Consider the following 72,089-nt stretch of genomic DNA (forward strand, 5'->3'; position numbering starts at 1 on the left):
TTTTTGTTTTGTTGACTGTCCTTTGTTTGAAGGACACACACGTTATTCACGTGAGAGAGAACTTTCACATTTTCACACACATTATTACAACAAACAATGATGAATGAAAAATTATGAATTTGTTTCACTCCTAATTTGAAACTCAAATTCATAATAAGGAAATGATAAGTAAAGTGAAAAATGGCTTCACCAAATGCTAATCGGTATGATTGTGGTATGTCAAACATTGACCACAATGTTTACCACTAAAAAAGGAATTAATTAATAATATCCTCTCTCCTTACTAAAGCAAAACATCATACCGGTTAATATTTTCGGGAAATTTATTGCTTTATATATCATGGTTGTTTATTTATAATTAATGATAGTTGTGCAACTATTTTGTGATAATTTTTGGAACAACGTTTTTGTTATTGATAAAAAATAACAGAGAGGAAAAGAGGCAATAAGAACAAAACGAAAGTATAAACGAGAAAGTTGTTCAAAAATTATTCTAAAATAGTTGTACAAATATATTTCTAGTTCATACTATACTCGTAAATATATTTTCCCTTATTTATATAAGCATTGATTTTCATGAATTAAAAATACTAGAACTACTACTACGAGTAATAAAAGGATTTTTAAGTAAGACATCCATTATTATTTTTATTTTGTTTTTTTGAGAGAGGCGCCCACTATTTATTTACCCCAAAGAAGTTAGACATCCACACTTATGCATTTCCTCTAAAAAATATTTTGGCACAATGCATTTCCTCTGTTTAACACTAACCTATATAAACATACCTCATGTTATATATAAACTTAACTGGGTGGGATAACAAATTAAATAATAAACTATATTGAAATAAATTTGTATTGTTTTTATAGTGATTGACGAAAAGACGGGCACATAACATTTGAAAATTATTAACGACATTTTTTTATGAAATTTTGATTTTGATTAAAACTAAAAATACAAATGTTTGTTGTTTTTAAGTTATAACAAAGCAAACTAACCATGATTATCTATTTCAATGACACTAACAAAAAATATAATCTAAATTCTTTTTTATATGACATCAACAACAATCTTTATTATAGGAAAAGTTGTTTGAGGACATAACTGGGATAATGAAAAAGTACGTAAAATATACTCATGTAAGATATAAATATACTCATGAACAACAATCTTCGACTATGGAGATATAAATATACACAATGAGAAAAAACCCTAAGACAACATATGAAAGAATGTCAAGAAAACCATTCCTTTCAGAATTATCATTGCCATTGTATCCGCCACCGCCACCGCCCAAGCCACCTCTGTATCCCCCTCCTCCTCCCTTTCCACCACCTCCACCCTTTCTTATAGTAACAGATATATCATGATTGTGTTCATTTTGACTTTTCCCAGTCACATATTTGTTTAACTCTATAGAAGCTTCGATGTTTCCATTTCCATCTAATTTCCCTATAATTTTAAATAACACAAGTTATAAAAGCAAAAGTAAAAAAAAAGTACACCAACAATTTATAAATGTTTGAAACATTAATAAAGTTTGTGCTTAATATACTTAATACAAAAGGTAAAGAAATTGTACCATTAATCTCACGAGTTTGTTCATTTCTCTGGATTAGGCTTTTGTTCTGATCTTCATTTGATATGGCTTGAACACATGAAATGATTAGTAGAAACACCACAGTAAATATTGAAATCTTCATGTTAATTTGATATGACTTTGTTTGAACTCTATTCATTGGTTGAATGAAGAAGGGTATATAAAGACATGTTAATAGGCTATTTGTTAATACTTATTTCTAAAATTAGTTTCTTAAAACAATTTACCTGTCTTAAAACAAAAAAACCAAAGCATGAAGGTATTTCAAGGTTTTGTATAACATTCACACCTAATTTGATCTTGCATCATTCTAAGTTTGTTTTTTTTATTGGATCAATATGTCTATTCATATTTATTTAATCTAACAATAAAATTTATTAATCCAATGGTGAAAATAACCGAATGCATGACTCAAAACTTGTCGACCTGGCCTTTTTTTAATATAATGTTTGTTTTTCATTAATGACATCATTATAAAAAAGTATTGTCTTTCCTTTGTAATGTTAAGACCACCCCACATATTGTTTTAAATTTGTTTTGATTGAGCACCAAGTTTTCATTGTTGGCATTGTTGTAAAACATTTATGATGACCTAGAGTCATATTATTTTTTTTAAGGTGATTGGTAAGGGATGTTTTTTTTTTTTTTTCCATCATAGGAAACAAAAAGTTACTGGTTTTAGCCTGTCCATCCAACCTCAAAACCATAAAACATCATATGATGGTCTGTCATAACTTTTTCCTTTTCTCTTACGAGCAAGGCTGTGTATGACATGCACAGATAAATTGATCTTGCATCATGCTAAGTTTGTTTGTTTTTATTGTTGTAAATTTTTTAGATATCCTATGTCTTTCTCTAATGTTAAGGATACTCCACGTATTTTTTTAAGGTGATTGTTAAGGGATATTTTTCTTTTCCATTATGGGAAACAAAAAGTAACTGGTTTTGGCCTGTCTATCCAACATCAAAACCATAGCCTAAATCATCATATGATGCTCTGTCATCAATTTTTCCTTTTCTCTTACGAGCAAGATTCTTAAGATAGGTGATTAACTCAATACCATAACATTGAATAGACTTGTCAATGATCTTTGTCTTAAGCATAAGGTGAAGGAAGCTCTGCAGTTTCACGACCATGTGCTTGCACTTGGATTTCATTTAGACCAAGTTAGCAATGGGACCTTGATCAATGGATTGTGTAAAATGGGAAAAAAAGAGCCTCCTTGTAGATGATGAGACAAATTGAAGGGAAATTGGTCAACATCGATGTGGTAATTCACAACACAATCATTGTTAGGTTGTGTAAAGATAAATTTGTAATCGAAGTCTATGAGTTATATTCTAAAATGACTGCAAAGAAAATTTCTTCTAATGTTATCACTTTCAATGCTCTAATTTATGGATTTTGCATTGTTGATCAATTGAAAGATGCATTTAGTTTGTTCCATAAATCTTCTTATATATAAAAGTTAACCTGGGTGAATATTTTAGCCCTAATTTTAACCTAAACCTATTGCATAGATTTACTGTTTTAGCCCTAATACTTATTTTCTGGTTTAACCTTATCTGCTTCCTACTCTTTCTCTTATTATTATTATTATTATTATTATTATTATTATTATTATTATTATTATTATTATTATTATTATTATTATTATTATTATTATTATTATCTTCTTATCTCTTATCTATCTATATATAAAAGTTAACCCATGCCAATATTTTAGCCCTAATTAAACCTAAACCCTAATGAATAAAATTCCAGTTTTAACCCTTACCTTAACCTTAATTACGAAACAGCTGTAGTAACAAAATAAGAGAAAAAAAAGCCGCAAACAACATAATAGAAACCAAATAATCCTATTACTCCTATTAGTTTTCTTTTTCTACGCGTTTTCGTTTTCCAACTCTTTTCTGCCTAGCTTTGTTTCACTACACCTATCTCTCTCTCTCTCTTTCATTTTCTCTCCAAAACCATAGTTTCTTCTCTCTCAAAACCCTAGCTTCTTCCTCCTCTCTTCCACAATTCCTCTGTTCGATTTCCCTAACCCAGGACCTAGCAATCATGCATCTCTCTACACATTTTTTCTGTTCAATCGGGAGAAGAGAAACCACACCGGAACTGGCACCGCAACAGATGATGCATAATCTATTCAGAGATCAATCGGAAGAGGAAGAAGAGCTCGAATCCGAATACGAATTCAATCCTCGACTCAATTCGGTAAGATTATCATTTAATTCTGCGTAATTTCAATATATTTTTTCTATACCTTAGCTTCATTCAAATTTTGTGTAAAATTTCAATTGATCTGATACATATTCATTTGTTTATGCATTTGGAAGATCATATTTGAAATTTGAAATGGTGAATTTATGGTATTGCAGGATGAAGGAGAGAGAAGGGTAGGGCAAGAAGGTGAAGGACAGGGAGTGCTTGAAGAAGAAGTAGAGAGTGAAGGTGAGAGGGAGGTTGATGTCGCACAAACTTTCTCATCTCTTTTTTCTTCTGTCTTTCTTCATTTTTTTTCCTGATAAAATTTTGTTTTAGTTTGTTCACCCATTCTATAATTGTTTTGTTCTAATTTCATTTCTCTTCTTCTGTTTTTTTTGTGTGTTTATATAGAAGTAGCTTCAAAATGGTATTGTCTATATTACTTAAGCTTAACCATTTACAGATTTTGGTTAATTGCAGCTCATTACAGATTTTGGCTTCAAAAAATATGAAACTGTAGGCTTGCTGCAGCTTTAGAAACATCAATTGCGGTGGTGATTTCATGTCACAGCTCGCGGTGATGGTTTTTGCGGTGGTAATTGCATGTAGTGGCTCGAATCTTAATCAAGGGTGAGTTGTTTCCTTCTTCTTTATGCGTTTATTTATATTCAATCACTTTTTGTTTAAGTTTTTTAGCTTTAGTTTCTTCTACTTTTACATGTTTGATTGAATGCCTCATTGATTTTCACTTTCAACACTCATGCCCTTTTTGTGTTACAAATGTGTGTTTTAGAATTTAGATTTAGGCTTGAAATCGTCTCTTATCCTATTACATTCTTGAATGCCTACATGTGTGTTTTAGTAACAGTTTTGTCATACTAAAAACAGATTATTCTACTCCCACCATACAAAAAGGCTAAGAGAGGTAAGTATCTATGTCTTATATGTGTTGAAAGGAGATGCTTCCTTATGGAAATTCTACATTATTGTTTAACATTTCAAAGCAATGCAGTCTAATCATGCATATTTATTTTGCTATTTCCAAAGATGACTGAATCTGAAATCAAGTGTGGGAAGATTGAGTTGGCTTTAAAGGCTAGAGTCATTCACCTGTGGAGTATTCCTGATCGAAACAATCCTGCTGAAGAGGGTAGCCTTCATATGCTCTTGCTGGATGAAAAGGTCCTAATTTCATATCTATTCTATTTTCTTAACCCTTTTTATTTCAATAATGAAACTAAATACGTGAATCTTTAAATGGCAATGTATAAAATGCAAGGATTTTTGTTTATGCGTTTCAATTTTTTTCATCAATGGTAATTTTTATTTCTCAACAATGATGTTTTTGCGGTGGTGGTTGTTGGAAGAACGTTCTCGATTGCCATGTTATACATTCTTACATTTTATTTCCACGCTTCTTTCACAAATCAAAATAATTGTTCATATAAATAATTGTTGAGATTTGGATGTTTTTTTTTTTTTTTGTCAATTTAGGGGGTTTCACCATTTTTTACTTTGTTAGTTTTCTGCATATAGATTCAGTTTCAACAATTGTTACATCTTACATTATAGGGTTATTTGGCTGCAAATAATTTATCTACAAAACAACCAATTGCAACCTTTGCAATGGACTCGAGGAATCCTGTAGAATTCATCATTGCGAGGAACAATTGAGGAGTTGCATCTACTTTGCTGAGCTTAAAAGGTTGGTTCATTTTTGTCTTCACTTGACCATGACATGAATTTTTATTTCTTAATTATATTCACAGTATCATTTTCAATTCCTGACCATATATGATATTAACTCTGTCTTAACTCTAGGTGATATATAGCAACATTGATTGGGAATCCTCCAATTTTAGAGTCTATGTAGGATTTTGAAAATTATGTTGCAGCTTCCATTAGATCTTTCATAACATTATACAATATATGGTTTATAATTATATTTTCTCACCAATTTAATCACTTTTTAATAGCCCCTTTATTAAATTTCTCTTTCCAATTAATTTCTAAATGTCTTTTTAAGGTTTTGAACTTATACCTTTTGATAATTTTTGTTTTCAATTCGAAGTCTTTCAAATATCATTTTACACAAAATATGTCTCACAAGTAAATTATGGTATCTTGCAAGAGTTCTTAATATATGAATAAGAAATTGACAAGGAAGTAAACACAAAAAAAGGATTAAGTTCTTTCTTTTGGATATTCAGAGTGCAATGATTAAAATTTAGGTGTTGCAGATATAATTTATGTTTGCTTTTGGTTTGTCGAAGGAGCATAAAAGAGCAGCGGATGGGTATTACTAGAGAAACATAGGAGCAACAGGTTAATAGGTATGCAATTTTTCCTTTTCTTTAATTCACAAGTTTACTATTTTCATTTATACATAAAAAGCTTTTGCATTTATTGAGCTCTTCGTTTTGCACCTTTTCCATTTCCACTCTGAACTCTTTTTATTCTAATTTATATCTTGAAAGTCATGTTATAGGAAATAAATGTAATGTGAATAAAATCCATGGAATATATTATTTATTCTCTTTAATATAAAGGATGCTGATCATGTGTGTCACTATGACTAGAGTCTAGAAATATGCATTGGCCAATGCAGATAATGCTATTGGTGCGGGATGATTTTCTTTAGATAGGTTCATGTTGGTTTTATCATGACTTCAAATTTTGCGCAAGTACCTGCATCTCAACCTTCAAATTTTGTATTTTTTATGGTTTTATTAGGTAAACAATGGTGTTGTTAAGAATGAAAAGTAGAAAAAAGAATGGTAATTTTCGGCAGAATCGGAGAGAGTTCAAGGTAATTTTCTTCATAATTCGGAGCTGGATTTTGGCATGTGGAGTGGACTAATGTTGCGCAGCAGAGGGGTGTTTCAGATTGTAGCTGCTACATAGCAGTGTTTCTTCCACCCCTGCATTCTGTTTTGTGGCAGTGTGTTCCATCTGCAACATATCCTTTTTTCTGCTCTTAACTTTGGTATGCAATTGTTTTAGCTCTGTTTAAAAAATTGTATTGCCTCTTTTTGATGGATGTTTGTAATTGTCTCCTGCTGGTTTATTAATATAGATGGTTGTGGTTTAGCTCTTTAGTGTTGTTGGGTTTGGTATGTTTTCTTAGGGATGGTTTCTGATGTTCTCTCGGTCTTATTTCCTTTTGTTTATTATGCTATATGATATCCATTCAAAGTCTATGGCTGTTTTGGGGGATTATTGTAGCTTCTTTCAATACACAAGCGTATGAATTTGTTTTGTAGCCGTAGTTTCTGCAAGCACATTGTTTTGATTGAAAAACTGCATGCATGAATGTTGATTCAGCAGGAATGTTGGTTTCAATTGATCACATTTACTAATGGTTACTCTAATGCCAGCTGGTGTCTTTTCAGGTAAACACAAATACGAGTAATAATAGTTTTGATAGTCATAATGATAGGCGTGATTTTCGATTTCATTTTTGTAATTATTTTGGACCTCAGTGTGTTTTCTGGTAGAGCACACTTTTGTAATATCACTTCACTGGCTAAGCTTATTTAGCACTTGCTCTTGCTTTATTCTACTACTAATTTATGATACAACTATTCCTTATTATATATACTAACAATGACCACAAGAAATGAGGTTGACTGACCACTCATCTAAATTATTTCAATGGTTACTCATCCAAATTTTTAATTTTTCTTTTTAAATATATGGTAGATGATCGACATAAACAATAACAGACTAATAACAAGATAGTAAAGGCAGCACTCATCAAATTAAATTGGTTTTCGTAAAGGTTGTTGAATGAAACTCATATTTGAATAAGGAGGATAAAATAAAATATTGTTTGAATTAAGTTGAAACCATAATGTTTGATATAAGAACATCTTTTTATGTTGCTCTTACTATATTTGCTAATCCACTGCTCTTACATCAACATCATCAAGCGTGCACTGTTTTACAGTAAATAGAGTGATAGTACTTTTGCCGAAGACCTGGTGGTTTGTTTCTACGTAGATCTAAATAAGCATATAAGGGGAAAAATCGTATATATGTTTGCTTGAATAGGTGGAACTCATCATTGAATCTTTTGCATAATTTATCATTTTGTTAGTTAGTTAAATAGCATATAACTATGGCAATTTTAACAGTTAGAGAATATCATTGACATGGTTGAAGCTATATGTTTAAGGAGGAACATGAATCCCAATCTAAAATATCCATTATTTTGATTGTAGATTGTGTTGTATTCATACTATTTGAGTTAGATATAATTATATATGTGATAGGTGATTTAAAATGGTATTTATAGAACTTTATACTTTCCCTTCAAAAAAAAAACGTGCTTATATTTTATGCCTTTTTCCTCACTTAAGAGTTCCCAACTTATTCCTTATTTTTAAATGTGATGAAATCCTATTTTGTATTGATAAGTTGGACATTATCTTGGAATTTTCTGTTTTTATCTGTTTATTGTTGGTTTGGTTTTGCTTTAGTTGTTGCTGCCTCTTTTGTTGATTGCAGAAGTGCCTTTGCTGATTTTTTTTCCTTCCAGATCTGACATGGGACTGTTTTTTGAAGTATACTGATTTTGGTGGAGTTGGAGTGAAGGTTTTATGATTGGCATGTAGTATCTTTTTTCTTATTTGATATCTATAGATTTTCTTTAGAATATTTGTGGCTGTTTTGGTTCGTTTTAATCTCTGGTGTGTGGCATGTTGATTCAGCAGGAATGTTGGTTTCAATTGATCACATTTACTAATGGTTATTCTAGCATATATTCTAATATTTGCAACTTGAAACTCAGAGCTAGGCTTACGAATCCCTTCAAATACATTGTAAACGAGCTTAACACATATTCTAATATGATTGTTCAAACTTACACATATTCTATGAGTGTTTTCTCGGCAACTTAATTTATTAGATTGAGCTCCTGTATACTATCATGTCATTTGTTAAAAAAATTGGGGTATTATATTGTTTCACCTAATTTTGCTAAAACATGGATGTTTCTTTGCAGAAGTACCGAATAGGCGCGGTTCTAATAGCCAGACTAATGAAATCCTTGGAACCAGTGGACATGTTTTAGCAAATGCCACACATGTGTCTCACGACCATTCTGTTGGATCTTTTGATGGCACATGCGGTGAAAACCGCGAGGATTCTGATATACCAGACAATGAAGGTAAACTAGCAATGAACACACTTGGTTTCTATGCTATTCTATTTAGATTAAAATAGAAGCACACACACCTATTTGACCAAAAACTAAATTTTAATATACCAGGTGTATGTCAGTTTTGCACACTATGGAGTTGCTCTAAATGATTTAAATTAGTGTTAAATTACTATCTAACAAGATCGTATTACAGTACTTTTTTTCTCCAAATACATAGGAAATATATTTACTCAGTACAGAAAGAAGAAAGAAAGAAAAGATATATTAGAGAGATTTCGTACATGGAAACAAGGAAGAATATATTGAAAATGAACAGCCAGCCCAAGTAGTGCGTTAGATGCTCAAATAGTGAAAGATATATTAGGAACTAAGACTAAACAAATAGTGCATTAGATGCTCAAGTAATAGTTGAGACTTTTCTGCATAGATTTTACTATCGTAGTTGATATACATATGCTGCTTTGTTTGGATTTCTTATATCTCAGTTGGTAGAACACTTTGTTTCTTTACAAAAACTGAAAGTTATAAAAAAAAACAATTAAGCGGAAAAGAACATTACAATACTCTCAAATTTGTTTATTTCATTTGATTCAGTGATTCATTTGGATGATGATGTAAGTGTAAACCAGAACCATCTTTTTCAAGCCACATACACAATTTTGTCGTCTGTCACATCTACTAATGAAGAATCAATAGTTGAAAACTGCCTTCAAAATCAGGAAGACGAAGATATCCCACCAAATTCAGGTAATGTTGCTTTTTGTCCCTGCAACTTTATATTTATACTGTGTTGCTAATATCATATTGGATGAATATGAATTTTCATCGTAAAATTATATTGGTCCAAATATGATTTCTTAACGTATATAGTTGTTGTATTTGAACAGACATCAGCACTGACATTGTACATCAGAATTGCACTGATATGTTGTTGGAAATATTTTCGTCTATTCGATCAGGTACCATTATTTGTAATTTAAATATAAATATGTTTGCTTTCATCCGAGACATTGTTACAATATATACAATTGATGATACTCGCGTTATTTTTAGATTCTGTTGAAAGTGTAAGTTACGAGGATTTTGGGCAACCAGATTGTATATGCAAAGATTGTGGATCACACATGTGGTATGGAGAAAGGACTCGCAAGGATTGCAAGCCAATAGTGCCAGAATTCTCTATGTGTTGCAGGGAAGGGAGGATCAAAATTGCGTACCCACCGTTGCCTGAACCTCTTGCTGATTTGTATTACTCTGACAATAGAAGAAGCAAGTACTTTATGGAAAATATTCGATCTTTTAACAGTATGTTTACCTTCACATCAATGGGTGGCAAGATTGACAGCTCTATGAATAGTGGGAACGCTCCTCCGACGTTTGTTTTGAATGGCGAAAACTATCATCGAATAGGTAGTTTGCTGCCAATGGAAGGAAATGACCCAAAGTTTGCTCAATTGTACATTTATGACACCGACAATGAAATCAAGAATAGAATGGCAACTGTAGGGTAAAATGTCATTAAATTTATATGTTATGTTACCGTAACAGGGTCGATGTCGTGGAAATTGTTTAATATGATACATTACAAAGGTTTCTGACAATTTATTTTATGAATTGAATTATACTATTTTTTGGATTCAAGTAAAATGTTTACTTTCATATTTGCGCTATATTTTTTCTTTTGAATGACCCGTGCGTTAGCACGGGTCGATGGTCTAGTATTTATTAAAGTTAACCCGGACGCTAACTGTTGCCCTAATTTTAACCTAAATTTTATGCTTACTTTTACTGTATTACCCCTGTTTAATTAAACCTATTTAATTTAGTTAATTTAATCAAATTCTTATTTTCAAACGGAGAGATCTCTTATCTCTTATCTCTTATTTATTAAAGTTAACCTGGACGCTAACTGTTGCCCTAATTTTAACCTAAATTCTACGCTTACTTTTACTGTACTACCCCTGTTTAATTAAACCTATTTAATTTAATTAATTTAATCAATTTAATCAAAATCTTATTATCAAACGGAGAGATCTCTTATCTCATATTTATTAAAGTTAACCCGAACGCTAAATGTTTCATCCTATAATCGTTTCTCCTATTTTCAACTCATCGTTGCTACTTTGTTTCTACTAAACGGAGTCCATCTCTTATCATACTATATATAAAAGTTGCCCCAAGCTATAATTTTCGCCCTAATTAAACCTAAGCCCTAGCAAATAATATTACTATTTTAACCCTTACCTAAACCTTAATTACGAAATAGCTGTAGTAACAATAGAAGAGAAAAAAAAGCCGCAACAAAAAAATAGAAACCAAATATTTCATAAAGCGATAAGAATATTTGTTCGGATAAACATAAGAACAAAATGAAACACGAGTTTCTTCTTCATCATCACCACCGCTTTTCTTCTGCAGGCTTTGCCCAATCAGCAAACCGTTTTTCCTTTTCCTTCATTCTTCCCACCATCTCACCAATTCGAGTTCGGATCTCCGATCCCTCACCGCCGTCGCGAACCACCGTCTCCTCTCTCCGGCAAAGATGATAGCAATTCCGTATCTCACAACATATTTCAATTACGCTTTGTTATTTGCTTTTGGTCAATTCCGTGAATTCTTCCAAAAAATCTTCGACTGGTGCAGTTCCAATAATCTTCAGGTTTTTCAATTCTCAGATTTTTTTGGTCAATTTTTATTGTTTATGCATTTACATTGAACTGAATATGTGTGTTCTTCGTGTAGCTTCAATTCATATATATTCTTTTAAAAAAAAAATCGATTTTTATTGTTTATGTGATTAGATTGAACTGAATAAGTGTGTTCTTCAATTTGAAGATTTTGTTTTCAATTTGTTTTTTTTTTTATTTTGATTTTGATTGTTTATGTATTTAGATTGAACTGAATAAACATGATTTTGCAGAGTTATGCACCGATCTGTTTAGGTTTTGAAGATTTTTATATTCATATCTCTCTCTCTCTCTCTCTCTCTCTCTCTCTCTCTCTCTCTCTCTCTCTCTCTCCGATTTGCATGGCTGAAAATTTTGAGATGGAATTGACATCATAACGAAGCTAAAATGAATGAGATCGAGTGTGTTTGATCATATTTCTTGATCGCTGAGTTAGAGGAAGCTAATACGGTGGTTGTCCCTCTTTGTGAATGTCAATGTGATTGTTCAATTGAGATGAGAAAGCAGAGGAAAGTGGTTGATTTTTTTGCTGCAATCCGGTCTGGATTCTTTGGTGTTGTCTGTAGTTCATGGAGATTTATTTCTCATGATTGCAGCTATTCATTAATCATGGTTTGAACCATTTGGGTATGGTTTCTCTAAAAACAAAATCTTCTGCTTATTGATGAATTTGATATAGTTGTGTTATTTTTTGTTTTGTTTATCTTTTTAGTTATGCTAATTTACTTCATACAACTATTGAATATCAATTTTAGTAGATTTTGTCGTTGTATTTTTGACAGTATGAATCTTTCTGTTTCATATCTGCTATTTTTGTGGAAAATATGTATCAAGGGCATTAAAAGTTTTTAGAAAGTGATTATTTTGTTTAAAAAAGTGATTTTTTTTTTGTTCATGAAAAATGTTGTAACAGTGGATTCTGAGATTGTTTCCTTATTGAATGTAGTGTGAAGTTGGTGGAACTAGAACTATGGCAAAGAGAAGAGAAAGGGATGATTGGCATCTTGCCTTTACGTGATATTGCTGCTCCTGCTGAAACTAAGCAACTGGGTTTCACAGTATCATATTCTATAGATCAAAGTTCCAAAGTTCATGGTGGTTCATCATATTCTAATACCAAAGTTCAGAATGATGTTGCTCATTGGTATAACAGGTAGTTTAACTCTCTTAAAAGAATTTTATATAGTTCATTTGAGCATCTGCATGATAATGTTGTATCGGCAATCTTTGTGGATTTTTTAGAAATGAAATTGTCAAATGAATCCAGGGGGTAGCTGCTCGAGCATTACACTTATCGAGGGGAGTGGAGAAACCAAGTGGGAGGGTCACATATTTAGTTGTTCTTGAAGGGTTGTGCAGATTTAGCGTGCAGGAACTAAACACAAGAGGAACATACCATACTGCAAGAATCTATCCCTTAAGATGACTAAGACTGGTAACTATTCATTTTCTCCGTTATAGTAACACAAGTTTGTGTATAGCTGGGCAAGTTACTTTCAAAAATTGTTATGTTTTCTTGGACTGGTAGGTGTGGGGAACCAATTTAAGAATATAGAAATAGTTGTACTTAAACATTTAAGATATTTTGTGTTGTGTTCTGTCTAAGATTCTAATGTTTTCATTTTTTGCTGGCAATATTCTAAGTTATGTATTATGTAACATTACACCACTTTGTCGGGACATATGTCTGCACTTACTGGATGGTTCGTTGTTTTTTATGTTCACCGTAATTTAGAGAAGTAGTTGTTATAGCAGCACATAGTAATTTGATGTGCATTATCTGATTTATAAATCTTAGGATTTTTAACAATTGCATTGTTATGTTTCTATTCACCGTAATTTAGAGAGTAGCTGTTTTAGCATCACATACTAATTTGCTCTGCTTTCTCTAATTTAGAAATTGTAGGATTTTAATAATCGCATTGGTATGTTTCAGCTCACCGTAATTTAGAGAAGTATTTGGTTAATGTAATTATGTTATTATTTAAGCAAACACAAGCTAATATATAGATCCTATGCAGATTAGGGACTCTAATCGTGCCATGCTTCTGGCAGCTGCAGTACAACATCACTGCAAAGTTGTGGACCTTGGTATTGCTAAGGATGATGAAGAATCCCAAGGAAGGGTCTTGGATAAGGCTTTTGCTTCTGGAATCAACATTCTCATAACTTCAGGAGGTGTTTCAATGGGAGACAAAGATTTTATTAGGCCTTTGCTTGAAATGCGAGGAAAATTACATTTTGATAAGGTAATGTCACAATTTTATTTGATTATTATTGTTTATTCCGGCAATCCTGTAATTTGGTTTGGTGGTGCAATGTGTATGCTGTATTTCTGCAGTTGTAGAAATAGTAAAATTTTTAAAATTTCATCTAATGCTTTGGTGGGTGTGATTTTATAAATCATGTTATCTTAACTCAGGATTGATCTATCTTCCAGGTGTCTATTAAACCAGGCAAGCCCTTTACTTTTGCAGAGATTGACTCTCAATCAACAGAAAGTAAAATTCTAGCTTTTGGACTACCTGGAAATCCTGTCAGTTCTTCAGTTTGCTTTCATCTCTTTGTGGTCCCTGCTATACGCCAGCTTGCAGGGTGGACAAATCCTCATCATCTGAGGTACATAAACTTCAAAAAAAACAAATCACTCATATTATCATAAGTAGCATGTGTCATTTCTTAGATATCATGTCCTTGAACCTATGATTTTTTTTTTGATGGAAATCTGAACCTTTAGGATTGCTTCAAAGAGTCCTAACTAAAATGTGATTTCAAGTGTTCATTTGATAAAAGACTAATTACAGCTAACTTAGAGCTTCTTCATTCTTGAGTGTGGGATTCACATTGTTATTTGGATTGATATAGTTTTTTGCTCTTTGATATAAATATTCCTTTAATGTTGCAGCTACTTCATGCAGATTTCTATTGAGGCATTTCCTCAAAATTGTTGCAAATTTATCTTGGTGGATGAGGGTGGAGAAGGGTTCCTTACACGTGCAGTGCTGCTTAACATTTGATGGCTTAATTTTAGCAAGCCTCTGAGATTAACAATGCAAAATCTCACCCGAAATATATTCACGTTCTGCATTCAATTTGTAGGTTCATCTCTACCACTTTCTCTTTTATTATTCTTTAATAACTCTTATCCTGCGATCGCATCTCTTTCTGACGAAGCTGAAGCTAAGGAGATCGAGAGCAATGGTTCGAAGACAGTGGCGGAGGGTGATTATTCAACCAATAAAAGCATTTGGTGAGGGATTTTACAAAATTCACCGTAAGGTGATTGTCATGATCGTTGATGATGTAGATAGGTATCCTTCATAATATTCATTGGTTGGATTGGATGTATCGGTCTCTCTATCTCATCAAATTTTGTTTCTGATTTTTTTCTCCCTATTTTTTCTTCACTTTTGCATGTTTTCCTTTTTGTTATGATTGTCTTTATTGAGGAATGCATAGCTTGACTGTGATACGTATTGTGGAACTTCAGTTTTGGACTGATCTTCCAAGTTGCAATTGCTGTCAAAAATACTAAAATGAGTCAAATTTACTAATTGCAGGCTTCTAAGGAGATGCAAAAGCACTCATGATTGACTCCATTAACAAAAAAGAAAAGGTACTTGATTTATACAAAGTTATTAGCTATATGATTTTATCTTCCACCTTGAACACTGTTTTTGCTACCGAATGGTTTTGTGATGGTCATAAGAATCATGTCTTCATATGATGGTCTAAAATTTGTTTTATAGGGCTTCAATTTCTTCCAATAAGTTCAAACCATGGTGTGAATTTGAAAAACCTAAACATTTTAATTTTTTATTTCATTTTTTTTTGTTGCTTTTGTTTTTTAGCTTATATTGTGATTTGAGTATTTTGGTTGCAGGAAGTGCCCAAATTTTGAGTTCTTATAAGACGATAGCCTCTGTTTGTAGAATTAAGACTTTCAGATCACTTGGATGTAATACCTTTGAAAATACTCTGCATATTTGTAACCATAAGGATAAAAAAAAAAAAAAAATACTCACTTGCATTGGCATTCATTCCACACAACATTCTGCAAGTTCTTGATATGGCCAACCTTACAAACTTCATCCTATTCCTGACAAGCAATAGTACAGAGGTTCCCGATGCACTTTTTTCCCTAAATGGTTTCTACAATACTGCCTTCCATTTATGTTTCGTGAGAAATTCATGATTACGGTTTTTGTTGACATTTTTCTTTTTAATTTTTGATTGCACTATCATTTTAATAGAAAGGTTAAACTTAAACAGAAACAAATATGCTTATGACATGGAAATATATTTCTCCAATTTAAATTAGTATGATAGTTACTTTGATTGATCCATTTTATCTTTGTGTATGCATTATGCACACCTTTGTTTTTTTAATTGTCTTTACTCAAGTATTTTTATGCATGAGGAGTTTTGATATTATTTTTTTCTTCCTCACGCTAACAATTCAAAGTAAAGATGGTGACAAGTTTGATGAGTCTATACGGACAGACCTGTTAAAGCTGCGACTTATGGAACTTATGTAAGTGATTTTGCTTTATTTTGAAAAGTGCATTATTTTTCTTTATTAATTAATCCTTCAATTCTATCTCTCCAATTTGAATTTGAAGCTTTGTACGTCTGAATTTTCAGTTATGCACGTCGTGAGTTTACACATGCTAATAATTGTTATTATTCATTCTTAGTTGTTATGCTTTTTCTGAAATAATACAAGGTGGATCTAACAGAAACTTTTGAAGAATTATCCGACCTTATCCAAAATTTTACGCTGCATAAAGATTTTGTGTTGTTCTCAAATAAAACATTGTACTAAGCAGTGAGAGAAAGCTACTTTGCATTCTTAGTGTTTGATAGGTCACTTTTATTCTTATTCCCTTTCACTTATTTTGTCTTTTTATTTTGCAAAATCACATAAATAGAGAATTGGAGGTTGACACACATTTTTCAATTTGAACAACTAAATGGATAGAGGATTGGATTGGTTGTCATTCTCAAAAGCTGAAGAGCTGTTTTTAGTTAGCATTTTCTGTTTCATTTTGCTGGTTCGTGTATCTATCACACATGGGTTTGTTATTTGGTTCTAATGTATTTTGTCTGAATCATGCTTTCACAGACGTTGCACTATGGAAATGTATATGACATAACAGATCCGACTTATAAGTAGATCTTGAGGCTTAAGTGGTGTACCTATCATGTCGAGTCCATCCAAATGAGGTTTGTGCGTTAAGAACTATTTCTTTTTGTGTTTTGTTTGACGCAAGCTGTGTTTTTTTGTTGAGTCTATAGTAGTCAGATTTTATGTCGAGTAAGTTATATGTGATGTCGTTCAAGGTTTGTAAAAGCAATAAGATTATCAATTGAAATGATAAGATTTTTGCCAGAGGATAATAGTTGCAAAGCAAAAGTGATTTTTGCAGATTGAGTTGGTATTTTAAATCATATTCAGGTATAGAATTAGTTTTATTGACATACAAATCGATTTTAGAAAAAAATATTGCAACCCATGCCTCTATATGTACCTTTACGACGTTTCTGTTTAAAAAATTAAATAAGTTTAGTTTGTATTCAACTTAAAATATATGGGGTTGTTGTTTTCTGAATTGCCATCTTTATATTAACATAAATATGTGCCCATTTTGTTTCCATTTGTATGCATATAAGATCATAAGAAACGTTCGATGTGTACCAGTCAGTTTCACATGATTTATGCTTTTCGTCATTGCTTTTTTTATTTTGGCTCAAAACATGGTCGTTTATTATTATTTGTGGCACCTTAGATCTTAGATGCAACTACAGTTAAATCATGTATTAATTGATGATTTTTATACATTCAATAGAATTATCTACTTCTAGGCACAAATTAAATCTCATAAAGGAAATTGGACATGAGTTGTATCGGTATGTGAAGTTAGTTGATCCAGCTTTCAAATAGTTTGAGGTTGTTGTGGACAAAAAAATTGGAAGTTGTGTTTTACTCATGGTATAGGAGAACTGGAATTGAATAGAACTTAAGCATGGTGCTTCGATCACTTTGATAGCTGTTCCACCACAATTGTTTGTAATTTGGGTGAATGACCGCCATGACTATGAGATTAAGTATCCCATGTATGTTCCTCCACTGGCTTTAAGACTAGAGCGTTCAATTTACGTCCAGATGCAGCCCTTTCATTCGCTGGTATCACCTTACCAATCCCTTATCGCCATGACTCGAACAACTTTAAGTATTCCATCACCAAATGGTTGACTCTTGATGATGTTACGTCTGTTTAACTGGTATTTGAGAAATCTAAGTTTAAGTTAGAATTTTTTTTAGCAAACCATCTAATATTCTTTACTGTCATGTCTAACGTGTTTTCATTTTTCTTTTTCCTTGGATTTTCACTTATGCTGGATTTTTTGATGACATCATCCACAAAGAGTGTAAAGATATTGGTCTTCTAAACAATTCAGGACATTATTGGTTGTTGAAATTGGAATTTGTGGATGAATATAAGTCTATCAAATTTGGAGAAGACTGGAGGCTCTTTTGCAATGGTCAACTCTATGAGGGAAAGGGCATAAAAGAGTACATATGTCGATTTTTATTTAAATAAATGGAGGTCAATTTCATATTTACAAAATGCTTGGTAAATCAGCGTAATAAAAAGGTAGTAGTGTTGTTAAACTTGATCTTGCGCCTAAAGACATATATGAAGCAAATGACATCGATAGGAACTTACGATATATTCCCTCCGGTCCTTTTTATAAGAGACAAATGGCCAACTAAAATTATTTATTACTTTTTATGATCATTTGTGCATCCAGTTACAAAGTCTTCAACCGATGACAATGATAATAGTAACAAGTCTATATGTTTTGGACCGGAAAGATATGACTAATAGATTAATTTAGCCATTCATGTTTATTTATATTTATCATTGAGATTTAACAAATATATGAATATTGTAGTTCATTTTTATCTTTATGACTTATTTCATTACAGTCTATAGTATGGTATAACTTATTTGTGTATATTTTATTCAGTAAGACCCGTGCGTTAGCACGGGTCGATGGTCTAGTCATACTATATATAAAAGTTGCCCCAAGCTATAATTTTCGCCCTAATTAAACCTAAGCCCTAGCAAATAATATTACTATTTTAACCCTTACCTAAACCTTAATTACGAAATAGCTGTAGTAACAATAGAAGAGAAAAAAAAGCCGCAACAAAAAAATAGAAACCAAATATTTCATAAAGCGATAAGAATATTTGTTCGGATAAACATAAGAACAAAATGAAACACGAGTTTCTTCTTCATCATCACCACCGCTTTTCTTCTGCAGGCTTTGCCCAATCAGCAAACCGTTTTTCCTTTTCCTTCATTCTTCCCACCATCTCACCAATTCGAGTTCGGATCTCCGATCCCTCACCGCCGTCGCGAACCACCGTCTCCTCTCTCCGGCAAAGATGATAGCAATTCCGTATCTCACAACATATTTCAATTACGCTTTGTTATTTGCTTTTGGTCAATTCCGTGAATTCTTCCAAAAAATCTTCGACTGGTGCAGTTCCAATAATCTTCAGGTTTTTCAATTCTCAGATTTTTTTGGTCAATTTTTATTGTTTATGCATTTACATTGAACTGAATATGTGTGTTCTTCGTGTAGCTTCAATTCATATATATTCTTTTAAAAAAAAAATCGATTTTTATTGTTTATGTGATTAGATTGAACTGAATAAGTGTGTTCTTCAATTTGAAGATTTTGTTTTCAATTTGTTTTTTTTTTTATTTTGATTTTGATTGTTTATGTATTTAGATTGAACTGAATAAACATGATTTTGCAGAGTTATGCACCGATCTGTTTAGGTTTTGAAGATTTTTATATTCATATCTCTCTCTCTCTCTCTCTCTCTCTCTCTCTCTCTCTCTCTCCGATTTGCATGGCTGAAAATTTTGAGATGGAATTGACATCATAACGAAGCTAAAATGAATGAGATCGAGTGTGTTTGATCATATTTCTTGATCGCTGAGTTAGAGGAAGCTAATACGGTGGTTGTCCCTCTTTGTGAATGTCAATGTGATTGTTCAATTGAGATGAGAAAGCAGAGGAAAGTGGTTGATTTTTTTGCTGCAATCCGGTCTGGATTCTTTGGTGTTGTCTGTAGTTCATGGAGATTTATTTCTCATGATTGCAGCTATTCATTAATCATGGTTTGAACCATTTGGGTATGGTTTCTCTAAAAACAAAATCTTCTGCTTATTGATGAATTTGATATAGTTGTGTTATTTTTTGTTTTGTTTATCTTTTTAGTTATGCTAATTTACTTCATACAACTATTGAATATCAATTTTAGTAGATTTTGTCGTTGTATTTTTGACAGTATGAATCTTTCTGTTTCATATCTGCTATTTTTGTGGAAAATATGTATCAAGGGCATTAAAAGTTTTTAGAAAGTGATTATTTTGTTTAAAAAAGTGATTTTTTTTTTGTTCATGAAAAATGTTGTAACAGTGGATTCTGAGATTGTTTCCTTATTGAATGTAGTGTGAAGTTGGTGGAACTAGAACTATGGCAAAGAGAAGAGAAAGGGATGATTGGCATCTTGCCTTTACGTGATATTGCTGCTCCTGCTGAAACTAAGCAACTGGGTTTCACAGTATCATATTCTATAGATCAAAGTTCCAAAGTTCATGGTGGTTCATCATATTCTAATACCAAAGTTCAGAATGATGTTGCTCATTGGTATAACAGGTAGTTTAACTCTCTTAAAAGAATTTTATATAGTTCATTTGAGCATCTGCATGATAATGTTGTATCGGCAATCTTTGTGGATTTTTTAGAAATGAAATTGTCAAATGAATCCAGGGGGTAGCTGCTCGAGCATTACACTTATCGAGGGGAGTGGAGAAACCAAGTGGGAGGGTCACATATTTAGTTGTTCTTGAAGGGTTGTGCAGATTTAGCGTGCAGGAACTAAACACAAGAGGAACATACCATACTGCAAGAATCTATCCCTTAAGATGACTAAGACTGGTAACTATTCATTTTCTCCGTTATAGTAACACAAGTTTGTGTATAGCTGGGCAAGTTACTTTCAAAAATTGTTATGTTTTCTTGGACTGGTAGGTGTGGGGAACCAATTTAAGAATATAGAAATAGTTGTACTTAAACATTTAAGATATTTTGTGTTGTGTTCTGTCTAAGATTCTAATGTTTTCATTTTTTGCTGGCAATATTCTAAGTTATGTATTATGTAACATTACACCACTTTGTCGGGACATATGTCTGCACTTACTGGATGGTTCGTTGTTTTTTATGTTCACCGTAATTTAGAGAAGTAGTTGTTATAGCAGCACATAGTAATTTGATGTGCATTATCTGATTTATAAATCTTAGGATTTTTAACAATTGCATTGTTATGTTTCTATTCACCGTAATTTAGAGAGTAGCTGTTTTAGCATCACATACTAATTTGCTCTGCTTTCTCTAATTTAGAAATTGTAGGATTTTAATAATCGCATTGGTATGTTTCAGCTCACCGTAATTTAGAGAAGTATTTGGTTAATGTAATTATGTTATTATTTAAGAGATCGAGTGTGTTTGATCATATTTCTTGATCGCTGAGTTAGAGGAAGCTAATACGGTGGTTGTCCCTCTTTGTGAATGTCAATGTGATTGTTCAATTGAGATGAGAAAGCAGAGGAAAGTGGTTGATTTTTTTGCTGCAATCCGGTCTGGATTCTTTGGTGTTGTCTGTAGTTCATGGAGATTTATTTCTCATGATTGCAGCTATTCATTAATCATGGTTTGAACCATTTGGGTATGGTTTCTCTAAAAACAAAATCTTCTGCTTATTGATGAATTTGATATAGTTGTGTTATTTTTTGTTTTGTTTATCTTTTTAGTTATGCTAATTTACTTCATACAACTATTGAATATCAATTTTAGTAGATTTTGTCGTTGTATTTTTGACAGTATGAATCTTTCTGTTTCATATCTGCTATTTTTGTGGAAAATATGTATCAAGGGCATTAAAAGTTTTTAGAAAGTGATTATTTTGTTTAAAAAAGTGATTTTTTTTTTGTTCATGAAAAATGTTGTAACAGTGGATTCTGAGATTGTTTCCTTATTGAATGTAGTGTGAAGTTGGTGGAACTAGAACTATGGCAAAGAGAAGAGAAAGGGATGATTGGCATCTTGCCTTTACGTGATATTGCTGCTCCTGCTGAAACTAAGCAACTGGGTTTCACAGTATCATATTCTATAGATCAAAGTTCCAAAGTTCATGGTGGTTCATCATATTCTAATACCAAAGTTCAGAATGATGTTGCTCATTGGTATAACAGGTAGTTTAACTCTCTTAAAAGAATTTTATATAGTTCATTTGAGCATCTGCATGATAATGTTGTATCGGCAATCTTTGTGGATTTTTTAGAAATGAAATTGTCAAATGAATCCAGGGGGTAGCTGCTCGAGCATTACACTTATCGAGGGGAGTGGAGAAACCAAGTGGGAGGGTCACATATTTAGTTGTTCTTGAAGGGTTGTGCAGATTTAGCGTGCAGGAACTAAACACAAGAGGAACATACCATACTGCAAGAATCTATCCCTTAAGATGACTAAGACTGGTAACTATTCATTTTCTCCGTTATAGTAACACAAGTTTGTGTATAGCTGGGCAAGTTACTTTCAAAAATTGTTATGTTTTCTTGGACTGGTAGGTGTGGGGAACCAATTTAAGAATATAGAAATAGTTGTACTTAAACATTTAAGATATTTTGTGTTGTGTTCTGTCTAAGATTCTAATGTTTTCATTTTTTGCTGGCAATATTCTAAGTTATGTATTATGTAACATTACACCACTTTGTCGGGACATATGTCTGCACTTACTGGATGGTTCGTTGTTTTTTATGTTCACCGTAATTTAGAGAAGTAGTTGTTATAGCAGCACATAGTAATTTGATGTGCATTATCTGATTTATAAATCTTAGGATTTTTAACAATTGCATTGTTATGTTTCTATTCACCGTAATTTAGAGAGTAGCTGTTTTAGCATCACATACTAATTTGCTCTGCTTTCTCTAATTTAGAAATTGTAGGATTTTAATAATCGCATTGGTATGTTTCAGCTCACCGTAATTTAGAGAAGTATTTGGTTAATGTAATTATGTTATTATTTAAGCAAACACAAGCTAATATATAGATCCTATGCAGATTAGGGACTCTAATCGTGCCATGCTTCTGGCAGCTGCAGTACAACATCACTGCAAAGTTGTGGACCTTGGTATTGCTAAGGATGATGAAGAATCCCAAGGAAGGGTCTTGGATAAGGCTTTTGCTTCTGGAATCAACATTCTCATAACTTCAGGAGGTGTTTCAATGGGAGACAAAGATTTTATTAGGCCTTTGCTTGAAATGCGAGGAAAATTACATTTTGATAAGGTAATGTCACAATTTTATTTGATTATTATTGTTTATTCCGGCAATCCTGTAATTTGGTTTGGTGGTGCAATGTGTATGCTGTATTTCTGCAGTTGTAGAAATAGTAAAATTTTTAAAATTTCATCTAATGCTTTGGTGGGTGTGATTTTATAAATCATGTTATCTTAACTCAGGATTGATCTATCTTCCAGGTGTCTATTAAACCAGGCAAGCCCTTTACTTTTGCAGAGATTGACTCTCAATCAACAGAAAGTAAAATTCTAGCTTTTGGACTACCTGGAAATCCTGTCAGTTCTTCAGTTTGCTTTCATCTCTTTGTGGTCCCTGCTATACGCCAGCTTGCAGGGTGGACAAATCCTCATCATCTGAGGTACATAAACTTCAAAAAAAACAAATCACTCATATTATCATAAGTAGCATGTGTCATTTCTTAGATATCATGTCCTTGAACCTATGATTTTTTTTTTGATGGAAATCTGAACCTTTAGGATTGCTTCAAAGAGTCCTAACTAAAATGTGATTTCAAGTGTTCATTTGATAAAAGACTAATTACAGCTAACTTAGAGCTTCTTCATTCTTGAGTGTGGGATTCACATTGTTATTTGGATTGATATAGTTTTTTGCTCTTTGATATAAATATTCCTTTAATGTTGCAGCTACTTCATGCAGATTTCTATTGAGGCATTTCCTCAAAATTGTTGCAAATTTATCTTGGTGGATGAGGGTGGAGAAGGGTTCCTTACACGTGCAGTGCTGCTTAACATTTGATGGCTAAATTTTAGCAAGCCTCTGAGATTAACAATGCAAAATCTCACCCGAAATATATTCACGTTCTGCATTCAATTTGTAGGTTCATCTCTACCACTTTCTCTTTTATTATTCTTTAATAACTCTTATCCTGCGATCGCATCTCTTTCTGACGAAGCTGAAGCTAAGGAGATCGAGAGCAATGGTTCGAAGACAGTGGCGGAGGGTGATTATTCAACCAATAAAAGCATTTGGTGAGGGATTTTACAAAATTCACCGTAAGGTGATTGTCATGATCGTTGATGATGTAGATAGGTATCCTTCATAATATTCATTGGTTGGATTGGATGTATCGGTCTCTCTATCTCATCAAATTTTGTTTCTGATTTTTTTCTCCCTATTTTTTCTTCACTTTTGCATGTTTTCCTTTTTGTTATGATTGTCTTTATTGAGGAATGCATAGCTTGACTGTGATACGTATTGTGGAACTTCAGTTTTGGACTGATCTTCCAAGTTGCAATTGCTGTCAAAAATACTAAAATGAGTCAAATTTACTAATTGCAGGCTTCTAAGGAGATGCAAAAGCACTCATGATTGACTCCATTAACAAAAAAGAAAAGGTACTTGATTTATACAAAGTTATTAGCTATATGATTTTATCTTCCACCTTGAACACTGTTTTTGCTACCGAATGGTTTTGTGATGGTCATAAGAATCATGTCTTCATATGATGGTCTAAAATTTGTTTTATAGGGCTTCAATTTCTTCCAATAAGTTCAAACCATGGTGTGAATTTGAAAAACCTAAACATTTTAATTTTTTATTTCATTTTTTTTTGTTGCTTTTGTTTTTTAGCTTATATTGTGATTTGAGTATTTTGGTTGCAGGAAGTGCCCAAATTTTGAGTTCTTATAAGACGATAGCCTCTGTTTGTAGAATTAAGACTTTCAGATCACTTGGATGTAATACCTTTGAAAATACTCTGCATATTTGTAACCATAAGGATAAAAAAAAAAAAAAATACTCACTTGCATTGGCATTCATTCCACACAACATTCTGCAAGTTCTTGATATGGCCAACCTTACAAACTTCATCCTATTCCTGACAAGCAATAGTACAGAGGTTCCCGATGCACTTTTTTCCCTAAATGGTTTCTACAATACTGCCTTCCATTTATGTTTCGTGAGAAATTCATGATTACGGTTTTTGTTGACATTTTTCTTTTTAATTTTTGATTGCACTATCATTTTAATAGAAAGGTTAAACTTAAACAGAAACAAATATGCTTATGACATGGAAATATATTTCTCCAATTTAAATTAGTATGATAGTTACTTTGATTGATCCATTTTATCTTTGTGTATGCATTATGCACACCTTTGTTTTTTTAATTGTCTTTACTCAAGTATTTTTATGCATGAGGAGTTTTGATATTATTTTTTTCTTCCTCACGCTAACAATTCAAAGTAAAGATGGTGACAAGTTTGATGAGTCTATACGGACAGACCTGTTAAAGCTGCGACTTATGGAACTTATGTAAGTGATTTTGCTTTATTTTGAAAAGTGCATTATTTTTCTTTATTAATTAATCCTTCAATTCTATCTCTCCAATTTGAATTTGAAGCTTTGTACGTCTGAATTTTCAGTTATGCACGTCGTGAGTTTACACATGCTAATAATTGTTATTATTCATTCTTAGTTGTTATGCTTTTTCTGAAATAATACAAGGTGGATCTAACAGAAACTTTTGAAGAATTATCCGACCTTATCCAAAATTTTACGCTGCATAAAGATTTTGTGTTGTTCTCAAATAAAACATTGTACTAAGCAGTGAGAGAAAGCTACTTTGCATTCTTAGTGTTTGATAGGTCACTTTTATTCTTATTCCCTTTCACTTATTTTGTCTTTTTATTTTGCAAAATCACATAAATAGAGAATTGGAGGTTGACACACATTTTTCAATTTGAACAACTAAATGGATAGAGGATTGGATTGGTTGTCATTCTCAAAAGCTGAAGAGCTGTTTTTAGTTAGCATTTTCTGTTTCATTTTGCTGGTTCGTGTATCTATCACACATGGGTTTGTTATTTGGTTCTAATGTATTTTGTCTGAATCATGCTTTCACAGACGTTGCACTATGGAAATGTATATGACATAACAGATCCGACTTATAAGTAGATCTTGAGGCTTAAGTGGTGTACCTATCATGTCGAGTCCATCCAAATGAGGTTTGTGCGTTAAGAACTATTTCTTTTTGTGTTTTGTTTGACGCAAGCTGTGTTTTTTTGTTGAGTCTATAGTAGTCAGATTTTATGTCGAGTAAGTTATATGTGATGTCGTTCAAGGTTTGTAAAAGCAATAAGATTATCAATTGAAATGATAAGATTTTTGCCAGAGGATAATAGTTGCAAAGCAAAAGTGATTTTTGCAGATTGAGTTGGTATTTTAAATCATATTCAGGTATAGAATTAGTTTTATTGACATACAAATCGATTTTAGAAAAAAATATTGCAACCCATGCCTCTATATGTACCTTTACGACGTTTCTGTTTAAAAAATTAAATAAGTTTAGTTTGTATTCAACTTAAAATATATGGGGTTGTTGTTTTCTGAATTGCCATCTTTATATTAACATAAATATGTGCCCATTTTGTTTCCATTTGTATGCATATAAGATCATAAGAAACGTTCGATGTGTACCAGTCAGTTTCACATGATTTATGCTTTTCGTCATTGCTTTTTTTATTTTGGCTCAAAACATGGTCGTTTATTATTATTTGTGGCACCTTAGATCTTAGATGCAACTACAGTTAAATCATGTATTAATTGATGATTTTTATACATTCAATAGAATTATCTACTTCTAGGCACAAATTAAATCTCATAAAGGAAATTGGACATGAGTTGTATCGGTATGTGAAGTTAGTTGATCCAGCTTTCAAATAGTTTGAGGTTGTTGTGGACAAAAAAATTGGAAGTTGTGTTTTACTCATGGTATAGGAGAACTGGAATTGAATAGAACTTAAGCATGGTGCTTCGATCACTTTGATAGCTGTTCCACCACAATTGTTTGTAATTTGGGTGAATGACCGCCATGACTATGAGATTAAGTATCCCATGTATGTTCCTCCACTGGCTTTAAGACTAGAGCGTTCAATTTACGTCCAGATGCAGCCCTTTCATTCGCTGGTATCACCTTACCAATCCCTTATCGCCATGACTCGAACAACTTTAAGTATTCCATCACCAAATGGTTGACTCTTGATGATGTTACGTCTGTTTAACTGGTATTTGAGAAATCTAAGTTTAAGTTAGAATTTTTTTTAGCAAACCATCTAATATTCTTTACTGTCATGTCTAACGTGTTTTCATTTTTCTTTTTCCTTGGATTTTCACTTATGCTGGATTTTTTGATGACATCATCCACAAAGAGTGTAAAGATATTGGTCTTCTAAACAATTCAGGACATTATTGGTTGTTGAAATTGGAATTTGTGGATGAATATAAGTCTATCAAATTTGGAGAAGACTGGAGGCTCTTTTGCAATGGTCAACTCTATGAGGGAAAGGGCATAAAAGAGTACATATGTCGATTTTTATTTAAATAAATGGAGGTCAATTTCATATTTACAAAATGCTTGGTAAATCAGCGTAATAAAAAGGTAGTAGTGTTGTTAAACTTGATCTTGCGCCTAAAGACATATATGAAGCAAATGACATCGATAGGAACTTACGATATATTCCCTCCGGTCCTTTTTATAAGAGACAAATTGGCCAACTAAAATTATTTATTACTTTTTATGATCATTTGTGCATCCAGTTACAAAGTCTTCAACCGATGACAATGATAATAGTAACAAGTCTATATGTTTTGGACCGGAAAGATATGACTAATAGATTAATTTAGCCATTCATGTTTATTTATATTTATCATTGAGATTTAACAAATATATGAATATTGTAGTTCATTTTTATCTTTATGACTTATTTCATTACAGTCTATTTAGTATGGTATAACTTATTTGTGTATATTTTATTCAGTAAGACCCGTGCGTTAGCACGGGTCGATGGTCTAGTATTTATTAAAGTTAACCCGGACGCTAACTGTTGCCCTAATTTTAACCTAAATTTTATGCTTACTTTTACTGTATTACCCCTGTTTAATTAAACCTATTTAATTTAGTTAATTTAATCAAATTCTTATTTTCAAACGGAGAGATCTCTTATCTCTTATCTCTTATTTATTAAAGTTAACCTGGACGCTAACTGTTGCCCTAATTTTAACCTAAATTCTACGCTTACTTTTACTGTACTACCCCTGTTTAATTAAACCTATTTAATTTAATTAATTTAATCAATTTAATCAAAATCTTATTATCAAACGGAGAGATCTCTTATCTCATATTTATTAAAGTTAACCCGAACGCTAAATGTTTCATCCTATAATCGTTTCTCCTATTTTCAACTCATCGTTGCTACTTTGTTTCTACTAAACGGAGTCCATCCTATAACAGTTTCCTCCTATTTTGTTTCCCTGCTCCTACTTTGTTTGCAAGATAAACAATAACAAATATATATACTACTAAATCTTGGGGTGTGGCGGTACTTGAAATTTTTAGAAATTGCAACTTTAGAATATAATTGTTCTTGAATGTTCTTGAATGTATGATTTAGGGTGTCTCTATCACCCCTAATTTCCCAAATGTTGTTGGCTTCTACTTGGAAATAGGAACAAAACTTATTAGACTTATGCTATATTTATTATTATAAAATAATATGAGTGGATGGTAAGAAAAAAGAGAACATGAGTGGACCTTTAATTAAAAAAATAAAATTTAGTATAAGTGAACCAAGTGGATATGAAAGCATGGGGGGCGAACGGTTAATATGCACATGAGTCCTATAGGGGTCCTATATATTTCATGGGTGGCGGCTGCCCCTTTTCATTAGTACCTAACTTCGTCCCTGTACTTAACATATGATGTTACGTTACGGTATCAAGGACGATGTCATGGAAAATTATGTTATGGTACAGTACCAACGTCTATGATTCTTAATATTATGAAATACTATATGACAATCATGACATTCATCTAAACTATTTTTTTACCTATTACCGTCAAATATTGCCTTCTATATGACCCGTGCGTTAGCACGGGTCGATGGTCTAGTGGTATCAAAAAGCACCAACCTAAATGTTTACACTTTTAAAATATTGGTCGCTGCTCTTTGTAAGAAAGGAAATGTGAAAAGAGCTAATAACTTGTTAGCCGTAATGATGAAAGAAGATGTAACACCCGATGTTGTTAAATACAGTTCTTTAATTGATGGGTATATTGGCAAGTTAATGGAATGAATGAGGCCAAACTCGTGTCCAGTCGCACTATCACATGCAATTCCTTATTACACGCTCTATCTAAAAACCGTCATGTTCACAAGGCAATTTCATTCATCAAGAAAATTAAAGACCAAGTGGTTCAACCAGATATTTACACATGCAACATACTTATCGATGGATTATCCAAAGAAGAAAGACTTAAGAACGCACAAGTCATTTTTCAGGGTCTTTTGATTAAAGGCTATAATGAAACAGTCCAGACTTATAATATTATAATCAATGGTCTGTGTTTATAGCGGTTGTGTGGTGAAGCTATGAGACTGCTAAGAAAAATGGATGACAGTGGTCGTGTTCCTGAATCCTGATGTTGTAACCTATGAAAAAATTATTCATGTTCTCTCAACATGACACGTTGATTTATTTGATAACTGTTGTTTTTGGATTTCCAAATTATTGTATTTGGATTTCCAAATTCTATTTTCTACCGAAGTTGTTACTAGGTTGAGTCACGACCAGGTCGCTCTCTTTAAGACGTTTCGTGGCACTACCCAAAATTGTGCAAGGTAGACTATCAACCACGCCGCCTCCAGGATAAAACAAGCCAAACTACAACTGTGCGGTTAACTACTGCACCGTAGAAAACCGTTCGAGAATTACACCTTCAAATATGGTACTAAGACCACTCATTAATACTGAAACCAATTTAATATGGTATTATTACCATTCTATATGGTGCTAAGACCACTCAAATATGGTGTTTCCACCATTCTAACTTTTAAGTTCTCCAAACTTTCAATATGGTACTACGACCACTCAAAATATGGTGATACCACCATTTCTCCTCAAATAGAAAAATATTTAAATAATTTATATACTGTTAAGATTATTCATAATTCCGACGGGACATTATTATTACGAAAGGGACTATGATCTTAATAGTACTCTTTATTCCGAAGGGACTTATATTATCGAAAGGGACTATGAACTTAAGACCACTCTTAATTCCGAAGGGACATTAAACCGAAAAAGGGACTATGGTCTTAAGAACACTCTTAAAATATGGTTCAATCGATTGATCGAAGCCACTCGATACGGTACGTAACCGCTCTATTTAAAATCGAAAGGGACAGAAAGGAGTAGAAGCAGAAGAAACTTGTTAACACAAGTCGGAGGGAGAAGAGAAGAAAAGAATTCCCGACAACTCAATGAAATTCTTTTCGGTGTCTGGAATGCACTGTGTGAGCTCTCTATTTATAGAGAAAATTCACAACTAATAAGTGAGAAACTTTGGGAACAAGTAATATGAGAAACTTTGGGAACAAGTAACATATTACTTTGCGATTAAGTAATTCACATATTAGATCTAGTAGAAAAATATCTTAATTGAGTACTAAAATATATTAAATTTAGTACAAAAAATATATCATATTATGTACCAAAATATTTTAGCAAAACTTGGGGACTAAGAAAGCACTTTCTAATAATGATTAAATTAATTATTTAATTTATCATTTCCAAATAATAAAATATATATCAATATATATTTTTTCTCTAGTGCTTATGTACCCCCCATTAATTCGAGGTACACCCCCACTATATAAACACTACTAATGTGTGTGTTCCATCCGATGTGGGACTTCCACTTTTTTCAATTCACACAACACTAGTTCTACCCGACATGGGAATTTGTGTTTAGTCTTTTTTTACTCAATTTCCACACATGTTCCAACAATCCCCCACTTGAATTTAAAAAATGGTTTCAGAAATAACGTCAAAAACGTCTCCATAAGATTTGCTAGTAAACAAAGGTGTCGCCTACAACTTGAACCTCTGCATAGCGAGTAAAATTCCGATTAACAAGAGTTGCTTACAGCATTGAACTCTATCTCAGACATAGAACCCACACACAAACCTTTTCATAAGGTGTATTCTAAAAGCCCGTGCGTTTATGGCCTTGCACGTGTATCCCGGTTTCAACGAACGCTCTAGGTATTCTGCCCCGAATTCCATAGGAACCGGCCCTTAGTTCCACATTCGTATAGGTGAGTCTATCAAGAGTACTCCTGTAGCTATGTAATCCACTCCAAATAGAGTATAGATCTCATTAAGAGTTTCTATTATCTCATCCTTCTATCACTGCAGGAATCATGCTTTCTTACCTTTAACATAGCATGTTCTATCACTTGTGACTTGTTATTACCCATTGAACCTATTTCTTGGGATCTCCAGTCATGTAGGTCGGGTTACCATCACTTGTGACCTTTGGGCATTAGTCCCATCCTATTGGATGTGTTTAGGACTTTCTTTTTAGTAATTCCTTTCGTCAAAGGATTAACTAATTCTTTATCAATACGTACATGATCTACTGTAACCGTTCCTTTTGAGAGTAGCTAGCTCTCTATTTCTCTATGTGTTCGTGCCTTAATAATCGCCTCTTACCATTGTGGTAACGATTCTCAACTTTGTAATAGCTGCAGACTATCACAATAAATTAACACTTCTGGAAACGGTTTTATCCACTAAGGGATTTCAACTAGCAAGTATCTTATCGACTTGCTTCTTCACTAGTTTTCTCTAGTGTTCTCATCTCAGATTCATTCCATAGTGGACTGAGTCAATATCATTTGTTTCAACAAATAACTCCTCTAGTGATGCTCAATATGCAAACACTAGTCGCTAAATATTCATCTGAAAGATGTTCTATTTTATATCTTGTACCATTTAAGTACAATAGGTTACTCCTCATGAAGTAATTCTAGAGTCATAGTCTTCTTAAGGCACCTCATGTCTCTTTCTATAGCATGGCAATGCTTCTCATCCGTCTACTAGTAAACTTGCACAAGAGGTTTACGACATCGGCAATGTCGGGTCTAATACATTCAGTGACATACCTAAGTATTGCCAATGATGCTCGCATCAGTTTTTCTAACTCCATCTCAAGTGTTCTTACACTTGATCATAATATATGATTGCAAGTTTACGGTGAAATAATAATATTTCCTTAAGAACTTCTCAACTTTGTGAGATTTATCAAAAAAGTTCTCTTTTCTGATCTAGTAATCTTGAAACCAAGAATTACTTCAATTTTGTCTAGGTCTTTCTTATCAATGTTATTGATAAACAATGATTTCACATAATTCATAACATGAATCTTTAAACCAAATATGAGCAAGTTGTCTTCATAGAGACATATGATCGTGCAAATATTATTTGTCACTTTCATTCACTTTATACTCATTTGATAACATTAGAATGTCAAATTTTTCATGTCATTCCTTAAGAATTTATTTTAGACCATACAAAGAATTATCTAACTTACAGACTTTGTTTTCTTGTCCATGAATCGCAAAACTTTCAGGTTGTTTCATATAGATTTCTTCTTCTAGTTCACCATAAAAAAAGGCAACTTTCACATCCATTTGGAGTACTATCGAGTTATGAACGGCGGCTAAAGGGACTAGTACTCTTATGGATATGATTTTCGTGATTGGTGAATGAATGTCGAAGAAGTCTATATTTTTCTCTGTCTAAAACCTTTGACTACAAGGAAAGCCTTGTATTCATCAACCATTCCATCAGGTTTTAGTTCCTTTTTCCAAAATCCAAATACAAACCGATTGATTTTGCAACTATGAGACAAGTCAACCAAGTGTCATGTTTTGTTAGACTCTAGAAAATTCATTTCATCGTTTATTGCTTTTTGCCATAATTCAGCATCCAATGAGGATATGACTTCTTTAAGGCTTAATGAATCTTCTTCCAATGTATAAACCAAGTTCATACTCTTTAGCAATTTTAGCTTTCTTACCTCCTTGAGGTTCTATAACATCTCATATGATGTTTTCATAACTATTTCTAATTACATGAATGTGATTAGATATAGTGCCCCCACTAGTTCTTAATTTTTAAAAAAGGAATTTAGTTTACCCCCACTAGTGCCCCCACTATTCTTTAATTTACAGGGGTACTTACTTCATAGAAATTAGCATCTTTTAATTCTATGATCACTTTAACATTTAGGTCCTAAAACCTATATGCTTCGTTATTTATACCATACCTAATGAATACATATTCATAGGCTCTACTAGTGAGTTTAACTCTCTTGGGGTCCTGAAGCCAAATATAGTCCGGACAATCCCAAGTTCAAAAATAAGACACGTTGGATTGTCTTTTCTTCAAAAATTTCTTAATTAGAATTTTTGTTCTTAGACTTGGGTACTATATAAATTTCAATTTTCGTTAAAGAAATTGAACATATCAAGCATATCAATTTTATTTTTCAAAATTTGCAGTCATCAATAAATATGATAAAATATTATTTTTATCATTTCTAGTTTATGTGTCATCAAATTCACACATATCATAATTTATTATATTTAGAGATTCATATTCTCTAAATTCTGATTTATATGAACTTTTGGTTCATATATCTTGACTGCAATAAATAAAATTGTCTAATTATAACGTTGGAATTAAGTCAAAGTTACTCAAGTTTAAAATTAAACGCTTGTTCATGAGTCAAATATTAAAATCACACAACTAATAAAATAGAAGGAGAATTTTAATTTTGAACATGCCATCTTTTTCCACCAAGAGTGCATAACACACAAGTCTCTCTTTAAGTCTGAGTCAACTCAGTCTTATTCAATAGAAATCTGAAATTCAGATTCTTTCTTATTCTTGGAGCATACATCAAGTGCTAGAGAATGATTCAACTATGTCAAAACATACGCGATGACATTTATAGCAGTCATAAGTGAAGAGGCTTTCCTTTTGTTTTTGGGTAACATCCGCTAGTCATGATTTGATCAACCTGGTATGTTTGATCATCTCTTAGTCTTAGATACCTTTTTGTTTATTAATTTTCAAACAAAAAAGCTGCAAGCAAAGCTCACGTTGATTGCTCCAATAAGAAACGTACGTGTGAACGTGCTAAGCTATGCCTGCTCCCGAAGTCAATGCAAGCTTCAATCTAATATTGATGTATGTTCCAACAAATAACTAATATTACTAATCTTTAGCATATTAGTGATGCTAGTCGAAAGATGTAATTCTATATAGCCAGATTTATCCTTAATGTATTTAGGGACAACTTAACCTCAATAAGTAACTTCTTCGGTAGACATAGCAGTACCAAAACGTCTTAAAATTGTTGTTTTTGGATTTCCAAATTATTGTATTTGGATTTCCAAATTCTATTTTATACCGAAGTTGTTACTAGGTTGAGTCACGACCAGGTCGCTCTCTTTAAGACGTTTCGTGGCACTACCCAAAATTGTGCAAGGTAGACTATCAACCACGCCGCCTCCAGGATAAAACAAGCCCAGCTACAACTGTGCGGTTAACTACTGCACCGTAGAAAACCGTTCGAGAATTACACCTTCAAATATGGTACTAAGACCACTCATTAATACTGAAACCAATTTAATATGGTATTATTACCATTCTATATGGTGCTAAGACCACTCAAATATGGTGTTTCCACCATTCTAACTTTTAAGTTCTCCAAACTTTCAATATGGTACTACGACCACTCAAAATATGGTGATACCACCATTTCTCCTCAAATAGAAAAATATTTAAATAATTTATATACTGTTAAGATTATTCATAATTCCGACGGGACATTATTATTACGAAAGGGACTATGATCTTAATAGTACTCTTTATTCCGAAGGGACTTATATTATCGAAAGGGACTATGAACTTAAGACCACTCTTAATTCCGAAGGGACATTAAACCGAAAAAGGCACTATGATCGATTGATCGAAGCCACTCGATACGGTACGTAACCGCTCTAATTGAAATCGAAAGGGACAGAAAGGAGTAGAAGCAGAAGAAACTTGTTAACACAAGTCGGAGGGAGAAGAGAAGAAAAGAATTCCCGACAACTCAATGAAATTCTTTTCGGTGTCTGGAATGCACTGTGTGAGCTCTCTATTTATAGAGAAAATTCACAACTAATAAGTGAGAAACTTTGGGAACAAGTAATATGAGAAACTTTGGGAACAAGTAACATATTACTTTGCGATTAAGTAATTCACATATTAGATCTAGTACAAAAATATCTTAATTGAGTACTAAAATATATTAAATTTAGTACAAAAAATATATCATATTATGTACCAAAATATTTTAGCAAAACTTGGGGACTAAGAAAGCACTTTCTAATAATGATTAAATTAATTATTTAATTTATCATTTCCAAATAATAAAATATATATCAATATATATTTTTTCTCTAGTGCTTATGTACCCCCCATTAATTCGAGGTACACCCCCACTATATAAACACTACTAATGTGTGTGTTCCATCCGATGTGAGACTTCCACTTTTTTCAATTCACACAACACTAGTTCTACCCGACATGAGAATTTGTGTTTAGTCTTTTTTTACTCAATTTCCACACATGTTCCAACAATAACATTATTGTTGTTGGTTCGAGTAGTTACTGCATTGACTCTATTTCTAAAGTAAATTAATTTATCCTTCCTTTAATTATTTTATTTGATAAAAATTACTCCCTCCGTTTCAAAATACATGTCTAATTTTTGCAATGTGCACTATTCACTTGACTTACTTTGACCATACTTTTTAACTAATGTATAAATACAAATATTAGCATGTAAGATGTTGTTTGATTTGTCTCGACAAATATTTTCAAAATATTTAATTTTTATAATTTTTTACTTTAGATAATTAAAGATATTAACGGTCAAAATTGTACATTGGCATATGTGAAGTGGGTGACTTGGACATGTATTTTGAAACGGAGGGAGTAGCAATGTGTGCAACAAGGACTCTATTCTATTTTTGCTGACTGTGAAGTTTCTCTTGCATCTATAATCACAAAGCAACCATATTCTGCAAGCTCAAGTTCTCTCCTTATGCAAGTTTTTGGTATGTTATGAAGACTGGTTTACTAACTCATCCTCGGTTACAGACTAAAGGGAGATGATACGAGTTCTCGTTCGATTTGTCTTGATTGAATTTCTGTTTTTTTTTTAGTTGTGGTTTGAATTTGATTGACATTTGGTTGTGCGAGTTCAATGTAAATTGTGCAGGTTTTGGAGCATGTTGCAGGAAAGAAGAAGCTTTCAAAACATTTGTGTTGCAATATTCACTATGGTCTGTTATCTTAATATCAAAATTCTAGTTCTATTTTGCTGGTAACATTTTCGGATCTTATATATTTACTTTGAGAAATGTGGTAAGATGAAGTTTGCTTACCATAAATACAATAATAATTACTCTGATGTATAAAGAAAATATGCATGTGCCTCTAACAAATGATGAAATGTTCTGTTTATGTTTCATTATTCATATCTTGCAGTGTGTGACACTGTTGTCTTCCTGTTCTGCATTGCTCAATGGTTTTTAATAATAGCATTTCCCAACGTTTGCCGATAATACTTCCATCGTTTTCTACTTGACACTGCTTTATTTTCTTCTTACTATAATAACTATTACAACTTCATTAATACCAATATTAGCGTCTACTTTTCCACTCATTACAACAGTTTGAAATCAGGCGCAATTAACATAGTCCATTATTGGCTCCAATACAAGAATGAGGTTGAAAATTCAATATACAGAATCAGAATGAAGAACGCAAATGAACGGGGATACTCTGAGACTTTTGTGCTATAAACTGTTTCACACAGTTCATTTAGGCTGTAAATGGTTGGATAGAGGGAAATAATGGAACAGGTTTCATTACTTAATTCTTAGGCAGAGAACAAACGTCACCAAATATGTCTTAGTCATTTTTTGGGAGGCTGAGCCAAGTGGTGCAAAGGGGTTATTGCTAGGAAGTGTTTCGTAAGAACAATTTTGTAAAACATAATTTAACATATGATCAAAGGTGAAGGTATTATGTAAATATAATCAAGTTTAGGGATTTTCGTCATACATTAGAATCGAAGAGGATCATGAAATGGCAGTCGAGCAGTCTCAAATGTTGTGGAATATTTTGCCTTTTGACAAAGTATCTGAGAAGTTTGTTTTCTTTGGATGGAATGCAAGAGGCGTCGCCAGGATGAAGTGGATGAAATTTTCAACAGAGTAATTGAGCTGTTTGTAATACTTGGTGTCTTGACAGATTTTATAGAACGCTGAATTTGTGCACGTCTTTGACAAAATTCACAAGCAAATTAAACAGAGTAACTCAAGTACATTCACTGTTATCTTCAGAGTTCTTGATTAAAAAGGTAAAAGAAATTTAAACTCCAAAGGAAACTTGTAATATATTGATAAAAAAGAGTTACCATAAACAACGGAATCTTATTTGGTTTGTCCCTTCTGATTTGATAGCCACCAAAAGGAGTGATATTATGATTGCTATTAGACCAGACCTTACATAAACAACGGTAGGTGTCCTCCCTCTTCTTCCCATCATACCTTCTACAGAAGGGTAGAGATGAGTCGGTACTCAACAGCTGAAGAAAACACCACCTAGTAAACAGCTCTAGTTGGTTATATGGTTCTGCTAAATTCAGGATTAAATGTTTATGATTATGATCAGTCAAAAGATATAAATGTTCGACAATATACTGATCATATCATCCACAGCACATCATTGCCATTTCATTTTGAAGTCAGGGTGAATTAGATTTTAATACATGCGATGACTTCGAATTAACCTTGAAGCTCGTCAGTAAGACAGGAACTACACTAGTCCCTTCAAGCAACCAAAACTTCTCATTTATTCATCATTTTTCAAACTTAATTCCTTGCAAAATCATTAATTTCGCTAATTGCAAATTGTTTTCCTCGAGCAACCCCCCCCAAATCATGAATTTCGCTAATCGCAAATTGTTTTACCTACCTGGTATTCAAAATAATCATCTGTCAGGTAAATAGATAATTTTATTTATGAGATTAATGTCCAACTTTATTAGAACTTGATTTTTGGATTTCAAAAGTTAAATTGTATTTTCAATTATTTTACCCCATATCATCTTTGCCTATAGTATGGTATTCTATATATCAACTCTCAATGCTATATATCAATGTCATTGTTGTTGAGATAAATGTATAATTCATGTTTTTCACAGTGTTGTATTGAAACATCATATTTTGTGTAGATAAGTATGTGTGTGAGAAGTGAATAAAGTGTACTCTCTCAATTTCCACAATTCATTCTCTTCAATTTTTGAAGTGTGTTTCTTTCTTCTTCGACAAGAAATCTCAGAAGTGTATTCAATAGAGTTTGTGAGTTCAATTGAAGTGTGTTCCAAAAATTGTCTTCTTTTGATTATGTTAAGGAATGCCGTGACGATTCGATCCGAGTCAGACAACACTTAATGGACATGACATATATGTTTTTTAACAAGTCTATTAATTCTTGTATTCTTAGTGAGTAGTGACTAGTGTTTATATTTTAACAAACTTCTGGTTGTAGATGTTTCAAAGTTTTACACAATGGCTGTAAATGTAATCTTGACAAGCATGTGATCAATATACTTTGAATCACTTTCACCCTTTGTGATTAGAACGTTTATTCATATTAAATGAGCCTTTTATTTCCTCTTAATCACTTTGGATCTTTATGATTAGCAGGTTTAATGTGAACCTTGCATCAAATCAAAAAGAAGTTTTATGATCAACTTAATAAACCGTAAAAGTTTGTTAGAGCTTTAAAGCCAAAAGTTGCTCCCAAGCGCGCGGAAAACATATAAACATCCAAAATAGACAATTTTTTCAAATTTTATGATTGGAAGAAGGTTGATGGGTGGGATAAGTGGAGGATGCAATTTAAAAAGAGATATAAAAAAAAAAGAGAGAGTTATGGGTCCTACCACTAAGTGAGCCCCATTATCATTAATTATTTTTTTCTTTTTTCAAACATTTGTGTGTATTTATATCACTAAATAAAAATATTGTAAAAAGTCATATATGGAGAGAATACTAACTCCTAACAAGATTGGATAATAGAAATTATGTAACAAAAAGCAAAAATTGATCGAGATAATAGATGTATTTGGCCCAAAAATTTGAAGAAAATAACATAACTTTGTTTAACATATTTTTGTTTATTCCTTGAAAAAAACATATATATTTTTTTCAAGTAGCCTAGTGCTAGAGTCACACACATTATGTGTGGGGAATCGGGGTTCGAACCCCGATCCCTGCACAAATTATTTCTGGTAGCTACCAACTGAGTTACATTTACGGGACAAAACATATTTTTGTTTATTGTTCGTTATATAGACATTATATATATTTCTAGTATATTGCGCCCCTCACGTATATTGTTTGCTAGCTTCACCACTATATTTCATAAAACTATTTCAAACAATTTTAGAAATTTAAAATGTTTAGTTTGATTTTGATTTAATTTTAATGTGAGGTTTTATACTATAAAGAAAATATTTTCTTGTAGGGGATTATAAAGAAAATATGATGCCCGTATGTGATTTACTAAACTTTTAAAAAGAGTTTTTAAACTCTACATTTTTATCCGCCAAAACTAATTTAAAATATGTCTAAAATTATATATACTAGCGGAAAGACGGGCACTATCGTGCCTGTCTGTCCGCTCTTTCTACTGCGCTAACGCATGTGATTATTTTATTATGTTTGTATAATTTTGATTAAAATTTTTAAATTTTTAAATATTATGGAAATTATTGATATGTCGCCAAAACAAATTTAAGTGTTAAAATTAAATCGAATGTGGAGCAAATGTAAATGTGAGATTGTTCCGGGGCTATGATACAACAGCAGTGAGGGAAGGCCATTTGAAAATATCGAAGGTCCTTATCAATGGTGGAGTGTCACAACTAGCATGTGAAGAGGACAACCATTGTTGACTAAACTAACTACAAAAAAACTTGAAAGGGGAAACAAAGATCACATAGAAAGCATAAAGTAGTTGAGTGATAGAGGGTTCAATGTCATCATCGACACCGACGTTACGTACCTAGTGGAAGCTATATTGCATTTATTAAACAAATAATGATTTATTTAATAATTAAAAAAACCATGGTTCTCTTTATATAAAAAGAAAGCCACGCTAGCATAATTTGTAGAGTTAATTAAGTAAATGGTCCCTATAAATATCCACAATTTTGTTTTTAGTCCCTACAAAATAAAATCACACTTTTTAGTCCCTGTGACATTTTCCTTTAGAATTTCAGGGACCAAAAGTGTTGACGGAAATTTTTTATAGGTACTAAAAATGCTGATGAATTTTTTTACAGGGACTAAAAATGATGACGCAAAATTTTCAGGGACTAAATAGTGCAATTTTATTTTGTAGGGACTAAAAATGAAATTTTGAATATTTACAGCGACCATTTACTTAATTAACCCTAGTTTGTATCAGCAATTATAAACCAGCAATCCATAAATTAATCGTAAACAATTCGAATCATAATCACTTATAAACCAGCAAAGTCAAATAATCCATAAAATTAATCGACTTTGATTAGTTGAAACATGAAAAAAAAAGAAAAAAACTTACATGATAATTATGAATTCTGATGCAAAGGGCTGAGAGAGGTTGAGAAAAACTAAACAATGCGGAAATAAACTATGAACTGTGAGAACTCTACTTATTAATATTTAATATTTAATATAGTGCTAACGTTTAATATAGTGCTAACAAATCTTTTCTAAAATATTTTGAGTCGTAATCTTTTTTTTAAAGGATTTAAAGTCCAATCTTTAACATTATTTTTCGCTCATGTTTGTTACTAATATTTTTTTAGAGGATTTAAAGTTCAATCTTTAACATTATTTTTTGCTCAAATTTGTTACTAATCTTTTTTTTTTTCTTCAGAAGATTTAAAGTTCAATCTTTAACATTATTTTTTGCTCACGTTTGTTACTAATCTTTTTTTTTTTTTGAGGATTTAAAGTCCAATCTTTAACATTATTTTTTGCTCAAGTTTGTTACATTTGTTTTAATATTTAAATTAAATTTATTCCTATCTATTTGTTATGTGTGTTATTTTATTTAAAATTAAGGGTAGTTTTCTTTATATATAGTATAGATAAATTCTTGTTCCAATAGTTTTGTAACAAAAAGAAAAAAAATAGTTTTGTAACAATATTATTTTTCATTTAATAAACTCATCCTCAATTGCTGCAACGATACTTTTACGTCTCCTCGGGTTTCCATTGGCTTGATCATCAATCTCATATCCGCTTGGTTGGTTGCTGCTTGAAATTCAAATTGCAGCCTGCAATATTCGTGAAATCATGATGGAAAGATTCGTTGCCGTGGTTTCGACAAATGAGACTGCAAAGGTAATTAAGAGTCAATATATACATGATGATATTGCTTTCTCTATTCTCTCAAAATTACCTATTAAATCATTTAAACGATTTGAATGTGTGTGCAACTCATGGCCTCTCTTGTTTGATAACCCTAATTTCGTTAGTGCTTATGGCAACAGTTTCTTAACAAAAGATCAATCTTATTATAATGATACATCTCTCCTACTACATAAAACTATTCATGAACCTTGGGATGGTTATTATTGGGAAAAAACATTTGAGTTATATTCCGTTTCTGGTGAGATGGATATTATATTATGGAATCAAACTACTAAGGAATTTAAGCTCATTCCCCCATCCCTTTAAAATCTGGACCTCACTGGCAAGTTTGGGTTGATCATAAAGCTTTTGGTTATGACCGTGTCAAAGATGACTATAAAGTGTTACGCCATTTAAGATTTTCTCAAAAGATAGATTGTGATCCCGATGTGCTTCCCTGGGAAGATATATCTTTCGACTCTAAAATATGGGAGATATATAGTCTAAGAAGTAACTCTTGGAAAAAACTTGATGTTGATATGGATCAGGAGGCTATGGATTATAAACAATTGTACATGGATGGACTTTCTCATTGGATGTGTAAGAGGAGGGAAACAAATAATGAAGCATATTTGTTGTCGTTTGACTGGGGCAATGAGGTTTTCCTAACAACACCCACACCTTCATACATGGATGGTATTTTCGATATTTTGTGTAATTGCTTGGTGTTATTAAATGGTTATGTTGCTTTGATCTTATATTACAAAGAGACAGATAAATTTCACATTTCAATTTTAGGCGAACTCGGTGTAAAAGAATCATGGACTAAGATCTTCACTGTAGGGCCCTTACCTTGGATCGAGTATCTTATCGGAGCGGGAAAGAAGGGTGAGATGTTGGTCGCAAAAAAAGACGGTGAACATGTTTACGGAGAACATACTTGGTTCGATTTAAATACTCAAATGACTTGGTGTTAATACATATGAATTTGCTTGTACGATAATGATTCATAAAGAAAACTTTCTTCCATTGGAAAGAAAAAGTATTTAATTTTTTTCTTCTTATTTTCGCCCAAGAGGTGATTGTTGTTATCAGGATTTTACCATGTACCGAAAGTGGTTTGTCAATTATTAATATCATAATTATTATCTGGAAATTTCTAGCTTATTTTGAAGGTTTACTCTCGTTCTTTATGTTACCTTACCTGATTTTTCTTTCATTCGTAAGAATGATCTTTTGATTTTATTGAATGGCCTCTAGCATTATAAGTACCAATATCTTATATTTTTAAACCTTAATAATCTAATGAGAAAGATATCTCTGTTTGAATTTCATTATGGCCTAATTGGTTCAAACACTCTTTCAAACCATTCCTTTCATTAGGTTGTGCATGAATCCAACCAAAGTTCGAACAAACACATTTCTTGTGTCTGTGGTGTTTGGGTGTTTTGTTTCCTTCACAACTCAATTTTTTTTTTTTTGAATAACACAACTCAATTTATACACTTCTCTGCAGTATGTTTTGAAGAAGCACTTCTCTGCAGTATGTACTTGTGACATATATATATATACTTCGTATAATACTTATATTGTAATCACCGATAATTAAAATATATTTTTGTTAACCCACTTGGGTTGGCCTGGTGGTATTGGCTTGGGTCTTGGGAGTGTGCTCCTCCGCAAGGTCTCAGGATCGATTCTCTCCGGTGCCAATTTAGGTGGGCTATTTAGCTTCTTTAAAAAAATATATTTTTGTTCGTGCCAATTTAGGTGGGCTATTTAGCTTCTTTAAAAAAATATATTTTTGTTCGTTTATAAATTGTTTCTTTCAAACTTTGGCAGTAGTAAATCTGCATCATCTTTTAAGATACATGTACAATTTCCATTGAGAGGAGTTGGATTGTATTAAGGCATGAGGCTGTAAAGTTAATGAAGATTGAAGTGCATTATTGGTAGATGTGTAATATTCTGTTTTTTTAACCAAGATGTGTAATTTTCAGTTGTAATTGAATAATCCAAAATAGCAGCTAGAGTTGTTTTCATCAAACTGAACTAACTTGAACCAAAGAAATTTGTCCTATATGGTTTGGAGATTTTACATATTAAACAAGTGTAGTGACCCGTAGTAATAATAACTTTACAGCACTAACATGTAGTTTGACGAATAATAGTTAATATAAATTATGTGAGATTCGTAACCATTTTTTAAGCTGATTTTCTCAAGTATAAAAGCAACTATAAAAAAATAAATACAATGTACTAAGATATATGTAACGTTTTTTACATAAAAAATTAAACATCAAACATCAAACATATGTTTTATCCAAAATTTATTAGGTTATAGTCTAATTAATGCTTATATTTAAATGTTTATTTTATATATGTCCAATTAAAACATTCTTTATTGTTGGAGGAGGATACTTCTAATTTAGCTCGTGTCCCAAATTAAATTAATAACTCCCTCCCTATGAAGAGAGGTGCAAAATACTTCCAATCATTCAAGAAACAACGCAAATACATCCCCAAATTTTTTGAGAACTCAATAACGGAACCGTAGTTTAAGGTGGATCAAACAAAGCTCTTGATACCATGTTAACAGTCTAGGTTTCAAAGACAATAACAAAACAACGACGATAGCTAGGGTTTCATAGAATACTAATAGCTTAGCATCACAAAAGGGTACAAAAAATATAAATAAAACCTAATGGACTCTAAACTAACATACCCAATAACATAGCCCAATAACTTAATCATCTAACAAGCCTTTGAACAAAAGACATTTTTTTGTAGTGGGTCATTGACGCTGTTGATTGCACATCGCAATCGCACATGCAGTGGCAGATCCGACGTTTGCATAGGTACATTGCTCACAAGACCACTCATTATCATAAGTTATTCTGCTGGACACTGTAGCTCGATTTGTCCCCTTTCCTCTTCCGCTTCTTCCCTTACTGCTCCCTGCAACATTTTTTTAAACTCGTTGCTTTGCTTGTAGCAGCTCCATTAATATCCACATCACATAAACCATTCTCTAATGCACTAACCAAATTCTTGAAGAAGTTTTTAGTCACACTGGTCAATCCAGCTAGTTTTGAGCGAAAATCGTTGAATTCAGCTAGTTTTGAGTGAAAATCGTTGAATTCTTTAGACGGGTCTTCAGTACTGAGGAATACTTGGAGTTCCTTTTCCGCGCATTGATGAAGTCTCTCGAGACTTGATTCTGCCTCACCCTGCAAGTACTCAAAGAGCTGCTTTTTAGCATGCTCATGCTCTGCTAAATAGTATCCATATGCATATGTCCACTTCAATACCCGCCTGCACTCAACTATTTGGAACCAAGCCTCGGTTATGAACTTAAGCTCTGCTTCAGCTTGGAACTGTGTGTCACGAAGCTTCTCCATATGAACCGTTTGCATCTGGTGTAGATCAGCAAGAGCTTTTTGCCTTGAAGATTGGTTGCTAGCCCACCGCTCATAATAATGTGTGTACCTCTCCAATGAATTCTTTGCCATTTCTCTTCTTTTTTCAATTTCATCATAAACCCCCTCTTTTTTAGAGTCTTCATAACGATTGCAAGTGTCGAAACCGCCTGTCCTGCTACCATGGTCTGACCATGCACCAAGGCATAGCCAGCAAAATTCAAAATTGCAAGGTGGAGTACATGTCATATGCATGCACCCTAGGTTTTTTTCAATCGGTCTCTTACACTTGGGACACGGCTTTGAGTTAGCAAGTATCCAGTTTGTGTTTTCGGATTCTGAACTGTTTTTCAAAATCCACTTCGACACTGTGCCACAATCCACTGGACGGTGTGCATCTTCAGTGCAATTCCAGCAAAAGCTATATGAACAGAGGCAAGATACATCATAATTTTCACCACCAGCAAAAAAATTAATTGCATGTTCACAACCAGGAGCAGGACACCACTTGGTCTAAACAAAACAAAGAGATCAGAAGAAATAAGATCGTTATGGATTGTATAACAACAAGAGGGTATAATCAGAATCCATGCAAATAGAGGCAAAGATACAAATTAACTTATAACCATGCAAAATAGCAATGACTAAAATAAAAGAGAGTTGGACAACAACAAGTGATACAAATGAACCACACATCACACAATTTTGGAATTCACCCAAGTGTAGCCAGGTGATAAATTAGGGCAAATGTCAACCGACCAACACACAAAGAATTATTCGTATAGATTATACACAGATTGCACACTACATAAAAGTATATATTCGTTTACTATCATTATCAATGTCTAAGTTGAATATCTACGACATACCTTTTTATTGTCTTCAACGTAAGATCTAATAAGGTAACGGTCATACTTCTCTTTATCTTTAGCAGATGCTAAAAGATTAATCATATCTTGATCAACAGCAGCACCACAAGCGGGATCAGGACATCTCAGCATCAAGCATCCCGGACCATCGTTAATTGAAGTGCCAATATATCCTCCCCAGCATGAAAAACAGTATGGATGACCGCAAGAAGCAGTGTGAATCTTAGAAGGACGATAAACTTCAAAACAGATGCCGCAAGTAAGCTTTTTAGCATTAGGATTCTCATAAACTGGCTTCTCCAACAAGCCAACTTTTCTCCTGACTCTATCTTCGTCAGCAAACCAAGCTTCATTAACATTACTGACATTCCAATTATAATGACGAAGTAGGATGCTTGCAGCAACTGGTGGTATGGAAAGAACTGCTGCGACCCTACTGATATCATCCTCCTGCCTTTTCCGGATATCTGATTCTTTCAATACGGCAAAATTTATCTCAGGAGCAATGTCAGAATCATCAGCGCCATCATCAAAGTAATCATTATCAGCATCAATATTATCATCATCACCATCATCATCATCATCATCATCATCATCATCATCATCATCATCATCATCATCATCATCATCATCATCATCATCATCATCATCATCATCATCATCATCATCATCGTAGTCATAGCTGTAGTCATCTTCGGTCTCACCACCGTAGAAATCGTCATCGAGGGATTCAACATCGTTGACATCGTGCATATCATCAGAATCCATGGAGAAAAACCCTAATCGAATAAATTTTGGGGAAAGCGGTGGGTAGAGAAAATCTAGGGCACATAATTAGGGGGTATTGGGAAGAAGAAGTGTTGTGTGTGTAGCTTTATGGTTTTTTTCTTCTCCTAAACGAATGCGAAGGCTTGAATTGGGGAACTATATATATATTTTTTTAAGCAAAGAACTATATAAATTGATCGAATTTTTCTATTCTATTAACCAATGGTTGAAGCTCACACATTTAATTGGGGTGAAGTAGAGTGTCCGGTTTCGAACCAAAGAGACTTATACGTTGATCAAATAATATAAATTTATTCCAAAATTTGTTTTGGTTACAGTTGTAGAAAATAAAGAAACAAAAAATTGGATAGAAATCCTTCAAAAAAAAAAAAATTGGGATAGAAATTGAATGCATAAATATTGATATATAGTAGATTGGATGTATCTAAATATATTACTATGAAAAAGATTTGAATAGTTAATTGGATGAATTTGTTGAGATATTTATGTAAAAATAAAAAAAAATTATATTTAGTTTGTTGATATATATATATATATAAAGAGAAATTGAATACGGTGATTGCCACTTGTAAACTGTCCTAATAAGAATAGTCTATATATAGACACACACACAATTTTTTTTCCTTCACAATTTTCAAGAAAACAAAAGTAGGAGAACTTTTTTTTTTTTTTTTCGAACAGCATATATAGTATTAAGCAAACCCGGCACAAGGTGTGCTAAACAGAAAAAACAATAGGAAATACAACCGGCTAACAAACAGACCAAAAACAAACCCAAAAACCGAATAACCCCCCCAAACAGAACTAAACTAAATAATTCCCCGCTATGTCACGCTTCAGCTATTGTTCATCACTTCTCCGAGTAGTTTGTTGATGAAGGTTTGGAAATATCGGTGTGGCCAGGAAATGCAAAAGGAAATTTTACCGTAGAAGATACTAAGTAAATTAAATGATGTGTTCTCATTCTAATAAATATGCTAGCGTGGTTTGCTGAAAAAATTAAATGCTTTATTTAGCAAATTTATCATGAGGGACTGCTCACTTATTTACAGAAGAGTGAAATGCAGCAAACGTACTGCATAATGTTTTTCTTTGATGAAAATCTGCATAGTTGGATTTGAAAAATTAATATTTTACAAATAATACGACTATTTTTTTTTTTAAATCATTACTATATAATATTTCTATATACAATCAGTAAAGAATTTTTTTTAAATCTATTTTCACTCACATGAATTTTTTAACTGTTTCTCCAAATTTTTAGGTTAAAGACTGACTTTTCTAATCAAAACTCATGGCTAATGACATCCTTCGTTTTTCTCATAAAACCCAAAAACCACAACCAAAGACACCCACAAAATGACATAGTCATTTTAAACTCACGATACAAGTGGAGATGTCGGGGTTCATACCCCTGTCACGGCGTCAGACATAACAATTTCGGTATTTTTGCCAGTTGAGCCTGTGGACGTAATTATGTGCCTTTTTATTGATACTAATGTTTTGATTTTTACTGTATTTTTATTTGAATATTTTAATGTAGAATATAGAGATTCCAATAGTTAGCTTCGTATTGGAAGGACAGCTAATGGTAATTGACAAAAGTGTACAATCGAATTACAATTTGAAAGTTATTGAAGATAACTCCCCTTTCAACAAATTCCTAATTGGTGAAAAGGCTGTACGATTTAATGATGGTAGCGGAACCTATATATATATATATATATATATATATATATATATATATATATATATATATATATATATATATATGGAACTTGGATCAATGGGGATCAGAGTGTTGCCTAGAGTGGCATGATGGATTGAAAGGTGGGAGTTCTTTTCACCAAGGTGACATTTTGATCCGTAGCAAAAGGAGTCGTGCTCGTCTAGGCCAACATAGTGAAAAGGTTTGGTAGCTCTTTGCTTTTATGAAATGGTAATCAATTGAAACCATACCTGATTTTTTCATATTTTCAGAGAAGAATGAACCTCCATGGTAGAGAGAGAAAAAGCTCCAAATGGAGAAAACTTGTAACTGATTTTCATTAACTTGTAAAGTTCATTACATTCAGTTATGAACAAATTAGAGCCAGCTCATCACTACTCTAACTAACTAGATGCATACGAAATTACAATTAAAAATGAAATGTAAATGCAAATGTGTCTAATTAGTTAACTTGCGCGCCAAGCTATCTCATTGCTCTTTATTTTCTTCATATGTTGATACCCCCTCGCAAACTGGTGGTTGGTAGATATATACCATCCCTAGTTTAAGCATGCATTCATGAAATTTTCTTGGACCAGAAGCCTTTGTAAACTACAAGAAATACTGCAATTAGCCAGGGAATTATGTCAGGAGCATGAACCCGGGAAATTTGCCAGGAGTAAAGCCAGGGAAACATGCTGGGAAATTACACAGGACGTGGCCCTCGCATAACCCCCGACATCATTTTAGGCGGGAAGATAAATTTTAAATTGGTCTGCAAAAACTGAGTTTTGTCAGGTAAAGACAGGAGCAATCCAAGGGAGAGCCCCTGGCAAATTGCAAAGGTACTGCAGAAGCGACATCACCACTGCAAAAGCAAATAGAGATTAGACTATTCTCCTGCAAAGCCTGGACCGTTGACTGCTCCCTACATTTAGCCAGGGGCAGCTCCTGGCTATGGCCTTGGCACCTTTTATAATATATTAACATGCGTACCTTCAGCCCTTCATTGTTCCAACACTTAGAAAAACAATTCCTCTTTCTCTTTTCTTCTCTCTTTTCTTCTTTCTCCCCAATACATTCATCTCCTACTTTTCTCATTATTTGGTAAAAAAATCTTTCACTTATATTTCTTTTAGTTTTACAATAAATGTTAAACTTATTTATTGACTTAATTTTGTTTTGTTTGCTACAACAGTGTTGTACCCATTTGCAAATCTGATTTCAATTCCGCCTCCTGTGAAGCCTTCTCTTTGGATCTACTTTTCTTTTATGTTTAACAGGTTAGTTTAATTATAATGTGTTGTGTTGATTTTTGTTGCTGTTTATGTGAAAAATTGTGAAGCTTCTCTTTGGATCTGCTTTTCCATTTGCTGTTTATGTTGGCCGAAAAAATTGAAAAAAAATGATATGTATTGTGAAGCTTCTATAGTAAACACATGCTTAAAATTGTGATTTCTGCAGTAAACTATAACAGCAAGCATGTGTTTATGCGAGGGAGATAAATTTTTGTTGATGTTTAGAGCAAATTGTATATTTATTGAAATTGTGATTTTCTTTTGAATATATGTTGTTATTTTGGTAGATTTGAGTGGATTATATGTATAATTATAGTTATAGTTTTATTAGAATGACAAAATATACTAGATCCAACAATAAGATTTATAGTTTATAATATTTTTTTATTTAGAACTATTTCTTAAAAAATATTTTGCATTTAGCATGAGAGAGCACTACCAAAAAAAATTAATTTTGGAGAAAACTGTTGATTTCTTAGAACTATGAGATGGTATTTTTAATTTAGAGAAAATGGTTTTTAATGATATAAATAACTAAAACTAAGAGCTGTAATATTTATTTTGAAATTAATAATAAAAAACTGTTCTTAATTTTTAATATAGTTTAAATAAAACTGTTAATTAATTTTTTATATTAAATCTTTTTATATAAAACTGTTCTTAATTTTTATATTAAATTTGTAGCCGCCAACGAACATATGAGGAGCAACTGGCTCAATTTAGGCAAGCACATGAGGATGGGAGTTCAATTCAGCAAGCGTCAGTTCCGGATCCCAATGTAGAGCCTTTTCCGATTTATGGCGAAGGTGGAAGCGAAGAAGGAGGCATGGAGATTGAGAGCGATGATGAGGAGTGAAGTTGGACCCTTATGATGTGTTCATGCATGTTATTTTATTTTGCTTTTATTATCTATGGTGTGTAATATTTGGGGAAGTTTGTTATGCTTCCCGATACAATTGCTACTTATGGTATGTAACATTATTCCGTACAATTTTAATTTCATTACTGTTAGACTTAATATTTTGTGGTGCTATTACTTTAATTTTTATTTTTAACTACTTATTTTAAAGCAATTAAATTAAAAGAACCATTTAATTATGTTTTTTAAATTATTTTGAATGATTTTAAAATAATGAAATTAAAAAAAAAAGAAATTTAAAATCGTTTTTAAATTTATTTTAATAATTTATTTTAATTATTTTAATGAAATTAAAGTTTTTAAAAAACAATTAAAAACCATTTTTTTAAAAAATTATCTATGCAATTTGCCAGGGGTATACCCCTCGCAATACTCCTGTCATATTTTGGGTCAGACTGCAGCTGATTGGACAGTGCGTCAGAAAAGCCTGCAGTGCGTCAGGTAAGCAGGTTGTTGAGTCAGACAATATGCCAGGGCCCTGCCAGGGATTTTGCTAGGAGTTATAAGAGGGGTTCAGACAGGAGTGTGTCCCACGCAGATTTGCCATGAACAAAAGCCCTGGCATAGCAATTTGCTAGGAGCGCATTTGCCACTGATTCAGCTCCTCACAAAAGCCCTGGCAAATGGCTTTTTCCCAGGGATTCTTGCAATTTCACAAGGAATCCACCCCTGGCTAATTGCAGGATTTCTTGTAGTGTAAACATGCCAGCTGTTTGATGTTGGGAGGTGACTGGTAACAAACGCATAACTCCAGCTTGAATCTTCTCACGTACAAGATGACAGTCAATGTCTAGGTGTTTGGTGCGTTCATGAAACACTGGATTTGCTGATATATGAAGTGCACTCTGGTTATCACAGTAGAGTACAGGTAAACGTGAAGGAGCTTGCTTCAAGTCATGAAGAAGGAAACACAACCATTGAAGCTCTCTAGTTGCAGATGCTAAAGCCCTGTATTCCGCTTCAGCAGATGAACATGAAACAGTTGGTTGCTTATTTGATTTCCAGGAAACCAAAGACTTGCCAATGAAGAAACAATACCTTGAAATGGAACGACGAGTGTCTACACACCCTCCCCAGTCTGCATCACTGAAACCAAGCAATTGAAGTTCAGATGATTGAGGGAAAAATAAACCACGTCCAAGAGAGCACTTTAAATATCTCAAAACTCTAAGAGCTGCTTTGTAGTGCAATTCAGTGGGAGAAGCCATGAATTGACTCAATTGTTGTGCTGCACAAGTTATATCAGTGCGTGTAGTGGTGAGATATAGCAGTCTTCCAACCAAACATCGATAACCAGTCACATCACCATGAAGAGACCCAATATCTTGAGATAAACGTATAGAAGGATCAAGTGGGGTAGAAACTGGTTTGCAACCAGTCAAACCAGCATCATCAAGAAGCTCTAGACAATATTTACGTTGACAAAGAGAAATGCCTTTTGAGGAGCGTGCTACTTCCAATCCCAAGAAGAATTTAAGTTCCCCTAAATTCTTGATGTGAAATGCATTGTTAAGAGCTTGTTTCAATGAATCAAACTCCTGCATACATGTTCCTGCTAAAATAATGTCATCCACATATACTAAAACCACTGTGTAGGAAGTAGCAGTGATTTTAGTGAATAATGTGTGATCTGCAATAGCTAAAGTGAACCCCTAAGCATAAAGAAACTGAGTAAGCTTTTCAAACCATTGCCTACTGGCTTGCTTAAGACCATAAAGGGATTTATGGAGCTTGCAAACTTGTCCAGGTTTGGGAGGAGTAACACCTTGAGGAACTTTCATATATACTGTTTCATGTAGATCTCCATGCAAGAAGGCGTTATTGACATCAAGTTGATGTAAATACCAACCATGAAAAGATGCAAGAGCAAGCAATACCCTAATGGTGGATAACTTGGCAACAGGTGAGAATGTTTCTGATAGGGCCAAACCGCAAGTGCACGGCCTATCGAAGTAATAGTAGTAAGTAGAGTATCGTTCCGCTAGGGAGTTGGTCAATCTAATTAACTTTTAGAAAATGATTAGAGGAGAAAGAAATAAGAAGTTGGAGAGTGCAGTTTTTGAAAGTAAATAACAATAATATTAAAAAGCCTCGGGATCATTGGTTCATCATAATAACGAATCTTTTCACAAGCAAGCCTTAAACTTATAATTATACGTTAATCTTAATTACTAAGGACAAGTTTCTCTTTAGCATATCACAGCTCCTCTCGAAGTCAGTGAGTGTATCCCTCCAACAACCACACCTATTCTCATAGGTGATTGCCTTTGGGACCCTTGAAGATCGAAACTTTATGTGTCCCAAGGTTTGCTAGACTATTCTCATGTTTCGCAAACCTTGTCTAAATTCACTTGCTCGGATATCAAAGTTCCGCGTTCGCTTTATGAATTGATATCTGTGATGATGAATTAACCATTATCAAACCCTCCGCGTTCGCTTCCACAGTTTGATAATAATTAATTCATGTTAAAACGGTGAATTTAGATTAGCAATTAAGGTAACAAATAATTAGGGTTTAAGGCTTGGCTTGATCCGGATTACGTCATTAGACTTATCCAACGATCCCAAGTCAAAGAAGTCTACTCACTCATGTTCATCGTAGACATGGGGGAAGAAGAGAGAATGCGATAAAAGTAAATTTCACAGAAGAAAGTAAATAAAGTAAAGAACTTTTATTGAAATAAAGACTTGAAATATTCAAAGTAAAGGGTGAATGTTTATGGTGGAGAGCTACTCTATTTATAGCTTTACAATTGACTTAAAAACTAAGCAACTAAAAGGATAAAACGGTAAAGCTGCAACAGGGTAACTTGGGCCCGAAGAAAAAGCAGCAAAAGTGAATCTGGGGACGGGTACGGCCGTGCCACATGTTGGCACGGGCCGTGCCAAGCTTCTGAGTATGGGGGAACATATTTTTGTCCCGTATCTTCGTATTCTTGCGCTGTATTTGCTCCAGTCCTCTTTCTTTCGCACCAAGGCACCTTCCACCATATATTCGTTCCTAAAATAAAATAAAAGACAATTTAAAGTAAAATATTCTAAAAGGAAATAAAATGCAATAAAATCAAATCAAATCTTAAATAAAACTAAACTAAATAAAGCATTAATGACTCATCAGTTTCAAAATAATCAAGCCCTTCAGTTTGATTAAAACCTTAAGCAACCAAACATGCTTTGAAACATTCTATGGTACCATCTGCATGTCTTTTGATCTTATATACCCATTTACTGCCTATGGATATAGCATCTGAGGGAAGATCAACAAATTCCCAAGTATTATTTGCATTAAGAGCCTCTATCTCTGTCTGCATATAGCAGTTAACCACCTAGAATCTTTACTAGCTGAAAGATAACTAGTGGGCTCAATCTCATTATTCAAAGAGTAAGCATAAGCAAGGTGTTTAGGAGATAGAGCTAAATAACTAACAAAATTGGTCATAGGATAATGACCACTTGTTGAATTACAGACATAATCTTGTAAGTAAACTGGTGCCTGGGAACTTATGGAGGACTTTCTGGTGGCTACAGGCACCACTTCAACATGCCTCTCTTCAGTATCACTAAGTGAATCTTCATGTGGAACCTCATCATTATCTTTAGAAGAATTCACAATAATATCACTAACAGGCACAGTGTTAGTAACTTGACTATCAAGGTAAATATGTGTAGAGGGAACTGTTGTAACACTAAAGGAATGGAATGGAAATTCCAGATCAAAAAATTTCACATTCCTGGAAACAACTATTTCAGAAGTATGGACATTCACAAGGACAAAACCTTTGATGCCTGACTTGTAACCTAAGAAAGCACATTTCTTAGCTCTTGAATCAAATTTATGTTTGTTAACTGGTAAGGTGGATGCATAACTGAAGCATCCAAACACTTTAAGATTACTCAAATCTGGTATTTCACCATACAACACTTCATAAGAAGATTTGTTGTTCAAAATTTTAGTGGGAATATAATACTGTTAATCAAATAGACTGCATGTAACACAACATATGATCAGAACTTCTTAGGAAATTTTGACTGGAACATAAGAGCTCTATTGATATTGAGTATGTGTTGGTGTCTTCTCTCCACTCTCCCATTTTGTTGTGGAGTATACACACAACTAAGAGGGTAAACAATTTGAGGAATCAAACCAATCGAAACCCAAGCCCATTGAGGGTAAACAATTTGCAGGGAGTTCAGTACGGACTCTCTTGTTACAATGGCTACATAACACTTGATTTGGGGAAATAATTGGGAGATATAAGGAGCTATTATTAACTCACAATAGTAACTTTGAGTTAAGTTTTATGATTAAATTGAAAAGTGCTTGTGGTGGGTTCGATAAACTTGTGCAATGTTTTGCTATTGTTGTATCATTAACCATTTCTCTCTAAGTATTATATTTCTGAAAACCACAGGTGGTTGATGCTAGTTTCAAAATCATAGTAAAATTGAATATTTCTCTCTTATTAATGTTTACCAAAATATAGTAAAATTGAGCATGTTAGTCTGATGAAGATTGGTAGAGAAGTATGCTTGTAGGAAACACGGCTTCACATATAACTATTGATAATATAATTATAGAATCTAACCTCAATACCACATAACATTCAGAAGGTGACATTGTAGATTTTGTGTGTAGAGAGGAAAGTATATAAAAAGGATAGTTAACCATAAACAGGCAAGAAATTGAGTGGAGGTTTGTTTAGTCCAACAGGAATACTTCAACATGCAAAATCTCTACTTCAACAATCCTTAAACACTGTCATCATAGCAACTACCATGGAGAAGTTAGAAGCCTGTGTGAAGATGTTAAATGCGTAGATAGGGCAGTCATTATTTCAACGGATCCAGGGTGGTCCGGAATCTGAGTTTAATTTGAGGGTAGTAAAATTTGGTGATGGGTTTGTGAAAAATACACAGGGCTGCTGTGAGGACTTAAGGGTGCAACTGGGAGAGTTAAAAAATGTGGTTTTAGAAGTAACATACTACTTTGGGAATCAATAAATCAAAGTTAAAAAGAATGACACAAAACAAAGTTAAATTGAAAATTGACAGACTTTTCTACTCAATCACAAATCAAAGCTTAAAAAACAACTCTAAATAATTCCATAAATAATGTAATAGCTTCTTAAACAATGTTCAGAGCATAATGAAAACACGTTAAGCGGTAAATATATAAACAAATTGTCGTGTTCATTGCACAATATAAATAAGACTTATGTTGGCTAATAATATAATTAAAAAGAAACAAGAGTCAAACCAATTCCTCGATATTACTAAACATGAAGGAAAAAAGAAATCCCTCACACAATTGAAGTCGGTTGAGTGTCACAACAAAGAGTTGCAAACAATTTTGAGCATGAAAGGAGTAAAGGTGGTGCAGAATATAGAAGTAGAGACAATGGACTAGAAAAGGCTTGAATAAGGTTATATAAGAATATGCAACTGCTACAAAGGAAGAAGATAAGTTACAACGAACAAAGTCATAAAAATAGCTTTTAAGACGAATATAAGTTACAATCAACCAAGTCATTGTGCAGAATAACAGTTTCAGCCAGTGCTAGAAGGTCGCATAAAAGCTGCCTTCAACCTACCAAGACAGATTAGTATATGGATTTAGAGATATCATGGAAAATATGAGAACTATATCATTCAAACGAGTCAGCCAAATATAGTTATCTGTTAAAAATTAAAACTACTTTTGTCTCTTTCTGAAAGTCAAGGACATCACGGTCTTGTAAGGAAAAATTGAAGCTAGTAAAAAGTAAAAATGATAAAATATCTCTATCATGTCAATATTTACTATTGGAAACTGCTATGAGAGATTCAATTCATGTTTAAAGTTCTGATTTCATAGAATGTGATTCTGTTACAAAACGGTTACATCACCTGCTTATATAGAAGGTAGTTGCTGACCTGCAGTAGCAGGTTTCTCCCTATTACTAACTTACACTTATCAGTTATTGCAGTGCTTAGCTAGTGTTAATCCAACATCACTTGTGTAATCTATCTGTAATCTCATATATTTGGAAATGTAAGCAATTCATCATAGATGTAAAATGCCATCATACTAAATGTAAACTGCAGTCATTTCAAACAAGCGTTTCAATCGGATGCATTACTTTCTTTCACAATTACTAAAGTTACTCCATATAAATAATTTCTCTTTGAATCAAATGTATAAATTTTATCAAATCATAAATTCTGAAAGTAAATTACCACAACTCAGAGAAGGAAACATGAAGGTTCAATCCAGATGAAAAAGCAACAAAATTATGTTGCAATTATAGCTATGAGTGAAGAGAACTGAAAAAAAAATCTAATAGCAACAAAAGTTTCAATCTGGTCACGAGTTCTAATCAAGAGCAAGGTACTGAAACCAAATCGCATAAATGATAACATATCAGTATTCTGAAACTACAATGAAGAATATGCAGGCATAAAAAGAAAAGCAAATACTTGACAATAACTTTGATATTAGCCCACTTTCTATGAAAGGTGAAATGTCAATAACCACAATCATGAGTAAAACGGAAAATAATAATTAATTTATGGCTTAATTGCATGTTTGGTCCCTTATGTTTATTTTAGTTTTCAAGTTGGTCCCTTACGTTTTGAAAGTTTCAAGTTGGTCCCTTACGTTTTAAAAGTTTTCAAGTTGGTCCCTTACGTTTTGAAAGTTTCAAGTTGGTCCCTTATGTTTATTTTAGTTTTCAAGTTGGTCCCTTATGTTTATTTTAGTTTTCAAGTTGGTCCCTTATGTTTTGGACCGACTTGAAAACTAAAATAAACATAAGGGACCAACTTGAAAACTAAAATAAACATAAGAGACCAACTTGAAAACTAAAATAAACCTAAGGGACTAACTTGAAACTTTCAAAACGTAAGGGACCAACTTGAAAACTAAAATAAACGTATGGGACCAACTTGAAAACTAAAATAAACATAAGGGACCAAACATGCAATTAAGCCTTAATTTATTCTTTTGATTGGAAGAAGGCTTTTCTTGTAAACTTTAATCTGACCAAGATAATTATATTTTCTTCTAAGACCAAGCTCTACAATCTTTTTAGTATTTAAATCAAACAAAAATAGTTCATTGTGGACATTTGCAAAGACTATTTCACCATTCATACCGACTCCCATAGGAAACATAGCTAGAGTCCAAGGTTTCTCAACAGTGAAGAGTTTGATCCATGATTCCTTCACACCAACTTCACCCAAAATTGATATGTGAAAAAATTGCGTGTTCATAGGGAAGAAAATCAAGGCAATGGATTCATTCAACACTGTCAATTGTGTCCAGTTCAGTCTAACGTATGAGGGTATGGGTGTGACAAAGAACGTCTCATTGTTTAAGTCAAATGATACCATACATGCTTCTGCAGAAAAAGGAATACTCCAATGAGGCATACACGACGAATGAGGCATAGACAACCAATGACAGACTCCATTCATATACACTCGGAAATTTCCATGCAAAATGGCCACAAGCAAAGTTGAAGAATGAGGCATATTGACATGGAGTTTCTTCCACAAGTTACTTTTTAGGCTATAAATCTGCCAAAAGGGTTGAAGGGATTTATCTTGCAACAACGATGAATGTTTCTTGCGTAGCTCATCATTACAAAAGAATGGTTCAAATGTTTCAAGACAAATCACCTTATAGTCATCAGCAACAGAGTCATAACCAAATCCATGAATCATAGTATGATGATGAAAGTTACCCGCCACCTTAAATTTATGAACAATAGGTGGAAGAAGTGTCCCAGAAGGAGGAATAACCTTGACTTCGTCGGTAGTTGGATTCCACAGTAAGAGACTTTTTTCACAAACACGGTATTGCAAACAAAGTATGCCATTAACACTCGCAAAGCCAATGATATCAAGTGGACAATAGGATTTAACTGGACAATTTAAACTGACCCTATTCTCTAACCTTTCACCTGATAGAAAATGGAACCTTAGAAAATGGAACCTTTCATCGTCAGAGTAGATATTTACGAGGAGAGATGTATCACCGTCATAAGGTTGAGATAGAAGAAGATTGTTGCGATACATGGTCATGAAGCGAGAGTCTTCCGTGAGGCAAGACCATGCTTTGCTTACGCATTCAAAACGTTTCAAAGATTTAATAGGGAGTTTTGATAGAATTGAGAAACCAATATCATTGTGAATATAGCATTCACTTACAATGTCACTGCTACAGGAATTGGAAGCCATGGAATGAATACAGGAAGAGCTGAGATTAGATTACCACAGTTTTCCAAGCCTGGAAGGTAAACAGAGAGAGGATACTCTTTTGTTGCAGAGCAGCGATATTTGTTTTGTTTAGGGTTGGGGAGACCGAGAGAAACTATTATATGTACCAAAAACAAACAATATAACAAACAAAGTTTTTTTTTTTAATGACACCAACAACAATCTTTATTATAGAAAAAGTTGTTTAAGGGTATAATTGGGATAATGAAAAAGTATGTATAGATACACTCATCTACTTTGTTACACTTTTGAAATGATAAAGGAAAAAATTGAACATTTGTGTTTGTTACACTTTTATTTTAATATTTAAATTTATTCTTATCTATTTGTTATGTGTGTTATTGTATTGAAAATTGAGGGCATTTTTTGAAAGAAAAAACTGAGCTGAAAGGGGTTGTTTTATTTATATATAGTATATATAGATATATATATAGATTATACTCATACAATTTTTTCTATGATAAGGATTTTGTTGGTATCATTAAAAAGATAATAATTTATATTATATATATATATATTTTTTTTTTGTTAAATTGTTTGTATAATCGAAATAGATAAACAATGTTAGTTTAGTTTGTTATAATTTTGAAAGTAACAATCTTGTATATATATACTTTTAATCAAAATTAAAATTTCATAGAAAAAAACCGTTCATAATTTTCAAACTTTAGCACAAGAAAAAGATCAGAAAGACGAACACGTTAGGGGGACTTCCAAGAAATAAAAAAAGATGCAAAATCTCAACCCTTAACAGATGGAGACCAAATGAGTCTAATAAGGATTTTCTTTATATATAGTATAGAAAGATTATACTCAAACAAATTTTTCTATAATAAGGATTTTGTTGGTATCATTAAAAAGATAAAGTTTCTGTATGGTTGAGATTATTCTTTTGTGTTGTTATGTTTGTGTATGGTTGATTAAAAAGGAAAAAGCTTTCGTTCATCTTCTTCAAGTAGAAGTTGTGTACACTTGTGGGTAAAGGTTTAATCCTTAGGATTCCCTTTTAATATTCATTCTTGAACCTTGATTTGATTTGAATTATCTTGTGTCATTATTCTCATTCATAAAACAAGAGTCAATTCAAGGACGATCCGTAAAAATTAAATGTGTCCATAGGCATACTCATGAAATAAGAGTTATCAGATAAATAGGAAACATCATTCACATGCACATCCAAATAGCTTCAAAGATTTAATAGGTAATTTTCGAGGGAATAGAGAAGAAACATCTGTTGGGTATGTGTAATTGCCTTCTTACCTTTTCCTTCTTGTCATCTGGCGAGATTGACATGGCTTTTCAGGCAAAAATGGGGCAATGAAAAGAATTTATTCCCGGTGAATCGAAAACCCGAAAGGGCGGTTCAGGCAAAAATGGGATTGAAGAATGAAAAATGAAAGAACGAAAGAATGAAAAGCATTGACCACAGATGCGAACATCCAATGTTTACCCAGCACTGACACGCCTAACAATGGCGACCTGTATCAAAGAATCTTCCAAAGGTCCCTCTTCTACAAGTCTTGTATGTGATATGATATATTGCCCTCAGCCATGGCTTCGATACGTCTCTCAACGACGGTCTCTCCAAAGGGGATTCCTGTGTACATGTTATAGCACGAGCCACTGCGTGCCCAATCTTCCAAAGTTTTGTCTGTCTCTGCGAAACTTCTCTGCCAAATTGTAAACCAATCATGCATTTCCAAGCATTCATACATGCATAATCATGCATTTTATGTGCTCATACATTTGATAATATTGTTATACCACACATACATGTTGCATTTCCAATCTCAATTTTAATTCAACTCAAACTCAATTTCCAACTCAATTCAATTTCAACCCTCAATTCAATACCTATGTCTACGTCTCTGTTAAACTCTCAATTCAATACCATGTCTATGTTCGTGTCTCTGATTATTTTCAACTTTCAACGTCTCTTCCAAATGTCAACTTTCAATTCAATTCAAATCAATGCTAATCCACTCTCAATTTGCTTTTGGGCCAACAATAATGGTCATGTCTATCTTCAAATTAAGTCAATGTCAGTCTACCCTCAATTTGTATCTTGTTAAATCAAACCTCCAATGTACCTTGCTATATGTCTTGTTATTGGTCAAGTGGCTAGTTCGATCCAAAGAACAGCTTGTGCCTGCTTATATGCCTATGTTTCCGGTCAAACGACAAGTTCGATCCAAATAACAGTTTGTACCCTGCTTATGTTTTGTTATCGGTCAAACGACAAGTTCGATCCAAAGAACAGTTTGCACCTGCCTATATGCTGTGATAGTGATCAAGAAGCAAGTTCGATCCAAAGAACAGCTTGTATCAGCCTTTTGTCTATGTCTCCAGGCCAAACGGCAAGTTCGATCCAAAGAACAGTTTGTACCTGCCTATCTGTTTGTGCTTTTGATCAAGTAGCAAGTTCGATCCAAAGAACAGCTTGTATCTACCTATATGTCTATGTTTTCGGTCAAGTGACAAGTTCGATCCAAAGAACAGCTTTTACTCACCTTCTGTTTATATTACTTGGTCAAGTGGCTAGTTCGATCCAAAGAACAACTTGTACCTACCTTCTGTCCCCTGGCTTGTCTACCCTGTCAATGTCTACCAAGATCTCCAGTGATATGACGTGCTTTGTAGACTCCAGTTGTTTGTCATGCATTCATAATCGAAATGTTGCATGGCATTCATGTCTTTGAAAATGTGAGAGCGTATTTTTATGTCCAAAAACAGTGCAAATGTTAATATTTAAGTATCTCCGTCCCGTCAGATCAAAGATTTCGTCTCTTGACCCTCCGGACAGAGAAACTTAAATAGGGGCAGCTGTTATACCCTAATTTTGGACCTAAAAATACTTGCTCAAAAATGTTTTTTTCTCTGATATGTGTCAATTATTATTGAGAGATTGTCAATTTGCTAATGTTTTACACTGATATTTTACTCTGCTTTTTCTGCATATTTCTACTATCTATGTTTAGAAACATTTTCAATTGTAACTTTGTCTATGTTTTCTTGCATTTTAAACCATCCAAAGGGTCTTTCTTGCATTCCAAGTTATTTGAAGTTGCTTCTGATCAATTGTATCTTTCTCTGCATTTTATTTCAATCTTATTTGCAAAAATTCATGAAAAAGGGTATTTTAGTCATTTCCTGCATTCAAACTCATTTTAATCCCTGAAAATTGTCTTTGAGTCTTTTCAATTTGTTTGTATAAACTCTTGCTGTAATTCCCTGTTAAAAAACCATTCTAAAATTGCATTTGAGTCGTTCTGAGTCATTTTAGTCCCCAGGGGCATTTTGGTCATTTCACACAAAATTTTGACAGAGAGAGGTTACTTTGAAGTACCTCATTTATGTAGTGGGTTCATTTTAGTCCTTTTTGTGTTTTTTATTGGTTTCACTTTACGTTTTGTCCATTTTACCAATTTTATTCCAATTTTTATTATTATTTTCATTTTGGTCCTTTTACTTTCAGAAATTGCATATTAGTCCTTTTTCATTTTAAGTCTTCTTTAATAGCAGTTTCGTCCTTTAACCAGTTTTGCATTCTAGTCCTTTAAGTCTCAAACTTTTGTTTTTAGTCCTTTTTCCATAATTGCAGTTTGGTCCTCAAGTTTTAGTTAATTGCAGATCAGTCCAAAGAGTTTGTTATGAGTCCAGGTACACGTGGCAGATTATGACAGACCAGGATATCACATGTGTCAGCTATAAATAAGTACACAGTGTCAGAACCATTCATTACAAGCCACATCATACAAACAGAATTCACATTCTCTCTTCAGGATTAGAAATCAAACCCAGAAAATCACCAAGAACACGATGAAGTTCATGAAGAACTTCATCCCCAAATCATGAACCCTAACTTTCTAGAACACAATTCCACATCAATTCCTCGCAAATCCACAACAATTTCATCACAAACAGACTCAATCCAACAACCACGTAATCAAATCAGTTCGAATTAAAGCAATTTCTTCGCAGTTCTCAGAGATTCGAAAGTGAATCTTCATCATTGAACTACGTTCTCTGCAATTCCAACACCGATCCATCTCAAAGACGAACCAGTGTGATCACAGAGACGAAGAGTGAGAAGAAGAGGAATCGAAGAAAAGAACCAGTTCGACAGATTCACAGAGAAGAAGCATAAGACGAAGAGTGAGAAAACGAAGAAACTTCGATTTATTTTCGAAGTTTGAATCAAAACATTCATCAGAGACGAAAAGGAAGCATCAAAATCTTTCTCACCGTTCTCTTTGTTCGAATCTCCAATTTCCAACAGGTAAACACGTAAAAATTCTCAGTTTTTCTTTAAACACATCAACGAAGTTAGATCGAAGTAGATCGGTGCTTTCTGGAAAACATATGTGAAAAAGATTCAGATCTAAAAAGTTCTTGGAAAAAACCGTAAGTTTAAACTCTGATCTACTCTGTTTCGATCACAACTTCACAAAAGTGACCTCAAAACCTTAAAGAGGAGAAGAAGACGAGAAGATTCATGTAAAAAGATTTTGAAAAAGAGTTCAGAAAGATTCCAGTACGGTGGCGCCACCGGCGAGCCGCCGTACTGGAGCTTTCTCCAGTCATCTTCTCCGTTCCATCTTCGACGGAAGGGTTTAGGGAGAAGTGAGAGCTTCTCTCACTAGGTTTAGTATAGAGAGAGAAAGAAGAGGAAGAAATGAATTGGACCGGCCTCTGTATGTTTATATCGAGGCCTGGACCGGTCCGGTTTATTTTTGGTTCACCTCTTCTCCATCTCAACCGTTGGATCTAGGTTTGATCCAATTGGATCAATCCAACGGTCTCTGTGCTTTCCTGATGATCCAGATTCGTTTCCCTTTGGGCCTGGGCTCCTTTCTTCGTTTTCCTTTGTTTTTTTGCTATGTACACCTACTCTCTTGCTGTTTGCACCCCTGCATGCTTGTTTTTGTACTATAAAATACCTAAAAAATTTGTTCAATGTTTTCTTGTTGTTTCCAATAATTTTTGATGTGTTTTACATGTTAATCTTGATAAAAAAATACATGAAAATAATTTGTTCCTTGTTGATTCAATTCTTTTTCATCTCTTGATAAAAATCTTGTTAAAAACTTCTAAAAATTTTTGTGGACTTCCTTGCAATTAGTTTTGACACTTCAAACTTGTTTCTTATGATATTTTGGCATGTTAAAATTGATAGAAATATATGTGTAATTTTCTTGTGATTTTTGTGTTACTTTTTGTTAATTTTTTGTGAATTTTGTTGCATGTCCTTGATCCTAAAATCTCACTATGATCTATTGATCCTTGATATGTGAATTTACAATGTGTATGCCTCTGATTTGGTGCTATTCTTTACTGTCTTGAGGTTTGATTGGTGAGTTGCTTGTGTTACAAGTTATGTGAATACTTTAGTATGTGAATAAATTGTGAAATAGGCTTATAATGAGTCATAATTTTTTAGAGCTTGATATTGCTTTGTAATTTTCATGTTATGGCTGAAATAAACCTTTTGAAAAGCTTGTCATAACATGAGGATTATGGGACATGATCTTGCCTTGATATTATGGTGCATATTAGGCATATTTTACTACCTTTTGATTAAGTTTTTTTTTTTTTTTTGCTTCTTGCTTGTTAATATTGCAATTGTGTCTACTATTTCTTTTGCTTATATTTTCTACCACTCTTTGCCTTATGCTACTAACCCTTTCATTTTATGTTTCATTCATCCATGAGCATCTCATCCTCCATCTTATATTTTTAGTTTCTTGTTTCTTGCACTTTAAATTTTGCCAAGGCTTAGCATGTAAAACTTAGGAATTCTTGTACTTTACCTTATGCTTTTAATTTCTTGCAAGACCATAGCATGTAAACTAGGGCATATGTAAAGGACAATGGACTCTAATGATGTACACCGACACAAGAACCGACACATGCACACACATCACATGGATATTTTAGATGAATGTTTAGGGAATGTATGTTTTAGATGTATGCTTAGGAATCACGATACTTAGAAAAATTCTCTTTTTAAAAAAACATGAACAACTTCACTCAAATAATTTTCCAAAGAAACCTTGGGATCAAAATCCCATTGAATTTTCCCTTTATTTTTAAACAAATACTTTAATGAACTTTAATCATATTTAGACTTCTTTTGCGAAATAACTAATTCCACCTCACATTTTCCAACTCTTATGCCCTTGAGGCCTCTCCCTTATTCTTCAAAATTCCATTTTCAAAATTAAAATCAACCAACAAAAACAAAAACATTTTTTGGAAGAGAACTACATGGAGTTTGATCCCTTAAAAGGGTATGTAGGCAAGAAGTCAAAACTTCTCCAAGTCCAATAAAACAAAATTCAAACACATTCTTCTCCCTCCGATTCTTAACCTAGTAAACCTTAGGTGTAAATAACACTTTCAAATAGCATTTAAAAATAAAGCGCGCGCGTAGAAAGTAAAGACGGTTCCTATAGGATACTATAGTCGTTATGGGTGCCTAACACCTTCCCGTAACGAAAACAACTCCCGGACCTCGATTCTCAAGGGTTTTTTCTTATTTTTCCCTTCCCAAGAAAAAATGAGATATCAAAGGTTAAAAAGGTTCAAACTTAATCAATGTTTGACACCCAAAAACCAAGATAAAACAAGCCTTTACTCTAGATGGCTGAGATGCGGAGACCGCATGGTGAGATATCTGCCGGAGAGGGTGCTTCGCCAGTTTGAGTTTGTTCAGACCAGACCGAGACATCCCGTTCAGAGTGCACCTGTTGATACGAACTTGGCGGAGATCACAAATCGCTTTCAGCGTGCACTTGATTATGCGCTGACACCTCAAGAGTTGGGAGAGACTGCTGTCCATGGTGTGGAGGTAGTAGATGGATACATCGAGTGGTTTTACCAGGTGTCTCATCCACGCATGATTCTTCCAGACATGCCGGTACCGGTGCCACAGCCACCAGAGCGTGAGGTCCTTGATGCCCGAGCTGCTCAAGATGATGGAGACCCTGCGTACTTACAGCTTAGCGGAAGGATGAGCCGCACCAGAGACCACATTTATGCTGTGATGAGAAGCGGTCTGGTGCCGAAAGGGAGTGAGGAATGGCAGCATTTGGAGGATGCCTTGAGAGAGGTGCATGATGCCAAAGTTTACCGTCGTCGGAAAGCTACTGAGGGTGGCAGGGGTGGTAGCAGAGGTGGTGGCAGAGGTGTAGTTATTAGGGACTGATACTATTTTATGTAATTTTAATGTTTGAATATTTTGGATAATTATGTTATGTACCATTTGGATAATTATTTTTATTAAAGTTTAAAAATTATATTATGTTGTTAATTTTGATGTTATAATTTGATTTTCTGGTTTGCGTATGGTCAAAGGCCAAAAACATTGACTGAATTTGCTCTAAAACAGAGGCTCAGCCAAAACAGATGGCTTCTGCCTCTGAGCTGATGCACTCCGGATTATTAAATCCGGACATATTTAGCGCATTCCGGATTATATAATCCGGAACTGTCGTTCACACCCCCTTTTGTTGACTTTCAACGGGGTGATTTACATGTTTCGGATTATATTTTCCGGAATATCTCTAATTTTTCGGATTATATAATCCGGACCACTATTTTTATAACTGGCATCATCAACCATCAGGGTGAATGGAGTGTCAAAATACACGAATGAATCCGGAATATATGTTCCGGAATTCGTTCGGATTATATAATCCGGACTAAGGGTATTTTGGGAAAAAAATAGGGCGCGCTAGGTAAGACATAGGGTGGGAAAAGTAATACTCATAAACTCTGGGTAAGAATAATGAAGGCTAAATATTCTTGTGGGCTATAGGTTTAAACTCTATAAGCCACTACAATGAAGGCCAAATAAACTCTACAATATTCATAAAAGATGGAAATGGCCTAGTATACATGATCTCCTCCCTAGGAATGTCTGCAACAAGATTGTGGCGGGGGTTGGTTCACGATTGGTATGAAATTTGAAATTAAAAGGTGAATTAAACATAATGACGAAAGTGATTAGAATTTTCTGAATCCTCTTTACCTTCTAGTTGGGTCAATATAGTACTAATCAGATAGCAAATCAAGATCTAAGTTTGCCACATTTAATTTTGTATTATGATTTTTGTTTATCTTTCTTACTTTCACACATATCTTAGACTATTCATTGGTTTTTGTGGGAGAAGGGAGAATCAAGTTATTCTATAATATAGATTGATCAAATCCCTATGACCCTGTTTTTTTGTTTTTTTTAGCTTTCGTTATTATTTTCTTTAATTCTATTGTTTACGTGTATAGCTATTTCTCTCATGTAAATGATAATAGGAAGATAAATGAATCTTATATTTTGTTGTTATTGACGCATCATTACTATTTGAAAGTCTCTAAAAAAATGGCAGTTCATACAAGTATATACTTTAATCCTCATGTTCGAATATGTAGAAATAAATAAGCAGTGTAAATAAAACCCCTAAGCTAACACATATAACAAATGGTATGGCATGAAAACGATTCCCTTCAGAATTATCTTTGCCATTGTATCCGCCACCACCACTGACACCGCCACCTCTGTATCCCCCTCCTCCTCCCTTTCCACCACCTCCTCCTTTTCTTATAGTAACATATATATCATGATTGTGTTCATTTTGACTTTCCTCATTCACATCTTTGTTCACCTCTATAAAAGCTTCAATTGCTCCATTTCCATCTAATTTCCCTATAATTTTGAATAACACAAGTTATTAAAGCAAAAGTAAGAAAAAAAGTACGCTTACAATTTACAAATGTGTGAAACATTAATAAAGTTTGTGATTAATTAATATACTCAATATAAAAGGTAAAGAAATTGTACCATTAATCTCATGAGCTTGTTCATTTCTCTGGATTAGGTTTTTGTTCTGATCTTCATTTGATATGGTTTGAGCACATGAAATGATTAGTAGAAACAATTCAATAAATATTGAAATCTTCATGATATGACTTCGTTTGAACTCTATTCATGGGTTGGGGTGAAGAAGGTTATATCAAGACATGTTAATAGGCTAGTTTGTTAATACTTTTTCTTTTTTTTTTGACACAGTTAATACTTTTTCTAAAAATAGTTTCTTAAAACAATTTACCTTCTTTTTTAAACAAAAATACCAAAGCATGAAGGTGTTTCAAGGCTGTGCATAACATTCACAGGTAATTTGATCTTGCATCATTCTAAGTTTGTTTTTTTATTGGATCAATATGTCTATTCATATTTATTTAATCTAACAATAAAATTTATTAATCCAATGGTGAAAATAACCGAATGCATGACTTAAAACTTGTCGACTTGGCCTTTTTTTAATCTAATGTTTGTTTTTCATTAATGACATTATTATAAAAAAGTATTGTCTTTTCTTTGTAATGGTTAATACCACCCCACATATTGTTTTAAATTTGTTTTGATTGAGCACCAAGTTTTCATTGTTGGCATTGCTGTAAAACATTTATGACATCCTATGTCTCTCTCTAATGTTAAGGCCACTCCACGTATTTTTTTTAAGGTGATTTGTAAGGGATTTTTTTTTTTTTCCATCATGGGAAACAAAAAGTTACTGGTTTTTGCCTGTCCATCCAACCTTAAAACCATAAAACATCATATGATGCTCTGTCATAACTTTTTCCTTTTCTCTTACGAGCAAGGTTGTGTATGACATGCACAGATTAATTGATCTTGCATCATGCTAAGTTAGTTTGTTTTCATTGTTGTGTACAATTTATATATCCTATGTCTTTCTCTAATGTTAAGGATACTCCAGGTATTTTTTCAAAGGTGAATGTTAAGGGATGTTTGTTGAAATCAGACACAATTAACGTAGTCCATTATTTGCTGAGTAAATTATGTAATTTATAAATATAAACACAATTTATAATAAAAAATTTAATAAAAATTTAATCAAAAAATAAACAATATAATCAAAATATAATCAAAATTTATAATCAAAATTTAATCAAAAAATAAACAATATAATCAAAATATAATCAAAATTTATGTGTATTTTTTTAAAATAAATAGTTTATAAATATATGTGTACTTATGTGTATTTGAATGGTAGAAAAAGATAATAATAATAACTGACCAAAAGTTTTAAAGTTTGTATTCTCTTTAGATATAACATCCTGAGTAAATTATGTAATTTATAAATATAAACACAATATGTTTAAATCGTTTAAAAGTAAATTTTTCAAATATACAATTTTTATAATAAAATTTATATAAAAATTTTCCAAATGAGAAATTTATAAGTTTATGTGATTCGAAAAAAAAAAGAATTATTGAGTTAAAAAGTTAAAATTAAATAAATAAAAGTTATACAATTTTCTAGAAAGAATATACTAATTAATTTTTCAAATTAAACAATTTTCCATAAGTTTTGACTTTTCCCCTAAAAAAATACACCCTCTAATCACTATTATAAATAAAAATTCATTTTTTAAATTCATTCAAGGGTGTATAGTTTTGACTTTCGACAAACTGAATCATGAAATCGAGTTACCCACATTGCAAACTCAAACCCGTCTTATGCTTTGATTTTTAGTTGTAGTTTCACCTTCACACAAGTAAGTACAACAATTGTGTTTGAAACCAATCCTACGTGTCAACTTTTCATTAGTTGAATGAACTGCATAGTCCAATTCTCAAATCCACGTGTCAACTTAGATTGCCATCAAAAGATCAAATACTTACTTATTGTGGGCCACTCAATACTAGATGTAGATGAGGACCACAAAATACTAGTGTTCCATGAATGATTTATATCAAGAAACTTTGTCAAATTTCTTCAAAAACTCTTATTAATAAGAACTAAACTTTTCTTCAAGCAAATAAAAACTAACTTAGGAGGTCCATATTTTTGGATAGTTTAAAAGGTATGAATTATATGAGAGGGATATTGGTGAATAGAAACCCCACATTTTTCATAGTGTAAAATCAAGTTTTGCAAAGATTGTTATGAACGATTATGTGTATCGTAATATCATATGAAATAACTGCAAAGGATTATCGCAATCACATGAACATTTTTTTAGATAATGCAAGAGTATGAATTTGCGTCAAAGTGGCAAAAGACATCCAACTAGGTTGATACCTCCAGATCCACAATTCCCTTACAACATACAAGCATATTCAAAAATTTATTAATAAAAAGAAAGAAATACAAAGAGTTGGGGGCTGTTCCGTACCCAAGGAAAAAAAAAACAAGTAGAACATGAAGAAGAGCTCAGGGAATCGGGAATTTGGCAATTCTAGGCGATCCCTAAAAAATGTACATCACTTAAAAACTAAAGGAATTTCTTCATCCATCAAATTTTCTCAAACCATAACATCCTCAATCGGAGAAGAAGGAATGACAATGCAACACCCCAAATGCTACAAAAGAGTTCATGAGTAATGTTTGATATGCTCACCCTTGTATCGGGTATTGTATTTGATATTCGTAATTTTGGACTTCATCTTCTTTCGGTGACTCTTCTACACGTAAGGTGTGAAATTTATGTCAACAAAAAACTTCAGCATTATCAACATTTTCTTCAGCATTTATAATTCGTAGAGTAAAAAACTTCCCGAATAATTTATGTGATCGTGATGGTCAAACACAGGAATTAAGATAAAGAAGAATACTAATCTCGATCACATAAATATTAATCAATTTATGTGATCGAGATTGTCAACAAATTCACTGCTTATTTACTAAGTTGATTAATATTTATGAACTATGAACATGGTAACTGAATTAACCAAACTTTTCACAAAACAGTGAGTTTTACCAAGTTGCTTAAAAGGAAAGTTGATTGTAGTTGAATGCATGGTTCTATTGGTTCCGGACTCCAACTTGGTCTCAAAGTCCGTTATTCAAATGGATGTTATCATATTGTGTCATACCGGAGGGAAAATGAGAGAAAAGAAGAAGAGTTTGAGGATTTGGCTAAAGGAACAGGATTTCAAGGATTCCAAATTGCATCTTGTGCTTCCAACATTTATGTCATGGAAATTTTTAAGAATGCTTAACTTGTTATCTTAAGAACGACAATGCAACACAAGAAAATTGGTTCTATTTGTAAAACTTTATTGGAATGTCAAGTACTTTTATTTATATGAAAATTATATTAAATGTGAATAAAGGGGTACTCAAAGCTCATTACAATTCGACATAATCTCATACTTTGAAGACAGAAAGTGGATTATTCCACCAATTTGAAAAATTATATTTTTGTTTCTATCCTCCGTACAAAATACAAATGAGCGAAGTCGAAAAATGGTGTTTTACACAACCAACGACCACTAATATTCACCACTTTTCCATTGAAGAAAACATTGTTTCGTTCCGACTAAATGCACCAAAATGTTAGCCAAATCAAGTGAGTTCTATTTTTTCTACTCTTCGTCAAGTACTTAATATTCCATATAGACGTTTGTTTTCATGATTTTTGTATCTTGAACCTACGAGTTCTTTACCATTTATGTTTAGTACTACAATATGTTATTCTTTCTACACTACTTTTTCTCATCATATTGCATGATTTGTGGTCAGCTACCGGAATATATAAGAAATTCAATACATCATGGCTCTATCTTTTAGACAAATTCAAACCAAGAAAACAACGAAGTACAGAACAAGAGAAGAGAAAACAATAACTTCAATCAAATTTTTCTCGGAATAATAATTGGAGGAAGAAGCATTGTCATTTCGAAAGCTAAAGTTAGAGTGAAAAGCAAGATTTCAATTCTTTTGAAGGTTTTCATTGAAAATGGATAAATGTGTTGTGTTCTGCTTGAGTTTTTTAGCAACAGTGTTGCTAGATATCCTTCAATTGTGCCTAATATTTTTTAGAACAAAACTAAGTGATCGTAGTTCAATTGGTTTGAGCTAAATGTTAAGTAGTTGGAGGTCTTAGATTCAAGCCCTAGCAAGGATAAAAGAAACTAACATAACAATTAACATTTGAGATTAAACAAAAAGACTAAGTAATGGTTGATGTAACGGGGATAGAATGCCATGTGGGAGAAGAGAGAATCAAGTTACTCTATAATATATATTGTTTGTGTGTATAGCCATATTTCTCTTGTAAATGAAGATAAGAGAATAAATGAGGCTTATATTTTTGTTTTTGACTCATCATTACTATTTGAGAAGTCTATGAAAAATGACAGTTCATACAAGTATATGCTTTAACCCTCATCTTCGAATATTTCCATTATGGAGATATAAATATACACTATGACACCAACCCCTAATATAATAGCCGTGATAATTTCAATGACATACAGAAAAACATCCCTTTCAGAATTACCATTGCCATTGGAGCCGCCACTGCCACCGCCGCTGAATAGTTTCATTCCTACTCCTCCTCCCCTTCCAC

General features: G+C 33.0%; 3 protein-coding genes, 3 long non-coding RNA genes and 1 pseudogene across 36 annotated transcripts; 4 read left to right on the forward strand and 3 right to left on the reverse strand.

Annotated features, from left to right (window-relative positions):
• Positions 1-3,294: 3,294 nt before the first annotated feature.
• Positions 3,295-10,624, forward strand: LOC146925449 (uncharacterized). 7 transcript variants are annotated; one of them, XM_085710348.1, is made up of 13 exons: positions 3,296-3,822; positions 3,987-4,059; positions 4,294-4,443; positions 4,702-4,738; positions 4,861-4,995; positions 5,386-5,518; positions 6,087-6,146; positions 6,547-6,799; positions 7,138-7,205; positions 8,819-8,983; positions 9,572-9,724; positions 9,865-9,936; positions 10,031-10,624. In XM_085710348.1, exons 9-13 carry the CDS (start codon positions 7,172-7,174, stop codon positions 10,486-10,488), a joined length of 882 nt encoding a protein of 293 aa, XP_085566474.1. In that variant the 5' UTR covers positions 3,296-3,822; positions 3,987-4,059; positions 4,294-4,443; positions 4,702-4,738; positions 4,861-4,995; positions 5,386-5,518; positions 6,087-6,146; positions 6,547-6,799; positions 7,138-7,171; the 3' UTR covers positions 10,489-10,624. The 7 variants fall into 7 exon arrangements, with proteins under 7 accessions (XP_085566480.1, XP_085566474.1, XP_085566475.1 ...); XM_085710349.1 differs by having other exon boundaries at positions 7,141-7,205; XM_085710350.1 differs by having other exon boundaries at positions 3,987-4,070; positions 6,547-7,205.
• Positions 10,625-11,319: 695 nt separating this feature from the next.
• LOC146925450 (molybdopterin biosynthesis protein CNX1-like) lies at positions 11,320-27,440 on the forward strand. 23 transcript variants are annotated; one of them, XM_085710359.1, is made up of 20 exons: positions 11,320-11,636; positions 12,611-12,817; positions 12,932-13,099; positions 13,686-13,913; positions 14,105-14,283; positions 19,000-19,240; positions 19,502-19,883; positions 20,203-20,409; positions 20,524-20,691; positions 21,798-22,004; positions 22,119-22,286; positions 22,873-23,100; positions 23,292-23,470; positions 23,770-23,946; positions 24,026-24,162; positions 24,412-24,467; positions 25,321-25,384; positions 25,976-26,076; positions 26,700-27,135; positions 27,280-27,440. In XM_085710359.1, the coding sequence occupies exons 4-7, from the start codon at positions 13,707-13,709 to the stop codon at positions 19,631-19,633; spliced, it is 759 nt and encodes a 252-aa protein (XP_085566485.1). In that variant the 5' UTR covers positions 11,320-11,636; positions 12,611-12,817; positions 12,932-13,099; positions 13,686-13,706; the 3' UTR covers positions 19,634-19,883; positions 20,203-20,409; positions 20,524-20,691; positions 21,798-22,004; positions 22,119-22,286; positions 22,873-23,100; positions 23,292-23,470; positions 23,770-23,946; positions 24,026-24,162; positions 24,412-24,467; positions 25,321-25,384; positions 25,976-26,076; positions 26,700-27,135; positions 27,280-27,440. The 23 variants fall into 23 exon arrangements, with proteins under 23 accessions (XP_085566485.1, XP_085566494.1, XP_085566486.1 ...); XM_085710368.1 differs by having other exon boundaries at positions 24,026-24,130; XM_085710360.1 differs by having other exon boundaries at positions 24,032-24,162.
• Positions 27,441-41,227: 13,787 nt separating this feature from the next.
• Positions 41,228-42,493, forward strand: LOC146925451 (uncharacterized). 2 transcript variants are annotated; one of them, XR_015010506.1, is made up of 2 exons: positions 41,228-41,442; positions 42,250-42,493. It is a non-coding gene; the product is annotated as an uncharacterized LOC146925451 (long non-coding RNA). The 2 variants fall into 2 exon arrangements; XR_015010507.1 differs by lacking the exon at positions 41,228-41,442 and adding an exon at positions 41,721-42,147.
• Positions 42,494-43,969: 1,476 nt separating this feature from the next.
• LOC146925452 (putative E3 ubiquitin-protein ligase ARI7) lies at positions 43,970-46,623 on the reverse strand (annotated as a pseudogene). The gene is made up of 2 exons (XR_015010505.1): positions 45,740-46,623; positions 43,970-45,383 (listed from the first exon to the last, which is right to left on the reverse strand). The product of XR_015010505.1 is annotated as a putative E3 ubiquitin-protein ligase ARI7 (transcript).
• A 2,536-nt stretch (positions 46,624-49,159) lies between these two features.
• On the forward strand, positions 49,160-50,552 carry LOC146925453 (uncharacterized). The gene is made up of 3 exons (XR_015011043.1): positions 49,160-49,343; positions 49,435-49,519; positions 50,219-50,552. It is a non-coding gene; the product is annotated as an uncharacterized LOC146925453 (long non-coding RNA).
• Positions 50,553-57,422: 6,870 nt separating this feature from the next.
• LOC146925454 (F-box protein CPR1-like) lies at positions 57,423-58,673 on the reverse strand. Its single transcript, XM_085711979.1, has one exon. It carries the CDS (start codon positions 58,671-58,673, stop codon positions 57,423-57,425), a length of 1,251 nt encoding a protein of 416 aa, XP_085568105.1.
• Positions 58,674-67,099: 8,426 nt separating this feature from the next.
• On the reverse strand, positions 67,100-67,722 carry LOC146925455 (uncharacterized). Its single transcript, XR_015011044.1, has 2 exons — positions 67,552-67,722; positions 67,100-67,416 (listed from the first exon to the last, which is right to left on the reverse strand). It is a non-coding gene; the product is annotated as an uncharacterized LOC146925455 (long non-coding RNA).
• Between the last annotated feature and the right edge of the window lie 4,367 nt (positions 67,723-72,089).

The sequence above is a fragment of the Medicago sativa genome, chromosome 5 (assembly GCF_051527215.1).
Source record: "Medicago sativa cultivar Bolivia chromosome 5, Bolivia_mono, whole genome shotgun sequence".
Lineage (NCBI taxonomy): Eukaryota > Viridiplantae > Streptophyta > Magnoliopsida > Fabales > Fabaceae > Medicago > Medicago sativa.

What these genes read in the sequence shown, in the direction of transcription:
- LOC146925449 (XM_085710350.1), top strand. Translation starts at nt 7,172, where the DNA reads ATGGTTACTCTAATGCCAGCTGGTGTCTTTTCAG. An exon ending in GCCAGCTGGTGTCTTTTCAG is followed by an intron (nt 7,206 to 8,818) that starts GTAAACACAAAT and finishes GTTTCTTTGCAG; the next exon opens with AAGTACCGAATAGGCGCGGT. An exon ending in TGATATACCAGACAATGAAG is followed by an intron (nt 8,984 to 9,571) that starts GTAAACTAGCAA and finishes CATTTGATTCAG; the next exon opens with TGATTCATTTGGATGATGAT.
- LOC146925454 (XM_085711979.1), bottom strand. Translation starts at nt 58,673, where the DNA reads ATGGCTTCCAATTCCTGTAGCAGTGACATTGTAAGTGAATGCTATATT.
- LOC146925450 (XM_085710358.1), top strand. Translation starts at nt 13,707, where the DNA reads ATGCTTCTGGCAGCTGCAGTACAACATCACTGCAAAGTTGTGGACCTT. An exon ending in ACAAATCCTCATCATCTGAG is followed by an intron (nt 14,284 to 18,999) that starts GTACATAAACTT and finishes TTTCTTCTGCAG; the next exon opens with GCTTTGCCCAATCAGCAAAC. An exon ending in GCAGTTCCAATAATCTTCAG is followed by an intron (nt 19,241 to 19,501) that starts GTTTTTCAATTC and finishes ATGATTTTGCAG; the next exon opens with AGTTATGCACCGATCTGTTT.